The sequence below is a fragment of the Lepidochelys olivacea genome (genome assembly GCF_965140295.1).
Source record: "Lepidochelys olivacea isolate rLepOli2 genome assembly, chromosome: 22".
Taxonomy (NCBI): domain Eukaryota; kingdom Metazoa; phylum Chordata; order Testudines; family Cheloniidae; genus Lepidochelys; species Lepidochelys olivacea.
The window spans coordinates 16,823,467-16,895,168 of record NC_140432.1 but is presented as its reverse complement, the minus strand read 5'-3'; the positions used below and the strand labels follow the sequence as shown (position 1 = coordinate 16,895,168).

Here is a 71,702-nt window from a genome sequence, read left to right as displayed (position 1 = left end):
GGAGCTTACGCTGAGTTGCGCTGAAGGGGGAAAAGGCATCACAGAGGAAGCAGTGGAAGGGCTGGGTCTGTGTTCCTGAGGCAGGAGAAGAGACAGCTCGAATCCTAGGGCTAGGCACCACTTCAACACTACTCTGAGGGCTTAAGGGGTATGTACGTGGCAGCTGCCATTTTGGCCGACACTCTGGAGATTCAACCTGGGCTAAAAGCTTGAGCTAAGGAGCCAAGGCTGGGGTGATAACAAACTCCTATCCTCTGCAGATCAGTCGCAGAGGAGACCTGTAACTCGCGCTCACCCATGGGTGCCACATAGCTCTTGCGCTGGTCCTTTACACAGGGGTGAATTTCACCTACAACAACCAACCCAAGGAGGCATGGCTGGTCCAACCTTCCCCCCCTCCATCCTGCCACTGGAATGACACAATGAGCACTCTTGGCCTTCTGCATACCACCCTTGGGAACGTCCCCTAGGAGGAGCCGGTGCCCTCAAGCTCTGCAGCCCTCTGCGTCTTGGCAAGCAACTCCATCTTGGTAATAATCACCGAAACAGAAAGAAGCGGCAGAAGCTATGATCTAAAGAAATATGGCTGCAAGGAAAGGATGGATTTACCCACAAATCCCCTGGATCAGAGGAACTAGGAAAGAAAAGACTGAAAAAGTGCAAACCAAGCCCATGACAGATCTGTGCTTCCTTCTGACACAGATTTCATCGCATAAGGCCCCAGCATCCCTTGGCATGAACAGCGGATGGCACCTTATCTCTGAATTCCCTTTCTTTGGTAGGTTAAAATAGAGCCTTTCATGTTGTTTTAATATGGCTTGATGTGTAATTAATTCTGGCCCCTTTTCAGCTTTGATTAATTGGGCACAGGTACCTGCGCACACTCGTTGAATAGTGCCATGCATTCCTTAGCTCTTGTTGGGCCTGGCTTCTCTTCGTGCAGACGCTAAGCTCTAAGCACAGGCAGGTAGGAATCAGCCATAACCAGCTTTTACCCGCTGCCAGTGCCAAGATGGAATGGTAATAAACCGATCCTCATTGTTCCAGGGGCACAGCTGGAGACCTGATGTTAGGTGGATCCAGTAAGCCAGGGAATTCCAGGACACACGCAGTTCACCGAAAACGAGGTGCTTCCGTGTAATTACACACCAGATTTAAAATGCAGAAGGAGTGCTCTTGTCAGGGGCGTTATGCCTGCCAGGTCAGCTCAGAACCCTCCTCTCTCATGGAAATGTCAAGGCATTTGTTTACTTATGTTCCTCTTCTCCACGACTCTCCCTCCGCCAGGTCTGTTCGAGCGCCTACGGCATGTGTCATGCCATACAGAGCATAGCAGGACATTGCCCTTGTGACTGGGGCACTGGACTCAGGAGATCTGGATTTAATTCCTGGCTTTGGCACAGACTGCCTGTGTGAACCTCAAGCAAGTCGCTTCATTTCCCTGCACGGCATTTCCCCGCTGTCAGATGGGGATGTGTGAGGGGGTTTGCAGAGGCTAAAGGAGTGAAGGAGCAGGACTGGGCCAAGAGGCCCCCACCACTCAGCAGCCACAGAACATGCTCCAAATGGAGAATCTGCTCAAAGTGGGACTCTGACAGTCAAGCAGGGAGATCGGAAGCAGCCCAGCAGAGGCTGCTCTGGTGCACCAGGAAGAAATGAACAAGACATTTAATGTCTGTCCCCCTTTGGGTCCTGGGAAGGAGTGCTCTTGAGAGGAAGAGCCCAGATCCCCCTACTTTCCCTTTCCCTGCCCGCGCTCCCTGCCATCCATCCAGGAGAATTCTGTGGCACGCTGCCCATTAGGCCTGCTGACCTCCGAGTGACACCTGCTACAGAATGATATTTCCTTTCTCCCACCCTTTGTCTATTCAGATGGCAAGCTCTTTGGGGCAGGGACTGTCTCTCACTGTGTGTCTGTACAGCGCCTAGCACAATGCGGCCTTCAATTGCTACCATAATGCAAACAGCTAATAATACGAAGTGCAAAACGAAGAGGATTTGTTTTCCCCGTACAGAACAGTGTGGCAGCGTTTGGTTTATTTCCCAAGCTCTATGCCAGTTTTAGCTCAATTCTAGGAATTTGCTGAGCCCACAGCAAAAGCAAAATACACGGATATTTTTGTGGGTCCCACATAAACAACGACTTCAAACAAGTCTCTGACAGAATCGTGGCTATTTAAAAAGCAGACGTTCATAGACTCCTCAGAGCCTTCTTATCAGAGTAAAACCGTTTTCAGGAACGTTAAATTCAGGAGTTAAACCTAAATCGTTCTTTAAAGCCTTTTAAGATACTTTATGGTAATCTACGTTATCTCACAAGCGCCCCAGTTACTGAGGTGTAGTTTCATGCTCTACGACAGATGGCTGTAGAGAACGGCGAAAATGTCCAGGAGCTCTGCTCTCGATAAAAATCTACGATCCATTCCTAAATGTAATAAGCCGATCGATCAGGAAAATAGATAGAACTCTGCAATCGTCTTACTCTGTGGGCGTCAGGAATGCTTCCTCTCCCTCAAAGCTGCAGCAGCCCACCAGGCCCGAGCTGTTTGAAAGCCAGGCTCAGAGATAGCTGCTTTCTGAAGGCACTGAAACAGACGGAAAGGTTGTTATAGCAACAGGAACCTCATTGCAGCACCTCCCTTTTCAGCCCTATCTTCTCCCTGTCTGGTGGTCCATGCACATTGGGAGCTAATGAGCCCAAGAGAAACACAGGATCCTGGCTGTGTCCGGCAGGCTCCATAAAGAATCCCCTGGATATTCGTTACAAGTGAGTCCTGTCTCTTCTCTGCCATGAAGGAGGTGAGAGCATCTAACACCTGGGACATGTTCTGGGGCATGAAAGGTGCCACAGAAAACCCCTCCAGTCCTGAGAGAGGCCTAACTCAGGACAGCTAGTGAGTGCTCTGATGGGTCTAAGGCTATAGAAACCAAACTCAGGACTTGACCCTGCTATAACTCAGCATCACACCCTAGACACTGACTGGCTCAATGAACCCATTGATCTTGGGGACCCAGCTAGAGGTGCCTCTGGCCGGGTTTCCAGATGTGCTGCACACCTGTAGCTTCAGTTGAAGGTGATAGAAGGGGAAGGTGCATTCAGCACCTCTGAATATCAGACCCAAGGTGTCCCAAGTTGGACACCCAAAAATGGAGGCAATCAAAATCCGAGGCCCCTTTGGAAATTCCAGCTCAAGGAATTACTTTGCTGCCTCTCTGAATTCCCAGGCTGTGTACTGCTGTGAGCTGACACAAAACAGCTACCATGTTCAACCCCAGAGCTGGCTGCACTTCAGTGTTGCATAAAGAACCACCTGAACATTCATCTGCAAACCAACTCTGTGGCCAAGAAGTGTCTTGGGTATTATTATTTATACATATTACAGGAGTACTGACAGGTGACAGCCAAGGATCAGGGCCCCATGGTGCTAGGCACTGTACGCACATCAAACAAAAAGATGATCCCTTGCCAGGAGTGCTTAAACTAATTAGATATGGTAGATAAAATATATGAGAGGTATATATATATATATATATATCCCTAGGGATAAAGAGAACTCTGTTTTACCATTGTTGTATATGTATAACTTTGACTGTGTCTCTTTTGAGTACGTAGTCTCAGATGAGCCTTCATCAAGTATCATTGTTTAAAGCAGATGAAGACAAAGTGTCTCGATATTCGCCTTGTGGCGGTGGGTATTTTTGGTGCACTAGTTGAATGCTATCACAAAAGAGATGGCAGGTAATTTACATGTAATTTATCAACAATGAATATAGGAGTTTGCCAGTCTGAAAAGAGAGAGCATGTATTGTTCAGCTCCAGCAATTTACTAAATCGATATTGCCAAAAGCCTCTGTGATGCCCAAGCGAGAAGCAGAGAAGACACATGGAGCAGCTTGGAGCCTCTGGTAATATAGGTGTGACACTGACCACCAGTAGTCGGCCTTCCATAGATTGAGGCTGGTTCGGTGCTGGCTCTGTGCAGGGTGCAGATACTGCTCTTGTTTCATTGCACTATTGTTGGGCAAGGAGACATTCTCATTTCTATTCTCACCACCATTTTATTTATCCTCCTGAGTCTCCCCATGAGCCGCTCCTACCTTTGCTTTTCATTTCGTTTGCTCCTCAAAGTCCCCAACCAACTTGGGCGAGTGTGTGTCATTTTGCCATGGGCCTGCACTGGGCGCAGCACAGAGCCACAGTTCCCCAGGGAGCAATTCTGCCAGCTGCACACTGCGAATCCATTTAGGATAGTGCAGCCCACTCCTTTTCCATGAGAGAGGCCAAGGCCCCAACTCCTCCCTACCCCACTGGGGTGATGTGCACCCCCAGGAATCTATGGAGGGAGGAGCTCCTGAGCTACCCTTTCCAAATGACCCTGGGTGGGTGTCACATGGTGACCGCGTCCAGCCTGTGACCATAGGGGGCGAGCCCATCAGCTCACAAACGCAGGGGTTTTTGCATTGCCAACCTCATTCTTAGACCCATTGCACCCTCTCTCCCTGGTGGAAAGTGCTTGTCACCACAGGTTTGCCTTTGAACAAGATTTAAAGGTGTGTAGCTAGAAGGTGCTTGTGCACCTAGGCTAGGCAAGACTGTACACGTCCTCGAGGTGTAGCATAGACAAGGCAGTGTAGACTTTAATGAGTGTTTAACTAGTCGCTCTCTAAATCCAAGCCAGGACAAACTCTGTAAGGAACTTTCTACACCGTGTGCAATAGCAGACCTCTGATTGCCTAGGCACGAGCAAGGTGCATTGATGCAGAGAATGGAATGATATCTTAAACTGCAAACACAAGGGCCTTGTGAAACACTCCGTTCTGTGGTGTTCATTACTGTGACTCCTTTGATCTCAGCACGGGGCTCTTACAAGGCAGAGATAAGACAGAAGAATCGCTCAGGTTTCAGAGTAGCAGCCCTGTTAGTCTGTAGTCACAAAAAGAAAAGGAGGACTTGTGGCACCTTAGAGACTAAGAAATTTATTTGAGCATGAGCTTTCGTGAGCTACAGCTCTCTTCATCGGATGCATGAATGCTCACGAAAGCTTATGCTCAAATAAATTTCTTAGTCTCTAAGAATAGCTCAGCACTGCTTTGCAACAAACCACTTATTGATTGCAGCTGGATTTAGCCCAGGCTCCAGACCCACTGTTATTACTTGTCCACAGCAGCCCGGCTGTTGCTGCTGTTGATATCCATTAATATTCGGGCTAGTGCAGATGATGAGAGGTCTGCATTCTGTGCTGGCACAAGGCAATTACAGTGACTGGTGCTCTCTTGACTCATTAAGTATGAACAACTAATTGTAAGATCAGTTTCCTTGTTCTCTTTATTTTTCCCCAACTCAGCTTAAACTCCATTCTAATGACATTTAATCACAACTGACATATATTCTAGTGCGTGTAGGGACTAGGGATTGAAAGTGTAATGGTGCCTTCCAGGCACTTCAGATATTTGGGTAATGCTTCATGTTATATGGCACAAACACAGTGTCACTACCTCACCTGACTAATGTCGCTGCCGCGGGCTGTTGAAGTCAAGTCTACCTCCTGCCATCTAGTGAATGGAGCTTGCGATGATATGGGGCAAACAGAGAACAGTTCTGGCTTCTAAACAATTGTGTTGCACGCATGGTGATTCATTCAGGACCTGCCAAACAAAAAAAGTGGGACTTTGGATATTTTTTTAAAGGTCTAGGAGGACACCCAAAGCTACCTCAGAATTGGAGGGGAGGGTGTAAAACAGGTGATAAGCCTCTCTCAGGTGGGGTGTGACACAGGCATTTAATAAATTTGGGGTGTCAAAATCCAGGTTCGGATCTAACTCTATAACTAAATGAGGTGGTCATTTACCATGCAAACAGGGAGCAGGGGTGTAAGGCTGAGTGCCAGTGGGCGATCCCGCAACCTCTCTCTGGCCGGGCCCCCACACAGCTGCCCCTCCTCCTTAGGCAGAGCAGTGAGAGCGCCCCTGCTGTTTGTCTATTAAACCACTGGATGCAAGGGCTGCCATGTAATATTCACACCATTATCAAGACACTATGCTGGTCTCAGGACACTGCCTTCCCCTTTCAAGGCTCCAGCATTGCATGCATCTACCCCGCTGTTCTTATTCAGCTCACACCTGTTCTGCCTGGTTCCTCTTTCCGTCCTGCTTGCACATAGCTTGGGGGATCAGAGGCATGTGAATTCCCCAGTCACGCTCGTCTCTGTAGCCAGCCATGTCTTCTGCTCAGTTATTCTGCTCCCCACTGTGCTGATTCGCTCCTGCCTGGCATCAGTCGGGTATAAATATGATGTCCCCTTTGCTGTTAACAAGTCTGTGCCCTTGGCGATCAGCTGGTTCATCTTTGTCTCCCTGTGCCTCCCTCGCAGCTATTTCCCGTTCACTGGCCTGTGCAATTCATCAGCCCTTTTGACATGAGGTAGGGTGACATCTTCATTAATACCTGTCACGGGTTTCACAAGTTTCAGGCCCAAACAGATCTGAGTTTTCTCCTTGTTCCTGACTGTTCTCAGCCTGTGTCTCTGTGAGCCTGACCCTAACCCAGCCTCTCTCTGCACTCGCTCCTGGAGGGCACTTGCCCCCGATTGCTCCCAGGGCAGAATGTTTATTCTTTGTTCTTCCTCATGGTGACTTGTCTTCTGTGATTACTTGAAATATTAACATTGGCAAGAAGCTTTGGCCTGGCCTGTATTAGAACACTGGCACCTGGGTAACTGAATTGATTTAAACACTGCACTGCTGTAACCCCCAGTCTAGATGCACTTAAACTATAGGGCAGCGGAGCCTCCCGGATAGAGTACTGGCCTGGAACCCAGGAGGTCTGGATTCTACTCCCAGTTCTGCCACTGGCCTGCTGGATGACCTTGGACAAGTCACTTCCCTTCCTTGTGCCTCAGTTTCCCCTTCTGTAAAACGGGGATAATGAAGTTCTATGCTTGATAAAGTACTTTGAGATCTACAGATGAAAACTGCTACATAAAACCTAGCTATTATTATTATAAAGAGCTAGGTGTTAGGGAGGATGGGTCCATCAATGGCTATGAGCCAAGATGGTCAGGGATGCAACCCCATGTTCAGGGTGTCCCTAAAGTCTCTGATGGGCAGATGCTGGGACTGGATGACAGAGGATGGATCACTTGATAATTGCCCTGTTCTGTTCATTCCATTTGAAGCACCTGGTACTGACCATTGTCGGAAGACAGGATACTGGACTAGATGGACCATTGGTCAGACCCAGTATGGCCGTTCTTATGCTCTTATTATTAAGCTGGTGTAAGCAAAATAAACTGATTTAAGTGCAGGTTAACTCTGTTTAAGTGTATCTACACTAGGGGTTTGCACCAGCGTAACTAGATCAGTTGTAAATTGACTTAGCTACACCAGTGCCACATTTCTAACACAGACAAGCCCTTCGTTTTCCTTGTGACCCCACCAACCAACGTTGATGCGAGCACCTCCTCCTCCGCAGCTGGAACAGCTTTCCTGCCTCTCTTCCCTTCATCAGCTCTGCCACTCATTTCCAGTCTCAGCTGAAAACATTCCTTCGTTGCCACAAGCTCCCCATTCCTCTCCATCCCAGCTACCTAGCACTGCAGAGCGTGTTGAGGAACGGTTTGCATGAAGGGCACTGTCCCACATCAACCTGGCTCATGTGCCCCCGCGTGCAGTCACGCTACTACCCTTTTCTCCGCACAGCACCTTTCTCCACCTCACTGCTAGAAGCCAAGCCGCTGCACGCCTGCCCCGTGTGCAAAATGCACACCCCACCCCCTGGATCAACTGGGTTTCAGGCAGGAAGTTTGTGTCTAAGCACAAATAACTCAGCGGCTGGGGAAGAATAAAATAGAAGGGGAAGCTTTTAAGTGGGTTTTTGATGAGTATTTTGATGTTTGACTAACAAGGCAAATCTGGGAGTCTCTGGTGCTCTGCTGTGATCTTGGAGCCTGGTATTTCACCCATTTTAAGAACCATTTGCTTGCAACTACTAAGTCGTCTTCCCTTTCATGGCGGTTCTGCCTTTGCGGGGAGCACGCTCCTTGGAACTTTGAAGATCCTGGCTGTTTGAATCCTTCGAGTTCATTTGTTTATTGAACCTCAGGGGGCCACAGCACTAAAGCGATTCCCGAACATGTTCAGAAGCTTTGCAGTTTTCCTGCTAATTAGGGAGTCTTTGGGGGCTACACATGAGAGGTTCTGTTGCTGCATATGATGCTGGCATAGAGCCAAAGCAGGGCTGATTTTCCAACCCGAGTGACACATTTTTAGTCTCCCTGCCCCAACCGGTTTGTTCAAGCCAGGTACCTGCCAGCCCCATGCACATGCAGCTCAAGTTAAGAGGTAGCAAGATGGTCAGCATTTAATTAAAACAGAAATAAAATAACCCAACTCCTCGGGATGTGTGTTTACTCCCGTGGCCAGGAATGACCTGGAAGATCACCTCAACAATCATACAGGAGCCAAGGATTCCTTTCACAGCATTAATGGGCCTAGTGGACAGGGCGTCAAGAGACCTGGGATCGATGCCCTGCTGAGTGACCTTGAGCAAGGCCCTTTCCCCTTCCTGTGCCTCAGTTTGCCCTCCCACCTTTTGACTATTGAAACTGCAAGTTCTCCAGAGAAGCAGCTCTCCCTCGCCAGTGTATATGTACAGCACCTAACGCCATGGGGCCCTGTGCTCAGCTGGGTGCTACTGTAATACACTTAAATAATAATAATAACCATAAATGTACAGAGAGCCTGCTCCAAAACCCTTTGTAATTGATGGGCAAAAATCCCACTGGGCTTTGCATCAGACCCAGATTGTGTTGCAGTGTGAGAACCAAAGTGATCCCACCTGCAACCCCTAGGAAGTCCTTATCTGCCTGAAGCTCTAGGAGTGAGAACCTCTGCTGAGTTCAGGTGCTCTCAATTTTGCCAATAGGCAAAGGAATCTTGTTAGGGTCAAATATGGGCAATTCCCCTCCTCTGATCCCCTCTAGCTTTTCATCAGGGTGTATCTAACTGACTGGCAGGAGCTGAGCCTTCCTGCCAGTTCAGGTGTGGGATGAGGAGCTGCTATGTAAAGCCCTCCTGTTGCGAACCAAAAATCCTCTCTTCCTGTGCGTGGCTGGTACCATGTGCCATCCCTCCTGGGGCTATTTCCTGAGGGTCTGAGTGAATTCATAGTCCCCATTAAAGGATCAAATCTGTGTCATGATCAATTCAGCTACTGGTGGAGCTTGGGTCACCCTCTGGTCCCCAGACCACACCCAGACTAGCCTGTGCTTTGGAGGATTTACAGCCAGATCCAAAGCCAATGGGAGCTTTGCTGTTGGCTTCAATGGGCTCTGGATCAGACCCATATATAGGTGGGCAGCACTGGCCCTAGCTGTCTGCAAGCTAAGAAAATGGTACATCTGAAATCCATTGCCATGGGCTGCCTGCTGGGCCAGCCTCTAACGCAGTCTCATGACCCCTGAATGCTCCCTTACAGGGGCCTTTTCTAGCTGGGGAGGGCCAGGTTCCATAGTGGGGGACAGAAGGGTTCATGTCACAGTCGCTCCGCGATTCCCTGGCCACCAGATCCCATGGGAGCAGGCATGAGTCATTGTCATGGCAACAGGAGGGGAGATATTTGAGAGGGATGAAATAGACCTAAAGCAGGCTGTAGCCACAGGGTGCTCTCTGAGCAAGCTGCTCTCTGCAGGAGTCACTCTCTGCAATATCTGACCCTCTGCAACCTGTCTACCGCAAAGTTAAACAGAACATGTTTTGATTTTAAACCAACAACAGTCCTGAGGTGTTTTTTATATGAAACAAGGAAACAATTGGTACTTTTTGTGCAATTCATTAGAGCAACTTTATTTGCCCTAGAAAGAGAAACTGCCTGTAAAGCACAATGCTCAGTTCAGAATCGGCACTGCAGGGCTCAGGGTGCTGAGGTGCCTGCAGAATTAATTGCTAGGTACTTTCATTACTGATTAAATAGAAAATCTTCAAATGCCATTAGAACATGATGATTAAATGTGCTCCGCTCTGATTGGATGCGCCGTCTCTCCTTTTCCACTTGTGCTACAGGTCACCTTCCTGTTTGGTAAATTGCAGAAGGACACATCTATAATGAGGAGACAGCAACATAAATAAGCGTGGCCCACGAGGCAGCCTGGAAACTGCCTGTCTGAAGCTAGTCCCACTAATGTAAATGGAAAAGACCTTGTAGGAGACTGGGTGGCACAGTGACCAAGTGGGAATCTTTCTCCATAGCTGCTTCATATGGGAGGTTTGGCTCTTTCCCTTTCTGGGGTTCAGCATTCAAGTGGCTATTTCCTGATGGGAGTTTTTATCAACTGTCCAGAGCAAGCACCCCACAGACAGGTAGGGCTGCATTCCTGCATGGAGCAATCTCTGGGTCTGCAGCTGCAGCCAGAAATGCAAACAGGATGTTAGGATGTCTAAGGAATGGGATGGAGAATATGACAATGCAACGATACTGACCATCCCGTCTCAAGGGAAATACTGCAGAACTAGAGGGGCAATGAGAATAGTTAGGGGCCAGGAAGAACTCTCCAGTGGAGATGGAATTGTTACCTTAGAAAGGAGACAAATAAGGTTGTGATAAAAGTGAAAAAACTAATGACTGAGCTAGAAAAAGGGAGACTGGGAGCTTCTGTTCTTCCTGCCTCATAACACAAGAACAAGGGGATGCTCAGTGAGAGTGAAAGGTAGCAAAGTGAAAACTGATAAAAGGAAAGACTCTTCACACAGCACATAATTACACTGTGGAACTCATTGCCACATGATGTCATTCATTAAAGCAAAGAATGCAGCAAAACTCAGAGGGCTTGGACATTTGTATTGAGAACAGAAATATCTAAAGTTAGAAATGTTAATGCTAAAAAATAAGTTTGGGGAGGGATATAAAACCTTATGCTCCAGGACTCAAGCCCATCTCTATCTGCTAGGGGTTAGCATGAGACCTTCCTGGGGGCAGATTACCCTAAAACTGCCTGCTGCAGGGTTTCTTGCGCCTTCCTCTGAAGCAACTGGGGCTGGCCACTGTCAGAAAGAGGAGACTGGGCTGGACGGACCATGGGTCTGATCCAGTGTGACAATTCCTCTGTTTGTCCCTGCCCAGCAGAGAAGATGCTTTGAGGGTATCAGCCTGTGCAGCCTCAAGGGAACTCATGGGTTCGCACCGTGATGGTACAAAGAGGCATGAGGCCCTTGCAGAAGTTTCTTGGCTCCAGCCCAGGACATGCCATCACAGGAAGAGGAAGGTCAGTTTTTAGGGTCAGCACTGTTGTCTGATTTGGCTGCTATGTAGAGCGACAATCAGGATTATGTAGACTCTCCTATGCCAATCTGGCTCATCTGGGGCCTAGTTTTAATCCTCTCCAATGTCCACTCCCAGATTCACTCAGAAGAGCGCACAAGGTGCAGATGAATTTTACCTGCTTCCTGCCAACGCCATAGCAAATATATTTCCCCTCAGAAGGCCCAGCTGGTTCCATGGCCTTTTGGACCCTGCCAGAAGCTGCCAGGGCTAGTCCCCTACTCTCTGTATTGCAGAAGCACCTAGAGACCCCAACAGAGATCAGGCCCCATGGCGCCAGGTGCTGTACATGCACATCAGAACAGACAGTCCCTGCCCAGAAGAGCTAGCAATTGAAATAGACAAGACTGGCACAGGGGAAAGAGAGGGGCAGAGAAGTGCCCGAGGTCAGCAGCACAGCTGCAAATGGAACCCACATCTCTGCAAATGGAACCCTGCCCACTAGACCAGTGCTTCTCAAGCTATCTGATGTGGGGGACCGGCAATTTGTTTTCCAATGGGCGCGCAGACCGGCAGCCAATGGCTCGCGGACTGGCACCAGTCCGCGGACCACCACTTTGAGTAGCACTGCCCTAGACCACACGACCTGCCACCCCCAGGAAGGTTGGTAAGCACAATATAAAGTCTGACTTGCACTCTGCCGCTTGCCCCAGTTTCCAGCAGAGGGGGAACTGCACTAGTGCAAATCGCAGCTCACTGAGTTCGCCCTGCCAGCAATGGTGCAGACACGCGGCTCGCCACTGACAGCTGAAAGCCCCAGTGCAGATAACACCTCAGTGAGACGCCAAAGGGGATAAACTTTAACAAGCCCAGTGCTGAAGCCTGAACTCCTGGGCCTTCCGCATCCATGGCTCAACCCTGATTACACTTCCTTATTACATTGTATTTCATGGGAAAGCCGGAGCTTGAGCCGCTCCCTTGCAGGGTAATGAAATCGCTGTTTATTAAGCCACACGGCTCAGTCAGCAGGCGAGGGACGCAGAGAACTGGCAATGGGATGGATCAGAACTAGAGTTCTGTCTTGCTCAGCCAAAGGAAATTAAACTCGCCTTAAGGATAGCGTAGGAAGCGGGGGAAAGAATGGATCTGTGCCATGCTACTCCCGTGGTTGTGCAAGGCAGGAGAGGACAAGGCCGCAGATGCAGTCCAAAATGGGGGATTCCACAGACTGCTCTTATTTACAAAAAGAAAAGGAGGACTTGTGGCACCTTAGAGACTAACCAATTTATTTGAGCATAAGCTTTCGTGAGCTACAGCTCACTTTCTCAAATAAATTGGTTAGTCTCTAAGGTGCCACAAGTACTCCTTTTGTTTTTGCGAATACAGACTGACACGGCTGCTACTCTGAAACCTGCTCTTATTTAGTGTGTGTGTGTGTATCTTTGTATGTGTGTATTGTTGTGTGCGTGAGCATGCGTGTAGGTGTATGCATGTGTGCACATAAACCTCTTCCCCTGAGAGTCGCTATCCCACCGCTGTGGGCAGGCTAATGCAAAACGCTGACCCTTCACAGTTGGCCTGACCCTGTCTAAAAGAGGGTGCTGTTGTCTAGGGCCACGTGCTAAGGAAGCTCTGGGCTCTTGACGGGTCTACCCTGGGTCTTGATAGCTGCAACATTGCTTTCTCAGTGGGTCAGAGAGCTCAGCCCCAGCCACCACAGGGCTTTGGACGTCAATATCGGGGCCTTGAATTGGACCCAGAAATGAATAGGGTCGCAGGGGGGTGGATGGCACTGGTATGGTGCATTTCCACCTGTCTGTCCTGCCCAAGAAGCAAGCTGCCACCCCTGCATGTGGCCAGCTCAGTAACACCAGGTACAGCGACTCCATCCTGCAGGTGGCAAAGGCACAGGCCCCAGAGGCCAGGTCCTTGGCCAGCAGCACTGAGCCTGGGCTCCCTGGGTGCTGTATAGATACACAGGGAGACACAGCCCTGCCCCAGAAGGGCACAGTCTGAACAGACAGGGCAGATGCAGGCTGGGCGGGGAAGAGGCTTGCCTAAGATCAGAGGCAGAGCTGGGAGTTGCACACAGGTCTCTTGAATCCCAGCCCTGTGCTGTCTCCACTAGGCCACACTTCTCCCTCTTATGTGTGCGTCTCGGAGAACAAAGAAGTCAGCTGCCCCTTTGCTGTGGTGAGAGGATTTCTGATCCCATTCTGCACTCACAGCCAAAGCCCCTGGTTGAATAATGAGACTGATGCATTATCTGCTTCTGAACTTCGTGTGCCGAGCAGGTGGATGATTCTGCAGCCCACGCACCCCAGAGCCTCTCTGGGTATGTCTGCCCTGCAGCTGAGAGGCTGGATTCCCAGCCCGGGGAGCCAGACTCCCGATAGCTCCGCTAGTGCACTGCGAATAGGAGCATGGGCTCAGGCCCACGGGGGACAGGCAGGCTCGGGCAGCTAGCCCGCGCCTTCACCAGTGCCACCACATTCACACCGCTATTTTTAGCACACTCGCTTGAGCAGAGGTAGCAGGAGTCTGCCTGTCTGTGCTGGGCATCCAGCTGTGGGGTATCATAGAATCATAGAATATCAGGGTTGGAAGGGACCCCAGAAGGTCATCTAGTCCAACCCCCTGCTCAAAGCAGGACCAATTCCCAGTTAAATCATCCCAGCCAGGGCTTTGTCAAGCCTGACCTTAAAAACCTCTAAGGAAGGAGATTCTACCACCTCCCTACGTAACGCATTCCAGTGTTTCACCACCCTCTTAGTGAAAAAGTTTTTCCTAATATCCAATCTAAACCTCCCCCACTGCAACTTGAGACCATTACTCCTCGTTCTGTCATCTGCTACCATTGAGAACAGTCTAGAGCCATCCTCTTTGGAACCCCCTTTCAGGTAGTTGAAAGCAGCTATCAAATCCCCCCTCATTCTTCTCTTCTGCAGGCTATACAATCCCAGCTCCCTCAGCCTCTCCTCATAACTCATGTGTTCCAGTCCCCTAATCATTTTTGTTGCCCTTCGCTGGACTCTCTCCAATTTATCCACATCCTTCTTGAAGTGTGGGGCCCAAAACTGGACACAGTACTCCAGATGAGGCCTCACCAATGTCGAATAGAGGCCTCACCAATGGGTAGACCTACATCCAGACCGTGGGAATTAAAGGGAGGGTTGTACCTTGCACTTCTCCACAGCCACCGCTGGAGGTCAGTGCTGCTTCACTAAACGGGTCAGTGACCAGAACTGAAAATACCAGGTCCCAAACTATGCCCATGTACCCCCTGAACCGACCCAGGGTATTTGCCTTGGGACCCAGGGCCGGCCGTAGACCAAAGGGCGCCCCAGGAGGAACGTCTGCCACGCACACACACCCATTTGTTAAACTTTGGAATACCTCATTTTTGATTGCATTTGTAGCCCATTTCATGACTTTGATGCACAATTTGCGTGCATGACTTATCCCTGTCATACAAGATGATAAATTTGCACACTAGGATCTGTGAAGATGTATTCATTCGTGCCCTATATAAGCAAATAAAAAAAATCGTTTTCCATCAAATTTGCCCCTTGCTGCAAACTAGATTATAATTGAGCTTTTCGCTTCCTGTACTGAGCTCCTGAAGGCTTCATGGGGTGGCATCTTTTATTTTTGAAGGGGGGGGGACAGACCGTATAAGGAAGAGCAAAAGTCTATGTTCTGCAGTCTTTGAAAATCATGAAACATTCTATGTTAAGCATGGCAAAAAAAGTAACAGTATTTCTTTTACAATGTTGCGTAGATGGGGTTTGATAGATATCTGGTGTCTCGTTAAATATGTCCTTTATCGGTCGCCACTTACACTATTCAAAGTCTTCAAACACAAGTAAACGTTCACAATTACACAAACAAGGTTCACAATATGGCAGCGGGGTTCTCACTTCATTCTTCTATCTCACTGACTGGTGCCCGCCCCAATATACCCGCGAGGGCCTCGCTGACAACATTATAGGAGGTTTGAGGAAAATGTAGTTCTCAGAAAGTCTGGAAGGTTCCACAAGATTCTACAAAGGTCCAGAACATTCTAGGAGGCTAGTGAAAAATGAATCCACATACGGAATACCTGAAACATGTTACTTTGCACATTCTATTTTCTCTTTTGCCACTAACAACAAAAACAGCACCTTGAGCCTGGCGCCCCCCAAGCCCGGCACCCCAAAAGGTCACCTGGGTCGCTTGCCCCTAAATCCGGCTCTGTTGGGACCCCTAGGGGACCCATAACTGCTTAGCTGGCCCTTGCAGCCCTGTGGAGGCAAAGCGGGATCCCAGACACCCAGACATTCCACCAGTACCCGTGAGATGGATTGTTTAGAGAGAGATTAAATGAACACAGCTTCCCCACGAGTGCCATCTAACCCCTATGCCAGGTGCTGACCCTTGGACACAAAGCCTGGAGTCCCTGGCTTCCCCGCCCCGCAAATCCATCCCTGGGCACCTGCAGAGTTAATATCTCATTTGTGCTGTGGAGCTGGCAGGTGAGCCGTTTCCCCATTGCTCAGGACATGGTGGTGGGGAGGCTGGAATGGGGGCTACCTGCCCCTCCCCCCGACTGTCCCTAAAAATGCCCTTCCTCTGATTGATGCTTGTTTGGAGATCTGAGTTAAGTCAAAAAGCTACAGCCAGGAGCAGGATTTAAACCCACACCAGGGCAGGGGTGGGGATTCCTCGGGCACACAGGCAGTTCTGGGTTCCCTTCCATGCACCAGCTCCGCTTTTCCCAGCCCTGGGAGGGGGGCTGAGTCCTGAATAGAGGGCAAAGTGGGTCTGATGGGAGCCCAAATGAAAGCTCTGTGCAGCAGCTTAGATCTGCAACTCTCTCCACCTAGTTCCCACCAGCTAGGAGCCTTTATTAACCGCAGCCTGATTTACATTTCACAGCAACAGCTTTATGCAGTGGGAGCATGTGACTTGGGGAGCCTGGGATTGGACTGATCTGGGTGCACGAGACCAGAATTATTTATGAACAGCCTGGGGGAGGGGGTATCTCTTGCACTGTATTCTCCACTCCCTAGCGCAGCTTTGCCTCTTGGCAGGGGACGGCCCGGTCTCCAGCCCAGCTGCTGCCCTTTGCAACGGCCATCTCCAGATTCAACAAAAGAAGAAGATGGATACTCCCAGCCTTCAGAGATTACTGGGACCAGATCCTGCTACAAAGATATGTCAGTGTTTGCACATTCCAGGGCCGAGCAACTAGGGCTGGCTCATCCCAACACACCCCCACCATGCTTCCCACTGCCCCCAGAGTCGCCTGGGCAGCAGGAGGAGGGCTGTGCTGGCTAGAGCATTCTTACCAAGGGCTGAGAGAGGGTCCAGGCGGGGAGAAACCCCTGTCTCTCTCACAGTAGAGTTACTAAGGAGGTGGGATTCTCCGGGGGGCTCTGCACAAGCTCAGCACACAAGGATCAGCAGCGTTCAACCCCTGGGACTGGCCCTGGCTGACTCCTAGAAGGATCCCCTTCACTCCCGGCAGAAGGCATCAAGGGGCTGACTTCAAGGCCAGGCACATGGGGGTGCCGTGACGGGAGAAGGGGGAGGCACTAGGCAGATTTTATTGCCTGTAAATGTTAGCCGGGCCCAGAACGGTTAAAGGAGTAAAGCCTGGCTGATGGGCTGCAAAGGTTAATGGCTGCTGAGCTCAGAGGCTAGAGCCTGGGCAGGTGCACTGAATAATTTGGGCAGCAGGGAAGCATAAATAGAAAGCAGAGGGAGCAGGACAGTGCTGGCTCTTAGGATCTAAGCAAGCCTCTGGCCAGCTATCTGTGAGTACGGTGCTCTGCCCATTGTTCAGGGAGACTAATGGGGAGGAAAATGGAGCTTGAAAATGTTGTGAGGCTGAGGGACTGGCCCTCAGAGGAGGTGGGGGAATGAATAAGGGGACTTAACTCTAGTCAGGGCAAAGTCCTAGAGACAAGGGATGGGTCCTGCAGTGGCCCTGTGAAAGCATCTCATGTATCTGGGACAGCCCCGCTGCATGGTAACTCTGCCCCATTGGGGGGTTTTGAAGGAAGTCTGATGGCTCCAGGCTCCCCCGCTCCTGCAGCCCAGGGGTTGTGCTGAGGCCCAGGCCTGCATGGAGGCACTCACTACAGACAGATCCTAGAAGCGACTTGCAGCAGTGGGCTAGTGCAAGTGTTTAGCATGGAAAGGAAACTGTTTCTCATCCTCCACGGGACACTCAGCCCAGGAGTGGAAGGAGGCGCCCCCTGTGCTATTTGAATGCAGGGAGCACCAGCAGCTCAGATCCCTCTCCAAAACATTAGCTGGGAAACAAATCTCCTGGTGCAGTGTCTGTTCCCCTGGCCAGCCCCCGTATGCTGGGCACAGCAGATCTGGTTTATGGTGTCCATGCCAGGCAGTGTCCAGCACAGTGTCTGCTCATTTCAAACATTAACCTCCCAGTGCAACTGTGAGCGCCAGCTGCAAAGAGCAATGCCTGGCTCAGTAAGGCTCCGGGGGGCTCCCAGCTGTGCCCCGTTAATGCTAAAGGATGGGCAGGGGCAGCAGCGAAATCCCTCAGGGCCTCAAAGAGGGACAGGCCAAGCCCCACGAAAGGCAGAGCAATGTTCTAAGGGCATTCCGGCTGGGACTTTAAGTGTTGAATCCCTGCAGGGCCGGTCAGCGTGCAGTCCCCAGACAGGGTCTGGCAGCAGGCACTAGGGGCACTGATCCTTGGTGTACAGAGGCTGAGCAATGCGAGGGCCTTTCCCAGTCCAGCTCTGGTGAGAGCACTGCAGGCTGGCCCGTGCACAGCTGCTAGTCCCCTCAGCAGAGCCTGGGCCAGGGTATGCAGCGGGGGGGCCGTCTGCTGGAGTCATTCTCAGGGTTCCTGTCCCATGGCACCCTCTCTGCCATCTGCCCACATAATTCTCCCCCTTGGCTTGCCTGCCCCAGCTGTGCTTTCCATGGAAAAGCCCTTGGGAGCCTCCTAGCAGCGCCCATCTCCCCTGGAGAGTTTATTAGTGGGGTCCAGCCCCATGCGCAGAGATCTCTGTGCTTGCTCCCAGAGACCTGCCCCCCAGAACCTCCTCTTCTCCCCAGTGGGCTCCTGGGCTGCACGCTGACTCCAGGGCTTTGTTCCTCCCGCTGAGTCTGGACACACATGCAGAGAGACTTTCCATGATATACCAATTTCATAATGGCTTTGTACTATCCTCCAGAATTCAAACCTCGTACCGAGCCCCCAGATCATCCGCCGTGATCACTGGGGCACCGCAGGGATAATGCCAGAAGGTTCCTGAGCGCTGCATCAGGTTGAGGGCTGGGGTAACACATGGGCAGCCTGCTGGGACAGGGCCGTTCTCACATGCCTGCAGGGCTGGTCAGCAATGGCAAGGGGTCCTGGAAGCAGGAATACATTGCAGCTAGTGATGGGGAGCAGGACCCCAGGCTTTCATTTGCAATCACCACAGCAAGGTAGCCCTGCAACCCCTGGCATGGAGAAGAGAGGGATGAGCACATGGACATGGAGCAGAGCCAAGAACCCCTCCCCAAAGGAGCTGCAGCACTGAGTGAGTGGGTGGGTGGGTGTGGGGGGGGGGGTCGTATGGCTGTTTGCAGCGTGGCTGGGTTCTGCCTCCCCGGCAGGACTGGGGGAGGAGTTGTTACAATCTAGGCTCTTTCCAGCCTGGGGGGCAGTCGCTGCCCATGCAGGGCTGCGGCCCTGTCCTCTCCCTCCCTGCACAGCCTTGGCAGCAGCACGGCACACAGTTCCATCCACATCTTCCCTTGGATTGCTTGCCTTTGGCTTGGGCCCCGCTGGAGTACTCAGTGGCTCCTGAATAGGGAAGGCAGGAGGGTGGAAGGCTCCTGTCTGCCCCCAGTTCCTTCCCCACCCCGGTGTCTGTCATAGCAGAAATCAGCTGGAATGATTGCTGCAAGGAGCCCAGGTGCTGGCTGGTGGGTTGCTGCTGCCATCTTCTGGGCAGGGCCTGTCCGTCTCCTGCAGCCCTTCCACTGCTCATTCCCCTCTGCTCCCATGAGCCTCTTACACCAATCCAATAATTGGTGTTGCACAAGAGGTGGTTGCTTGCCCCAGTGCCCACTGAGCTGTACCCTGCAGTGCCCTACTGTGCTGCCTGCTGATCTGCACTGCACACTGCATGGTCACCAAGCTAGTCAACTATTGACACAGGAAGTATTGAACCCATGACTTTGAACCCATTTCAGCTGCTGGCCTTCAGTGCCACACCGTGATGCCCAGCCCTATTGGTTTGATTACCATGCACATTGTAGGGAGAGTGGTCAGTTTGGATGAGCTATTACCAGCAGGAGAGTGAGCTTGTGTGTGTGTTTTTTGGAGGGGGGTGAGGGGGTGAGAGAACCTGGATTTGTGCAGGAAATGGCCCACCTTGATTATCATGCACATTGTGTAGAGAGTTGTCACTTTGGATGGGCTATTACCAGCAGGAGAGTGAGTTTGTGTGTGGGGGGGTGGAGGGTGAGAAAACCTGGATTTGTGCTGGAAATGGCCCAACTTGATGATCACTTTAGATAAGCTATTACCAGCAGGACAGTGGGGTGGGAGGAGGTATTGTTTCATGATCTCTGTGTGCATATAAAGTCTGCTGCAGTTTCCACGGTATGCATCCGATGAAGTGAGCTGTAGCTCACGAAAGCTCATGCTCAAATAAATTGGTTAGTCTCTAAGGTGCCACAAGTACTCCTTTTCTTTTCACCTCGATATGGTGCTCATGCAATCTCCAGAGGGATCCAGCAGAAATAGAGGGGGGCCCATGTCCAGGGCCAGAACTGCGAGAGGCCTGGAGGGGTTTCTGTGTGTGACTGAAGATGCTGGCCCCTAGCGGAGAGTGGGCATTGCAACAGCAAGGTGGATAGAGAAGGTTAATTGGGTGCTGCCCTTCCCTCTTGCTCTCCTGCCCAGGAGCAGTCTGTGACCAAACCTACATAAACTCAGTGGCTAAAAGAAGAACAATGAAAGCCACTGGGCTCTCAGCTGGATGACTGTCCGGAGCTGTATAAGGACAGCATGTCGCTCTCTGTTAGCCTTGTTCTCTCAGACTGTTTTAGAATCATAGAATATCAGGGTTGGAAGGGACCTCAGGAGGTCATCTAGTCCAACCCCCTGCTCAAAAGCAGGACCCATCCCCAATTAAATCATCTCAGCCAGGGCTTTGTCAAGCCTGACCTTAAAAACTTCTAAGGAAGGAGATTCCACCACCTCCCTAGGCAACGCATTCCAGTGTTTCACCACCCTCCTAGTGAAAAAGTTTTTCCTAATATCCAACCTAAACCGCCCCCACTGCAACTTGAGACCATTACTCCTTGTCCTGTCCTCTTCCACCACTGAGAATAGTCTAGAACCCATCCTCTCTGGAACCACCTCTCAGGTAGTTGAAAGCAGCTATCAAATCCCCCCTCATTCTTCTCTTCCGCAGACTAAACAATCCCAGTTCCCTCAGCCTCTCCTCATAAGTCACGTGTTCCAGACCCCTAATCATTTTTGTTGCCCTTCGCTGGACTCTTTCCAATTTATCCACATCCTTTTGGGGATTTTTTTGTTTTGTTTTGGGGAAGCAAATAATGTACATTGTGTAAGTCGCTAATATTGTTGCTACTGCGGTGCCCAGGGTCTCGCTGCGCCAGGTGCTGTATGCGCCCAGCGAGTGCCACAGTCCTGGCCCTCAAGCGATGCACAGAATCTCCAGAGATGTTTGCTTTTATAGCTCAAGCAGGAATCAGCTCTCCCCATCCGCCTCCCGAGCTGGTTTCCCCTAGCAGAGGTGGGCTGGGGGGAGAGTAGTGGACTTACAGATGGGTTCAGGAAGAGCGGTTCCTGTGGAAGAGGTAAGCATTGGCATGAGAAGCTGATGAAGTGGTGGGTGAGGTGGGCACGCTGGTGGAGCTGAGGAAGCAGGGGTGACATGATAGCTGAGACAAGGAAGTAGACATGGTGAGCAGGAGGGATTGAGAGGGGGTGATGAGCCCATCCCATGGCTTTCCTTTGGGAGACACTAGGGAGCAGAGCTCCCTCATTAGAACAGGTTTCAGAGTAGCAGCCGTGTTAGTCTGTATCCGCAAAAAGAACAGGAGTACTATACTCTCAGCCCAGCAGAAGCAGCTGTTCTATCTCGGGGCCTCTCCTTCTGCCCCTCCACCCCCACGAACATGATACAGTTCTGTGGTGACCTAGAATCCTATTTTCGACGTCTCCGACTCAAGGAATATTTCCAAAATACCTCTGAACAGCATACTAATCCACAGAGGTCTCCCTACCAACACTACAGAAAGAGGGATTCTAGGTGGACTCCTCCTGAAGGTCGAAACAGCAGACTGGACTTCTACATAGAGTGCTTCCGCCGACGTGCACGGGCTGAAATTGTGGAAAAGCAGCATCACTTGCCCCATAACCTCAGCCATGCGGAACGCAATGCCATCCACAGCCTCAGAAACAACTCTGACATCATAATCAAAAAGGCTGACAAAGGAGGTGCTGTTGTCGTCATGAATAGGTCGGAATATGAACAAGAGGCTGCTCGGCAGCTCTCCAACACGAGTTTCTACAAGCCATTACCCTCTGATCCCACTGAGAGTTACCAAAAGCAACTACAGCATTTGCTCAAGAAACTTCCTGAAAAAGCACAAGATCAAATCCGCACAGACACACCCCTGGAACCCCGACCTGGGATATTCTATCTACTACCCAAGATCCATAAACCTGGAAATCCTGGGCGCCCCATCATCTCAGGCATTGGCACCCTGACAGCAGGATTGTCTGGCTATGTAGACTCCCTCCTCAGGCCCTACGCTACCAGCACTCCCAGCTACCTTCGAGACACCACTGACTTCCTGAGGAAACTACAATCCATCGGTGATCTTCCTGATAACACCATCCTGGCCACTATGGATGTAGAAGCCCTCTACACCAACATTCCACACAAAGATGGACTACAAGCCGTCAAGAACACTATCCCCGATACTGTCACGGCTAACCTGGTAGCTGAACTTTGTGACTTTGTCCTTACCCATAACTACTTCACATTTGGGGACAATGTATACCTTCAGATCAGCGGCACTGCTATGGGTACCCGCATGGCCCCACAGTATGCCAACATTTTTATGGCTGATTTAGAACAACGCTTCCTCAGCTCTCGTCCCCTAAAGCCCCTACTCTACTTGCGCTATATTGATGACATCTTCATCATCTGGACCCATGGAAAAGAAGCCCTTGAGGAATTCCACCATGATTTCAACAATTTCCATCCCACCACCAACCTCAGCCTGGTCCAGTCCACACAAGAGATCCACTTCCTGGACACTACAGTGCTAATAAACAATGGTCACATAAACACCACCCTATACCGGAAACCTACTGACCGCTATTCCTACCTGCATGCCTCCAGCTTTCACCCTGACCACACCACACGATCCATCGTCTACAGCCAAGCTCTGCGATACAACCGCATTTGCTCCAACCCCTCAGACAGAGACAAACACCTACAAGATCTGTGTCAAGCTTTCTTACAACTACAATACCCACCTGCAGAAGTAAAGAAACAGATTGATAGAGCCAGAAGAGTTCCCAGAAGTTACCTACTACAGGACAGGCCTAACAAAGAAAATAACAGAACGCCACTAGCCGTCACCTTCAGCCCCCAACTAAAACCCCTCCAACGCATTATTAAGGATCTACAACCTATCCTAAAGGATGACCCAACACTCTCACAAATCTTGGGAGACAGGCCAGTCCTTGCCTACAGACAGCCCCGCAACCTGAAGCAAATACTCACCAACAACCACATACCACACAACAGAACCACTAACCCAGGAACTTATCCTTGCAACAAAGCCCGTTGCCAACTGTGCCCACATATCTATTCAGGGGACACCATCACAGGGCCTAATAACATCAGCCACACTATCAGAGGCTCGTTCACCTGCACATCCACCAATGTGATATATGCCATCATGTGCCAGCAATGCCCCTCTGCCATGTACATTGGTCAAACTGGACAGTCTCTACGTAAAAGAATAAATGGACACAAATCAGATGTCAAGAATTATAACATTCATAAACCAGTCGGAGAACACTTCAATCTCTCTGGTCACGCGATCACAGACATGAAGGTCGCTATCTTAAAACAAAAAAACTTCAAATCCAGACTCCAGCGAGAAACTGCTGAATTGGAATTCATTTGCAAATTGGATACTATTAATTTAGGCTTAAATAGAGACTTGGAGTGGCTAAGTCATTATGCAAGGTAGCCTGTTTCCTCTTGTTTTTTCCTACCCCCCCCCCCAGATGTTCTGGTTTAACTTGGATTTTAACTTGAAGAGTGGTCAGTTTGGATGAGCTATTACCAGCAGGAGAGTGAGTTTGTGTGTGTATGGGGGTGGGGGGGATGTGAGAACCTGGATTTGTGCAGGAAATAGCCCAGCTTGATTGTCATGCACATTGTGTAAAGAGTTGTCACTTTGGATGGGCTATCACCAGCAGGAGAGTGAATTTGTGTGGGGGGGTGGAGGGTGAGAAAACCTGGATTTGTGCTGGAAATCACTTTAGATAAGCTATTACCAGCAGGACAGTGGGGTGGGAATAGGTATTGTTTCATATTCTCTGTGTATATATAAAGCCTGCTGCAGTTTCCACGATATGCATCTGAGGAAGTGAGCTGTAGCTCACGAAAGCTTATGCTCAAATAAATTGGTTAGTCTCTAAGGTGCCACAAGTCCTCCTTTTCTTTTTGCGAATACAGACTAACACGGCTGTTACTCTGAAACCTTAGAGACTAACAAATTTATTAGAGCATAAGCTTTGGTGGGCTACAGCTCCCTTCATCAGATGCATAGATGGAACATATAATAAGATAGATAGATATACAGATAAGATGGAAGTTACCCTACAAACTGTGAGAGGCTAATGAGTTAAGATGAGCTATTATCAGCAGGAGGAAAAAAAATTTTGTAGTGATAATCAAGATGGCCCATTTAGACAGTTGACAAGAAGGTGGGAAGATGCTTAACTTAAGGAAATAGATTCAATATGTGTAATGACCCAGCCACTCCCAGTCTCTATTCAAACCCAAGTTAATGGTATCTAGTTTGCATATTAATTCAAGCTCAGCAGTTTCTCCTTGGAGTCTCAGAGTAGCAGCCATGTTAGTCTGTATCCACAAAAAGAAAAGGAGTACTTGTGGCACCTTAGAGACTAACCAATTTATTTGAGCATGAGCTTTCATGAGCTACAGCTCACTTCATCGGATGCATTTAGTGGAAAATACAGTGGGGAGATTTATATACACACAGACCATGAAAACATGGGTGTTATCATACACATTGTAAGGAGAAAGAAAAGGAGTACTTGTGGCACCTTAGAGACTAGCCAATTTATTTGAGCATTTGGTTAGTTTCTAAGGTGCCACAAGTACTCCTTTTCTTTTTGCAGATACGGACTAACACGGCTGCTACTCTGAAACCTGTCATTGTAAGGAGAGTATAAGCTTATGCTCTAATAAATTGGTTAGTCTCTAAGGTGCCACAAGTCCTCCTTTTCTTTTTGTGAATACAGACTAACACGGCTGCTACTCTGAAACCTGTAAGGAGAGTGATCACTTAAGATGAGCTATTACCAGCAGGAGAGTGGGGTGGGGGGAGAGAAAACCTTTTGAAGTGATAATCAAGGTGGGCCATTTCCAGGAGTTAACAAGAATGTCTGAGGAACAGTGGGGGGGGGGGAGAGGAATAAACAAGGGGAAATAGTTTTACTTTGTATAATGACTCAACCACTCCCAGTGTCTATTCAAGCCTAAGTTTTTTTCAAAACCAGACTCCAAGGAGAGACTGCTGAATTGGAATTAATTTGCAAATTGGATACAATTAACTTAGGCTTGAATAGAGACTGGGAGTGGTTGAGTAGTTTTTGTTGTGTGGTGTTAGAACCAGATTCCACCCCCCCCCCCAAACACACACACACACACCCAGGCACTGCAAGAGGACTCCTTTGGGTTGGCCAGTGGCCTTTCTAATGCGGATGAGCAATGAGGAATTTACCCCTGGGTGTGTATGTGTGATAAATAACAAAGCACCTTTATTGTGAAAACGAAGGGAGGTGATGGCAGAAGCTGCTGCTGGCTTTGTGGGAAATGATTAACACCAAATCCACTCTACTCAGTGACTTTAGGAAATCCTAGCTCCCCCCCACCCCCCGGGGTGTATGTGGGGATGGGAAAACAAGAGCACAGAGCAGGGCTTTTTGACCTTGGGGTCACAAACAGGTGTTGGGTGCTTGCAACACCCCGAGGAGGAGGAGGAGGAACCCAGACAGTATGGGAAGGTTGAGAATTGGGGTCACTGAGTTTAACGAGACTCTGACTCCTTGTGGCCTGTCAGCACTCCCCCAACTCCCTCATCTCCTCTCCCCTTGCCCTGGGGTGCTTATAAAACCATGTCCGCCCTCCCTGTGTCCATCTCCCCCTGCTGCTTAGGCCCTGCCTGACACCATCAGCCCTCCCCAGGCGGTGGGCCCTAAACAAGGATCTTTCACATCACTGACAGCTAGGCAGCCCCTGAACATGTCCATGCACCCTGGGATTGGGAGTGGCACTTCTGCAGCCTGGCTGGCTTCACCCCCCCCCCCCCCATGTGTGTGGCAGGAAACTGAGCATTATAGCAAAGCTGCCCTGGCAGAAGAGTTCCCCTGGGTGCAGCAAGCTTCTTTTTGCCTCTGGGCAACTGCTTTCCTAGCCTGAACAGTAGAAAAGTGATTGCAGTTCCTGGAATATCCAAGTCCTCACGGCAGCAAGGGAGAGAAGGCTGTAATGGAGAGACATGATTGTCCTGGTGGCCTGGATTAGCTTCCTCAGTGCTAAACTGGAAGAGCCTTTCTGAAAGAGAACAGGGTGCTTGCCAGCTAAACAGCCAGGGAGAATGGCTGTTTGCAGTGTTCTTGTAACCATGTGGTCCCAGGATACTAGAGAGATAAGGTGCGTGAGGACTTTGCACCCCTTGATAATCTGTACTTATTCCCTGATAACCAGAAACTTCTACGCTTAAACTCTGTACCATTTTTTTTATTTTAACAACATCATAATAAAATTATTAAATCTTCTATTGGACCAACTTTTGTTGGTAAAAGAAACAAGCTTTCCAGCTACTACATAGAGTCATCTTCAGGTCTGGGGAAGGTACAGAGCTAATACAAGGTAAAACTGGAACAGATTGTTTATCATGTAGTTAGCACATATTCCAAGGATCCATTCAAGGTAAAAAGAAAAGGAGTACTTGTGGCACCTTAGAGACTAACCAATTTATTTGAGCATAAGCTTTCGTGAGCTACAGCTCACTTCATCGGACGCTGTAGCTCACGAAAGCTTATGCTCAAATAAATTGGTTAGTCTCTAAGGTGCCACAAGTCCTCCTTTTCTTTTTGCGAATACAGACTAACATGGCTGTTACTCTGAAACCATTCAAGGTGAAGTGGCTCATTCACACCTCTGCAGTCATGGGACAAAAAGGGGGCTACAGATTGTTGTAATGAGCCATAAATCCAGTGTCTCTGTTGAGACCAAGGAGTACTTGTGGCACCTTAGAGACTAACCAATTTATTAGAGCATAAGCTTTCGTGAGCTACAGCATCTGAGGAAGTGAGCTGTAGCTCACGAAAGCTTATGCTCTAATAAATTGGTTAGTCTCTAAGGTGCCACAAGTACTCCTTTTCTTTTTGCGGATACAGACTAACACGGCTGTTACTCTGAAATCTGTTGAGACCATGATTTTTACAGCCTAGCAACATTATGAATTTAAGCACCCAGGGCTCAGCTTTTGAAGGTGCTGTGCAGGTTTCCATTGAGGATGAGGACTGAGAGGTCAGGTATGGAGTGATCGTTTTGTGAGACGTGTTCACCAACAGGTGACAGGGTTTTTGTGTTTTATCATTTTTCTATGTGAGTTCATTTGAGAGCATAGTGATTGTCTGCACCCCCATAATTGTTAATGAGCCATTTAATCCACTGGATGAGGTACCCCACATGTTGTGAAAGGCATGTATAGGATTCATCAATCTTGAAAGGTGTATTGTGGGAGGTATGGATCACTGTAGCAGTGGGGACATGTCTGCAGGTTTTGCATCTCTTTGTTCTCGCAGCATCTGGTGCCGCTTTGAGTTGGTGGGTCCTGGTCTGTGAGGACCTTGCTTCTGATGGTGAGATTGGAGGGTGGCTTGAAGCCCAGAAGAGGGGGTGCAGGAAAGATTTATTTCAGGATGTGGTCCCCATCGAGTCTAGGCTGTAACTGTTTAATATACCCTGCATGGGTTCCAGTTGAGATGGTAGTTAACAAGGGATGTGCAGTCGGAGAGGGTTTATTTCTGTATTGAAGCAGTTCTCTTGGGCTATTTGGGTGACCCGTTCCATGACGTGATCTATTTCTCTGGTGGAGTGTCCCTGTTTGGTGAAGGCAGTTTTAAGTGTGTATCCTGGACTTTCTCCTCGCAGCGTATTCTGCAGTGTCTGAGGGCCTGGCTGGTAGAGAACAGATTTTCTGGTATGTTTGGGGTGGTTACTGGATCTCTGGAGATCGGTGTGGTGATCCGTGGGTTTCTGGTTGTCTGCAGCTTCCATTGTTAAAGCCAGCTCAGCCAGTGGCTGGAGAAGAGTAGGGATAGTGGGTCTGGTAGGGGACTGTAAGCTCTAGTAACACAACTCCTACCATGGCTAAATCATGTTGGTTTCCTGAGAAGTCCAAGCTCCAGGACTAATGATCTGGCTAGTTCAGGTGGGCACAGACCTGGTGTGCAGCTCCATGAGCCCACGCAAGCCCTATATCACGGGCCCCAGCCCCACAGTGCAGATGCTGCCTGGATATGCCCAAAGATAGCCTGTCCCCAGCCTGGGAACAAGAGTGACTATTGCAAAATGTGTACAGAGAAACCCAGAGATAAGGAAGCAGAAGGAGCTGTTGCAAAAGCCAGAACGCTAATGCAGCTACAGGTCAGCAAAGGAGGAAGTAAGGCAGCTGCCACTTGGGGAGGAAGAAGCTGGCCAGTCCACTCTCTGGAAGCCTAAATACCTGCAGGATCAACCCAAGAAACTGCCAACTGGGCAAGGGCAATTTGATCCACCAGAGAAACCAGGAGGAGAAGAGACTGTGCAGGGAGGAGAAGCGCTCGAGAGGCCTTGCCAGGCTGCCGAGATGCAGCTGCTCAGAGGAGGGAAACCCAGCACGGAACATGGTGGGCAGCGGATACCCGGGGGCCATGAGTGGTGGGACATGGGCCCTCTGGGGGAAATGCACCCCTCTGCAGGTGATCATAGTGGTTAGGCCAAGCATGGGTGGCAGGAGTAATATGTTCCTTATTTATCACTGCAAACTCCATCAGAAGCCCTCCAGAGTGGCGGAGCCCCTAAAGAAGCCCTATAAGTAAGTAACCTCCCCTCGAGAGGCAAGTGACTGGCAGGATCGCAGTTCTGGGAACACAATGTTTCTGGTGGGTAAATATCAGCTAACGCAGTGCCCAGTGTTTAGCAAACACTCTAGGGAGACAGCAATTACTTCCCTCAGAGCAAACACATCAAGGCTGCCACGGGCCCTGAGCCCCTCCTTCCTGCGGGTCATCCCACACACACCCCAGATCTCCTATCTCATGCACAAGAAAAGCTGCAACTCCCCATATCCTGAGGGCAAGGCAGAGAGCCCAGCCCCTTCTTGGGGGCGATGCCATGAAGTGGGGGGGTGGCCTGCACTTGGCAGCTGGGCTGGAGGCTGCCCCGCTCCAATGGCACTTAGCCGCAGGTGCCAAGGTGGGACTGGATCTCAGTCAACACCTAGTTGTTACCATGTGGAACACCCTGATGCCTGAGAGCATTTCACAGCCAAGGCTGAAAGCCAGATTCCTCTCCACCAGGGCTAGGGTTGAGGGATCCAGGACCTTCTTTACAGCTAGAGACGGGTCAGGAACTCTACCCTCCACTGCTCATCTCCCCACTTTTCACCAAAGCCTCTGCCCCTGAACCACTTAAGGCTGAAGTCTCTTTCCACTCACCCTCTCCCTCCAGAATCCCCCAAACCTGGGCTTGCCCACATGCATTTACTGCTGATCCCTAGGAGGTTCCGATGGGAAGCTTCTGATGGTATGAAACAGCCTGACATCCCCTTCAGGCAAAGGCCCAGAGCTGCTCTGTGCAGCCTGCTCTGAACCCAGGCTCTGTTGCACCAGGGAAACACGGGGCAGGGGACTCATCCCTTCGCTCTGGAATGCCGTCACTGGTCTCCTGCTCTGATGCCTGCGGTGACTCCTTTGCCCTGGGCAAGGCAAGTCCCACCTGGTTCCCTCTGCCCCAGCCTGTGCATGGGCTGATGCTACTCATCCATCATCTCTCAGTGGCATGCATTATGTATGGGACTCCTGAGCTTCAGCTCTTCACATGCTGGGGCTATTTTTGCCCCTTGTTCTCAGCGCCCTGCAGAACAAGTAGGCGGGTGCATGGATACAGCCTGACATCAGGGCAATTGCAGTGTCCTCAGCCCTCAGGATTTGGGGTGGGTTTTTTTCTTAAAGCTCCAGCTCCTGGAGTCCTGGGATTAGGGGAGAATCTCAGCTTTCATTTTAAAAAAATTAGAAGTTTCTGCTTTTCCTGGTTACTGAGAGAAGCCTGAAAACGTGACCCAAGTGCACCCTTAATGCTCAGAAACCAGGTGGCCAATAAGAAGAACTTTCTGTATTAAACCTCATGATTTTTAAGCTAATCTCATGATTGGGGGGGGGCACTGACTCATGATTTGTAGCCCCTGCAGTGCAGCCAAAGAGTGTCATGATACCCTGCATGACCAAGTCCCGTTACATGTGGAATTTGCCCTGTGCCTCCATAGCATCAGATGTGCCACCAGAACAAAAAGCCAAATTCAGCCTGGCCCAGCCTGTCAGAGGGCTGGGGGGATGTGATACTGGGGCTATGTCTACACTTGCAGAGTTTTTTCACTGTCAGTTTCTCCGGTGATAGGGAACCGGTGAAAGAAAAGCACTGGTTTGTGTACTCACTTACTTCCACCGGCGTCAGAGACTGTTCACATTTGCAGCACTTCTGTCAAAATGAGAGCAGCGCACTGAGGGCAGCTATCCCACAGTGCAGCTCTCTCCATTTTGACGATAGGTCTTGTGGGAAAGGGGGGGATGATCACGGGGCATCCTGGGTCCCTGCACAGCCTCCCCCCCGCAGACACTGATCAGCTCCAGGAGCTCAGCATTGCTCCAAGCAGGGGATTGTTTGCTCCATAGAGCAGGCATTGTCACCTGGCCAGATGATACATGAGCACTTGCCAAGAAAACAGGAAGGGAAGTTTCTAACTTCCCGGGGCTTTACAGATGTTTGTTTACCTGGCTTCAGAGCAGCAGCTGCTGGCCAGAGTGGTCACCTAGGCACTGTGGGATATCCCGCGGAGGCTAAAAGCTCCGTAAACAGTAAGAACGGGTCTTCACTTGCACATCACCGCAAAAGCCTCACTGGTAAGAGCTGTCCACCTCTCGTGGAGGTGGTTTTCTTTTTGTGGTGAAACTTCTGAGTTTCACCGCAAAAAGTCATTGGCAAGCGTAGGCGCTCCCACCAGACTTTTTCCACTTTAAATGGCAAATGTAGACATCCCCTGAGACTGATGCCATGTCAGGTAGCTCTTTGCAAGGACTTCCTCTCTGTGAAATAACTGCAGTAGTGCAAAGGACCCTGCCCAGCTGAGACCAGCTCCTGCCGCTCAGACCAGGGTAGAGGGAAGGTTCAGCTTTCTGAACCATGGCGCTTTCAGTTTCCATTCTTCCCCTGCTTTTATGTGCCCCAGAGATCACAGGGCATCTCTGAGATGGAAAGTCCTGAGGCAGAGGCCTGAGCTCAGAGAGTTGCCATCCTGATGCCTCAATAGTATCCAATCCTACTCGGGGTAGGGGGAAACCCAAGAACTGGGAGGGGGAGGGGGGGCGGATGCTCTGTGTAGCACCGGAGAGGGCACAAACTCAGCCCTGTCATGCCCAGCAGGATGTTCCTGACAGGTGTTGTTTAAACACCCACAAGGTGACCCTGTTTAAATCCAGACGATGTCTGCCCCAAAGAGCTTTGGGTCTCCTGGGAAATCCAGAGGTGGAGATAACTCTGCAGGTGGCTTGTTAGTGGGGCAAGATCTTCTTGGGAGCTGCTCGTCCCCTGAGTGCTGCACTAGTCTTGGGTTGGGAAAGGGGCATCGGGCCACACAGAGGAGTTCTGAACACACACCCACAGCTCAGTGGCAGGTGGGAACGCACGTCTAACCATTATTTCACTATCCAGTTGTGGCTCCTCCCAGAGAAACAGGACAACTAAGGGATCAACCAGCCAGGCCAGAGAGGGTGCAAAGAGAAGATCTGGGCAATATGTGGGCAGGATTTCCTGAGCAATGCTGTCGGGGGGGAAGGGTCATACTTGAGGGGGGTATCTACCCAGACAGTGCCAGACGCAAAGTCCATGTTGCTCTGTGTAGTGCAGTCCAGGGCTCCTTCATTATCTCCATTTCCATGTGGGGGCTGGCGCTGCTGAGGCTTCTCTGATTGACCCTCCCTCTCCCTGTGCTTCCAGCAAAGCACACCACTGGCATGAGCCAAGATCTTTCTTGCATAACTGCAGTAATACAAAAATTGCATTGGAGTCTGAGTCATCTTGGCTTATCTCTGCTTCCTCAGCACAGGGACACATTTAGCTGGGGGCATGCTGGCAGCCTGAGGTCTCCTGGCTGCCACTCCCTCCCTTCTGACTTTATCTGCATGTTGGGTATAACCTGCGTATGGGGAAGTCATTGCTGAGTCTGTTTATGAATAGGTGCAATTCCCATTGCCCCACTCGGGCAGTCTCCAGGGGCTCCGTCAACATGCAAGGGGCAGCTTCTGCCTCTTCCAGGGACGGGGGGTTGCGGGGTGCACGAGTTTGCTTGAAAATGGGCAAACTTTGCCACTGCTCCCAATGTTCAAAAAATTTGCAAAAATTTTGCTCCATCCATTAGTTTTACCCCAAAAAATATTAGTGGGGGAAGGATAGAGAAAGCAAAAGTGTTAGAGAGAAAGAAGAGGTGTAATGAGAGTCTTTATCTAAAATGGCTGAAGCCAAACTGAAAAGTCACCTGGAATGTGGCATGGGGCAATGCCCCGCAGGGGGGAGCCAGAAAGGGGGGAACCTCCCCAAATCCCTTCTTCAGAGATAAACTGCTGTTGAGCTTTATTTTGAAAATGCTTCTTCGATGTGGGGCACGGAGCCATGAGGCTGTTGGACACAGAGGCAGTTTGTGGCGGAGTTTGGAAGACTCACTCTCCCGCTGTCTGCCCTGGGGAGAGAGGTTCCTGCAGCTTACATCCCATAGCTGTTTTCATTTAATTCCAAAAAGCCCAGGTAAGCCATTAAAGTGTTCTTTAAAAGTTCCCCTCCTGGCCTCAGTGCAGAGCAGGGCCCTGGCCTGTTGTCCCTACAGAGGAAATGGAGTGGTATTCTTTGATGGTTTGGAGGAATGTCTGCTGCTGAGAGTTGCTGAAATTCACTGAGAATGAGACCCCTCCCTGTGGCTTTGGGGCTGGTCCTGCCGGCAGCTCCCTTTACTCCCCCTTAGCATTCGTGTCCCCGAATATACACCCCATCACTCTCTGCAAAGGCTCTTTACAGGTGGCTCCATTAATTCACAGGATTCTCCAGACCAGCAGTGCTCCCTCTGGGAACCACAGGCCACAGTGATTGAGAGAGGCCTGGAAGCGCTAACACTGTATCAGCAATAGACTTAGCCAGCGAGGTGACAAGGTCGATTTCCTACAGGCTACATTTGTCCTTTGGGATGCATCTGGGACCATCCCAGGGCAACAGGGTGTGGGAGATGCTCTGAGCATGGGACTGGGAGGCAAACACTGCCTGCATTCCCCTCCTGACCATGGTCCTGTTCCTTGACCTCTCTCCCTGCATTTCTCCTACCTCACCTAAGGAATTGTGGGGAAGGCCCAGGTGGCAATTCCTGCACCCCTGTTACATAGCAGGAGTCACAGGCTGCTCCAAGAGCCCCAGGGAGCCGTGGAAGAGGCAGTAGTTGGGCGCACAGGTGCTGACTTTCTTTGGATTGGCTGGTGGGTGCTAAGCACTCCCTGTTTTTTTCCTGGGGGTGTTTGAGCCCATGGAGTCGGCTACTATAGTTGGGAAGATGGAGGAATTTACCCTGACTTAGGCACGGAGGCTGCTTCGAAAAGGAGGGGTGCCCCGTTGAGATTCACAAACAGGACTCTCGGATTCTGTGGCACGATCTGGGTGAAGAATACTCTTGGGAACCTTGTACTCCCAGCAGCATGCAGGGCCAGAGAAATCCACAGACACAGCCTGTTCTTGGGCAGTCTGCCAGTTCTGTGCTACCCACACCCTTCTCCAGGAAACTCTGCCCACTATTTTTACGGTGGCCATGGACTCTCTTCCCTGCGTCCATCAGCCTGACCCCTGTAGACTTTCCCACTGAGATGTGCAACTATCATTATTGATATCAGAGCAACACCCAAGCAGTCCCAAAACAGGGGCCTTGTCATGCTAGGTGCTTTACGTACAGGCAGTATGGCAGCGTAGAGTGTAAAGACAGACAAGGGAGACAAAAGAAGGATCATTATTCCTGTTGTACAGAAGAGAAACAAACAGAGAGAGAGATTAGGTGACTTGTCCAAGGTTGCACAGGGAGTCTGTGGCAGAGATGGGAACCGGACCATGATCTTCTGGTCTCAGGTCAGTACCTGAGCCACAAGAACATCCCTCTGCTGGGAAAAAGGGTGACACACTGCATTACATTTTCCAAAATATCAGGTTCCGCAAGGAACTCGCCAGGGAGAGGTTGGTGAGGTCGGGGGTCTGTATTTCCTTTCCCATCATTGCTCTTCGTTAAGTAGCAGCCCAGGCAATCAACACACGAGGTCCCTTTTGGGTGACATCACATGTGCTATTGCCAGCTGACCTTTGAAAATAGCTGGGGACTAACCAAGGTCAAATCCTCAGCAATGCCGCCAGCCCCAAGTGCACAAAGAGCATGAGGCAGGCCCCCCAAATCATGAGATTTTAAAAACAAATGGAACTTGGGTGGCTTTTATTGGCCTTTTGGGATTTGAACCTGTAGAGTTCATGGTTTTCAAGCTTTTTCTCCCCAAAAAGAAGGGCTAGAAACTTAGTTTTGCTAAAGTGAAAGCTGAGAGCGTCCCATAATCACATGGCCACAGGTGCTGTGGCTTTAAGAAAAACACCAACTATCACAAAACTTGAGATAAAATCATGGGAGCTGGCAGCACTGCTTCAGTCAAAACGATTCCTCTCCTCCCATCACAACTAGGCTGAAGCCCAGCCTGTTGTCCTGGTTTAGCCAAAACACTGAGTTCAGTAGCGCGATTGAAAGAGAGGAAAGTAGAGACGGAAAGAACCCCTGGCGCCTCTATTCTCCATGTGTTCCCCACCTTTGCCCCATCCAGCCTGCCTCCCAGAAGCTGCGCTCCAAAACATGATGTATCTCCAGAATCTTGCAATTCCAGCCTTTTACTCTGGATAGTAGGGGAGTGTTGTGACTTATGTGGTTATTGCCAAGAGAAATCAGTCACCAAAGGCAGGAATTTAGACCAGAAACACCAATCAGACCCTCTTCTGTCTCAGCTCAACTTCATGACCGTTAGTTTCACTTTAAGTGAACAAGTTTATTCCCAGATCCTGGTGTGGCACCCTCCCCCAAGTCACCCTGGATGGATTTATTGCTAAATTAAGTAACATCCCAACTGCCTTTCTTCAGGCTAAACATTGTCCTCACCTCCTCCCTCCAGGACTTTCCAGCCATGTCCCACATCAACATTGTTGTACTTCTGCAGAGCAATTGTTCTCTCTGAAAAGAGGCCTCAAGTCTTTCCTCACTTTGCCCTGCCAAACACAAGACCTCCAGGGTTCTGGGGAAGCCAAATGCAAACTCACTGCTGAGTAAAATCCCACAGCAGGGACTACTGTGCCAAAGCCAATGGGGATCTAACTACAGTATTCTCATCTCATGTCATGTGCTCTTTGCTGTGGTTCTCTGATGTGAGTTGAAGGAGTATTTCCCCCTTAGGAATTAATCTCCTACCCTGGGGCAGGGAACTCAGAGTTTGTATCTATTGCCAACTCCACCTGCTCCTCTGACCTCATACGTTAGTCATTGCTATTGGCCAGAGGACAGGGCAGGGCTCTGACGTGGCTGTGTCAGACGAAACCAGCCTGGGTGGGATCAGGTCCGAGGTGAAGCAGTTCTTGAAAATCCGGACAAGAACCTTCCTCAGCTGTTCTTTTCCATTCTGTTTTGTTGCCAAGTCATTTGCATTTATTGTTGTGTCCTATTCACCTCAAACTGTGTCCTTGTTGGGACTCACACCCGCTCTTGTGTCTCAAGGTATTGGGAAAGGAAGGGGCCCCAGAGAGAAAGCAGGGATAAGCCCACAATTTACACAGCCCATCCTGCAAGGGGACCGCTACCTGAGTTGCTATTTCCAAGTAGATTTTCAAGTCCAGGGACTCCTTCATGCCCATTTCTATTACCATAACTATGGTTTGTTTGTATTACGCCAGCCCCTAAGGCCAGGACTGAGATCACAGCCCGGTTGCACTTGGGGCTGGCGGCATTGGACACAGGAAGAGACATTCCTGGCCTTGAGGAGCTTGCAATCTAAGTAGCTGAAATGGGAGAACAGGAGCATTAATATCCCCATGTTACAGGTGGGGAACTGAGGCCCAAAGAGGCTAAGTGATTTGCTAAGGGTCACTCAGAGAGGCTGTGGCAGAGTTAGAGATTGAACCTGGATCTCCCTGTTCCCAGTCTGGTCTCTACAAACTGCCTTTCTCAATTTCAAATGCTTTTAAAAGCTGCCAGCTTCCTTTTCTGTGACAGCCCTCTAGAATTGTAGGCCCAACTGAGAATCCCTTTCGCTGCTCAGGGGCTCACTGCCTCCAGCTCTCTTTAGTGAGGAATTAATGTCCACTCCAAGCTGGGATCGGTCAGCATTGCTCACTTGTGCATAACTCCCCACCACGTCTTCTTCCTCATTGTTTCAGGATGGCTTTCTTGTCCCTTTTCTGTTCTCTTAATCAGGACTTTCCTGATGACCTACCAATATAGGGCTTTGCCTGCACATTGTCCTTGGCATTTGTCGTTTTATAGGGTGGACAGGGGCGGGTTCACCTTCTTTTCTCTGAATCATTTATTTGTTTTGCAAACAAGCTGCTGCATAAATCAGCTGGCTGGGGCAGGCTGTGGAGCTATAATATTGCTAGCTGGGACTCATCTGTTTTGGGAGTTGGAAGGCTTAGGCCAGATCACGTACAATGCCCTCATTATACACTAGCAGCTGCCCGTAAAGATAACGGCTATAATCAAATCATGCTTCAGCTGGTCACCTGCAGGGGCAGGAAGGAGCTTTTTCCCCCAGTAAGTACTCGATTGGCTGGATGTGCTGAGGGGGGCCAGTTGGCCTGCCTGAAACATCAGAGATTGACCACAGGTGGAGACAGACAGGACACCCTGAGATAGCACAGAGAATCCAGTTTCTAGCTGGTGGATCTTGCTCACATGCTCAGGGTCATATGCATTGGAAGATTTGAGGTCAGGAAGGAATTTTCTCTGAGGTCGGATTGGCTGGGACCTGAGCAGGGAGGACGGGGGACTTCCCCTTCCTCTGTGGCATGCGGATCATGCATGCATGATTGAGCTTTCTGGGATCATCTGGGTATATCTCACCTTATCAATTCCCTGCCATCGCCACGGCCTGGGTCTCTCCCATTCTCTCAATGAGGTACACCGTTTAGTCTCCTGAGGGCTGAAATGCTGTTTTGTGTAAAGTCTTTGGGCTCAGTGTAGGTGGATCTGAATGAAAAACAATGGCCTGTGTGACACAAGAGGTCAAACGAGGGGAACCCATGGAGCCTTCTGGCCTGAAACTATGAAACTGGGAGTTTGAACTTCCCAATGTTGCCTTACTGAAGTGCTGCATGGATGTTTGGGTGCAGCCAGGAGTCTGTGCATCTACCAGTGAGCCACAGCCTTCCTTGCACCCCAGTTAGTCAGCCCAGTCGGCTGGAAAGTCACTAAGTGAATAAATAGAAATGACAAGTTAATGATTATAAAAGCTGGGGATAACACCGTTCGTCAGGAGTAACAAGGCCTTGAATGAGGTCATGGAAAAAGCCTACATATCCGGGGAGGCGCTGAGGGATAATCCCTTGTGTGAGGGGGAGAAGGAAAGGGAAGAAACCTGTCCAATATCTCCTTCATTTTGAGGGATGTCACTCAGTTTAGTCCTTATGTTCCGCATGGGTTTGTTGTGCCCCTGCTTTTTATTGCTGAGAATTATTTATAGCTGAAAGTAGCTGAGGTTTCAAAAAAGTCTGTGATGCTAAAGGAACCAATCCCACAGCATTTGGCGTTTTCCTGCAAAAATAATGAAAAGGAGTACTTGTGGCATCTTAGAGACTAACCAATTTATTTGAGCATAAGCTTTCGTGAGCTACAGCTCACTTCATCGGATGCATACTGTGGAAACTGCAGAAGACATTATATACACAGAGACCATGAAACAATACCTCCTCCCACCCCACTCTCCTGCTGGTAATAGCTTATCTAAAGTGATCACTCTCCTTACAATGTGTATGATAATCAAGTTGGGCCATTTCCAGCACAAATCCAGGTTTTCTCACACCCCTCCCCCCTTTCAAAAAACCACACACACAAACTTACTCTCCTGCTGGTAATAGCTTATCCAAAGTGACCACTCTCCTTACAATGTGTATGAAAATCAAGGTGGGCCATTTCCAGCACAAATCCAGGTTTTCTCACCCCAAACCCCCCCCCCAAAAAAAACACACGCACACAAACTCACTCTCCTGCTGGTAATAGCTTATCCAAAGTGACCACTCTCCCTACAATGTGCATGATAATCAAGGTGGGCCATTTCCAGCACAAATCCAGGTTTTCTCAGCCCCCCACCCCCATACACACACAAACTCACTCAAAGTGGATGAGCTATTACCAGCAGGAGAGTGAGTTTGTGTGTGTATGGGGGTGGGGGGTGAGAAAACCTGGATTTGTGCTGGAAATGGCCCACCTTGATTTTCATGCACATTGTAGGGAGAGTGGTCACTTTGCATAAGCTATTACCAGCAGGAGAGTGAGTTTATGTGTGTGGTTTTTGGAAAGGGGCGGGGGGTGAGAAAACCTGGATTTGTGCTGGAAATGTCCCACCTTGATTATCATACACACAGTATGCATCCGATGAAGTGAGCTGTAGCTCACAAAAGCTTATGCTCAAATAAATTGGTTAGTCTCTAAAGTGCCACAAGTACTCCTTTTCTTTTTGCGAATACAGACTGACACGGCTGTTACTCTGAAACCTGCCATTGTAAAGAGAGTGGTCACTTTGGATAGGCTATTACCAGCAGGAGAGTGAGTTTGTGGGGGGGGGGGGCGGAGGGTGAGAAAACCTGGATTTGAGCTGGAAATGGCCCAACTTGATTATCATACATATTGTAAGAAGAGTGATCACTTTAGATAAGCTATTACCAGCAGGAGAGTGGGGTGGGAGGAGGTATTGTTTCATGGTCTCTGTGTATATAATGTCTTCTGCAGTTTCCACAGTATGCATCCGATGAAGTGAGCTGTAGCTCACGAAAGCTTATGCTCAAATAAATTGGTTAGTCTCTAAGGTGCCACAAGTACTCCTTTTCTTTTTGCAAATACAGACTAACACGGCTGTTACTCTGAAACCTGCAAGAATAATGTGTCCCCCTCCCCCACGTCATTCTGGGGCTTTCTTTAGGGCAGCGTTTCCCAAACTGTGCTCCGCGGAACACTGGGAATAGGTGTTCTGTGAAAAAATCTAGAATTTCATTTTGACCCTTGCACTTGATTTTTGTACTACTTTATACACGCTTTCCACTTAGAAATTGTTAGTTCAAGTTGTTTTAAATTTGTATTTTTGCTTTGTTTTATAAAATAAAATATATTTGCGCATAAATAATGTAATTTCTTATTTGAAAACCAAATGACCACAAAATAATATTATAAAGTGTTCCGTAATAGGCTAAAAAGTGTTCCGTGGCCAAAAAAAGTTTGGGAAACGCTGCTTTAGGGGTTTGTGACAAAAATCAAGTCCAAGTAGAACAAGCCCCCCCTACCCTGTCACACTGCCCTGTCTCATGACAAGTTGTACAGACTTCCCAACCAGAGTCCATGAAACGCAGCACTGACATACGAACACCCCCGGACCCGGAATATTGGGTTCATCCCCTGGTCTCTGGAATCCATCCTTTCACAGCCGGCTTCCAAGCCAGGAACTATGGCAAAGAAAGTAGGTCCAAAGGCAGCCTCAAGTTAGACCCCTAAATCAAAGCTGCCTGAGTCCACTGAGTTGGAATTTGGTGTCTAATTTTTGGCTATTAAATTCTGGAAATTGTTGTCCTTAGTTTCCAACCCCTCTCCCCCCCAACCCCTCCCCCCCCCCCAAAAAAAACCAAAAACCTGATAAACTAATAGTGTATCAGCAAACCAATTGTTGGTGCATTTGGGTTATTCCTCAAACTGTTTTCAGAATAACGGGGGGGAGTGTATCAAACGCTAGGCTGTATGTGAGCTTCTGAGCTTCCTGCTCTGGTATCTGGGCTTCAGTCTCTATATAAGAGTTGTTACCCCGTTAATGTCAATTAAAGGGTAAATATACGTTACATTACATATACCCCCTGTCTGGATTATCTCTGTATCATCATAAAGGCCCCATAAGAAACAGCTCTTGCAGGACATTTGGTATACAAAGATCCCGTAATTATCCTAGTACCTTTGTAGAGTCTCAGACCTCTGGTCTGAATCAGGATCCTGTTTCAGTACTTTCAGAAGACATGCAGGAGGTGCAGGGGAAGACTTGAGAATTGGAGGTTTGGGGGATATCTGGCAAATAAGTCGCTGTTGATATAGGTAGGGTGTAAGGACCTGCATTAAACTACAGAATAGAATAGTTCCTCGTTGAGATAGACTCCTTAAAAAAAAATGCAATTTGCCACGCTGCCAATCAACCTCAAGTTGACTAACCCAGGAGGCCAGTTGCTGAACCAGATACCACATGTTATCAGCATGATCTCAGCAGTGAAAAATTCCTCTTACTTCCCTTAAAAGAAAGAAGCTCTCTCTCTCTTCTATCTCCGACTGCAATGTCATCCATTAGCCAACTCTTGTGTACATGAAATTTCACAGAGCGTTGAAGTTCTTCCTGCTGATGTTGCAACAAGGGCTAGGGAGACATCAAAATCCTCTCCATATACAGAAGGACTCGGATGGCTGTCAAGGAATGTTCTGAACCGGTTCTGTAAATCCCTGGTCTGCTGCTTCCCTACCCCATCACAGCCAGAAAACAAAAGAATATAACCTTTGCAAAACTTAAAAAAAAAGGAGGAAATAAAATTGCCACCATGAGTCAGGTGTTTGCACTGAGATCATGGCGTTGAACCAAGCATCCCATTAAAGGCCATTTGTTTTCATCCTCCTTAATACTAATAGGACTTATGACCGAATAGGAATCTCTTTCATGTAACCAAATTATCTGGCTACCACCCACCAAATTTTGTGGCACTGGAGTTGGGAGTGAGAGGGGAAGAGGATGGAAAGTCCTACAGCATGTAATAGAAAATGATCCCTGTGCTACAGGTTTATTGAACAACCTTCTAGAACTGAATAGATAATTTTATCCCTGCTACAGAATTCTAGGGGCAGGGAATGTCAAAAGAACCACTGGAATCTAAGAAAATAAAATCTATCTAATTCTGTTCTATGGGCCCAGATCCTCCAACTGAGCTAGGCTGATTTACACCAGCTGAGGATCTATCTCTGTAGGCTTTTAGAGCAATTTCCCTAGAACCGTCTTAACTTTCTGTTGACCCCTCTTGGTTTCATCCTTATTTATTTCTAGAGTAGTTTACAACAAGATCTCTTGCTTCAGTAGAGGGCCACAGTATGGGAAAGTGTGAGACCTCCACATTGGCTCTTTGCACTGCTGTGGGGCTGAGATCTGAGGGTTGCACGTGACCCCCAATCCAGCACACACAGCCTTTTCGCAGGGCTCCCAAGAGGGGCCACTGAAGGCTGAGCCCTTCACTCCCTCTTACCCCAAACAGACTTGGTGATTGTACTGGCCTGTATCTGTGCACCGGGAAGAGCTATCCACTTTGTGCTTTACCCCCACTGGGAGGTGAAGCCCATGTAGGCCTGGACGCTAGGACACATGTATGTCCCATGCCGTTCCCTCCCACAGTCTCACACTTCTGCAGCTGCCTGGGTGAAGCATCAACACCATGCAACACTCCCCTGTGCAAAGGACTGGGGGGGAAAACTTGCTCTTCAAGTCCACAGATGCTTCGATGAGATGTAAAAGGCCCAGTGCTAAAGTAGCTCTTAGCAGCTAGTTTCCCCCTTTCAAGCCAGAACGTTGATTAAGATCCTGAGCAGGTAGAAGGAAGTTAAACTCCAAAAATGTGAACATGTGGAACCTCCCATTCAGGTGAGTGAACTGGAGTGGGAGGGAAAATCTGCCTCTGCCTCCTCAAGAAGGTGGTATAAATAGCCTTGCATCTGGTGCTCCTCCACAGTACAGGTCTGTCCTTAACAGAAGGAGAGAGACTAGCAAAACTGACCATGGCAGCCCTTACCTCCTCGCTGCAATTGCTCTTCCTTGGGGCTCTGATTTCCCCCATCTACTTGCTGGATGCTTGTGAACTGATCCAGAATACCACTCATCTTGGCTCTTACAATCTATCTGTGATCCCTGATGACTACAAGGCAGACACAAACTACAATGGTAAGTTGACTCTCTCTGGATCTAGGAACTTTCCTCCTGCATAGATCTCGCTTTGCCTGGATGTTCTCTTGAGTTTCATGGTGTGTCTGCAGTGTGCAAGAATGAGCATGCATTTGAGCAGCTTTTATGTCAGCTGGGAAGCGTAAAAAGAAAGGTTTCAGAGTAACAGCCGTGTCAGTCTGTATTCGCAAAAAGAAAAGGAGTTCTTGTGGCACCTTAGAGACTAACCAATTTATTTGAGCTGTAGCTCACAAAAGCTTATGCTCAAATAAATTGGTTAGTCGCTAAGGTGCCACAAGTACTCCTTTTCTTTTTGTAAAAAGAAAGGTAGCAGTAATCATTTGTGTTTTAATGTCAGTGCCCTCCAGGGTCCCCAGCAGATGCTCTCTCCTTGCCTGCAGCTGGGATTCTTATTTCATATCTGCCAAAATTGTGCAGCAAAACTTGAAAACTGGTTGTTTGAAAAGGCATGACATTTGGGGTGATTTCCCCCTCCCCCCCACACACACGCACTATGAGAATTCACCCTTTCCTGGGGAAATAGAAGAAAGGACAAAGGTGTGGAGGCCAGGGCTTAAAGGGGGCGAGGGGAGGGATCACAAAGAGTCACAGATCCTGCAAAAATAAATACATTTTAAACTGAGCTGGGTTGCATTGTTTTACCAAAGCTGCCCCCCACTCACCCCATGCCTCTTTTCAGATCATGTAAGCACTGCTGGACGCTGTTTGGGGCCCATTCTGTTTGGGTGCATATACCTTTCCTGAACACCGCCCTGAAGTCACTTTTACTGCTTTTTATGCACCCTCTGACACAGTGATTAGTAGCCTGATCCTGTTCTTATCATCCAATAGCAAATCTTCCATTGACTTCAAAATGCAAAATGAGCAGGATCAAGCCCCCAGTGCTGAATAAATGTCTGGATTGACAGACACTGTGTATCTCTCTCTGAAGTCAGTGGAACTATCTTTCTTTACAGGTCAGGATCTGACACAAAGAGCAGCCACTTTGTAAAGTTAGGGATGGTTCCTTTTTTTTTTTTTTTTTTTTTTTCCCATTTCTATACCAAAAAGGATTGAACACAACTGCAGATTAATTTCATTCCAAATGCCACTCACAACCAAACTTGGCTCTAATTAACGCACACGCACACAGAGTCTGCTGCTAGTTAACATCTATTTTATTGGCACCTGGCAGTCTGGCTGGTTTCTTTGAATTGTGGCTCAGGATAAACTCTCCCTCAGGCTGAGCATTTCCAAAGCATTGCCAAAGGGAGCCTTTCCCATCGTCAGGGGTTACAATGAGACACACTGGAGCCTGGTTTGCTGGTTACGGAGTAGCTTTCCTTGTACAGTGAGTAGCCCACTGAGTAGATGATCTTTGTAATAAAGATGCTGTAGCTAGGAAAACTGGTAAGACTGAGAGAGCTCCAGTCTTTGCCATGACGTGCAGTCAAACTGTACAAGGTAGCAAGGAGGAATGACAGGGCCTGGTCTTATCAGCTTAGGGGAGAATGGGAGGACTCCGGGCTCCAAAGTCTTGTGCTGCTTAGATTTTTAGGCTAAAAGCAGTTGTCCTGCTCCCCTTGTGTGTGGAGAATCTTCTTTTGGACCCATGTGAAGGGAACTCCTGAACTTGGATGAGTGGCTAGTCCTCTTTGGAACTTTACATTTCCCTTGGGGGGGAGGGGTCCATGAGACACCAAAGCAACACTCACCCCATAGATCTGTAGCATTCTCTGCTTCTCTCAGATCCCCTGGGGCCTGGTGGGGTTTTGTGGGTGCTGGTTCTCAGCACAGAGAACTTACGTTTTCCTCCTCTGCATTCTCTCTAGTAACCATCAGTGGAGCCATCAACAGCAGCTCAGTTATCCTGCAGGCCGTCAATAGCCAGAACTCCTCTGTGGGCCAGTGGGAAAATCCAGTTGTGAACTGCAGCAACGGCCTATCAGGGCAGCAAAATATCACCAACACAGCCACAGTACAATGGAAATCTCCAACCAGTGGGACAGACAGGGTGGAAATAAGGTAATGCTCTTCCTTACCTGGGAGAGGAGACGGAGTATGGGGAGCAGAGCTACATTCTGCAGGAGGCGTGCATGAAATGAGGGTTCTGCTTTCATTAAAAGGTTTAATGGGAAGGTTTTACAGAGGGGGGAAGTGCAGCTCAACCACGAAGTGCAGCTCAATCAGAGGAAATTCAAAGTGGAGCTGAAATGCAAATCCAGCAGGTCCCATCATCATTCCATCTTATTATTTTGATTTAGTTGGGGATTGGTCCTGCTTTGAGCAGGGGGTTGGACTAGATGACCTCCAGAGGTCCCTTCCAACCCTGAGTTTCTGTGATTCTATGATAAGCTATTACCAGCAGGAGAGTGGGCTGGGGGGAGGTATTTTTTCATGCTTTGTGTGTATAAAAAGATCTTCTACACTTTCCACAGTATGCATCCGATGAAGTGAGCTGTAGCTCATGAAAGCTTATGCTCAGATAAATTGGTTAGTCTCTAAGGTGCCACAAGTCCTCCTTTTCCTTTTGTGATTCTATGATTATTATTTATTGGTATTAATATATCACCTATGAGCCGTAAGCATGCACTAGGGGACACACACACACCCCAAAAAGCCGCGCCCCAAAGTCCTTAAGAGTTCGGGTGCTGCTGTTCACACAGCAGATGCCTTTGCAGGCCATTCTAACCATGCACCTGTTCCATGACTCCTCTGTTAGAGCTGGAGACTAACACCTCTGTGTGCTCCGAATTCTCATTTGGCTGCATTCACCCCCAATGGGTGAAAATCCAGAGTGACTCCACCGAAACAAATGGACTTGTATCAGCCTGGTCTACACTAATATTCACCTTAATGGAGCTGCATCAGTGAGAAATATTTACCAAAGAAAACCAGAGATAAGGCTTATCAGGCTGACTGAGAAAGGAAAGAGTGCACTGGTTATTTTCAACAATTAGTTCTATATTTAATTGTAATGGTTGGCATCAACAGACTTACAGCTTGCAACAAACATTGGAAAGTGCAAAAAGAAAAGGAGGACTTATGGCACCTTAGTGACTAACAAATGTATTTGAGCATAAGCTTTAGTGAGCTACAGCTCACTTCATCGGATGTAGCTCACGAAAGCTTATGCTCAAATAAATTTGTTAGTCTCTAAGGTGCCACAAGTACTCCTTTTCTTTTTGCGAATGTAGACTAACACAGCTGCTACCCTGAAACCTGTCATTGGAAAGTGCTGTAAAGCAATAAATGACAGGAGTATTGATGGCAACTAGTGACTAACGACATGTGTCACAGAAACAAAAGATAATAGGGAAATTTATCATGTTTGCTCAATAAAATAATCTCTTTATGACTTTATTCCTCCTCTCTTTATCTACCTTTATTGTCGCCTACATTATTCTAGGGAACAGAGGGTATTAGTGAGACCAAGCCCTTGATGTGTGTTGTTCCTTTATTTTCCACAGGGTGTTTGTGACGTTTTCCAATGGCTCTACACTGCTCCAGAAGACAACCCTGAGTACAGGTAAATCAGCCTAATATGCATGTATCAAATGACAAAGCAGTTGAACGGATTCATTTTTTTTTATTGTGGCTTTTGTGAAATAAGAATCAATTCCATCTTTTTCAAGACAAACACCCATTCTCTCCTGTAATGAAATATAAGGCAAAGACACTAAAACCAGTTGAAAATTGGCATCCGCATAAAATGAGGGTCACAAAAATATCATTGACATCTTGAAAAATGTCAGGTGGCTTTAAAAGATACAGAGTAGATATAAATAGGAGATCCTCAGCTGGTGTAAATCAGCATCACTCCATTGGCTTCAGTAACAGGCCTGATCCTCAAAAGGGCGTAAAGGGCATAACTCCCTCAACTTCAGTAAAGCTGTGGTGTCTTACACCGCTACAGGATCATCATTTGTCCGCAGCTTCCTCCTCTAATGCAGCTGAGCACAGTAAGAACTGATTATAGGAACTACATGGCACACTACAGACTAATTCCCAGTAAGTCTATCTGGAGGTTTTTCAGGCCATTTCCTTCCTGTAGCAGGAGGATCACTCTGTGTTCAGAGCAAAGCTAATCCTGTTCTTGTTCAATGTGGCTGTCTCATGAAAAAGCATATTTGGTGCCTTGACGGATGGTCACTGACAGCTGCTGCCTGCTGCAGACACACAGAAGGGAGTTCTGATCGGAACAGCACCTCCCAGCCTGATCCAATGGGACCTTTGAATATAGATCCAGTAGGTCCTGCTTGGCACTCAGCCCCAGCTGTCCAACTGGACACCAGGAAATCACATGCCGTTGTGGTACCATCAGTGAAATGATGAGGGAGGGAGCAGGTGCTGCCCTGTGATGTTGGCACAAGGCATGGGATGTGTCCTTCTGCTTAACTTCTCTGCCACACACACAGACCCTGCTGAGATTGTGGCTCCACACACCAAACCAAAGGGACCTCTGCTGTCCTTGATCCCATTTATACTTATTCCACGGAAGGGAGAGACTTCTTTCTCTCACTTCTCCGCCCCAAGGCACCTAAGACAGGATCTTCAAATCCTTTTAATCTGCAATGCTCCACTGAATTCAATGGAGCAATGCCAGTTTACCCCACGGGCAGATCTGATCCCAATTTCTGAGAGATACATGCAGCAACAGGAATTGATGCACCGTCTTGCAGTGAGCCCACAGTTCATCCGCTCCGCCGATTTCTAATCCTGGTTTGCTTCTGCATTTCAGCATCTTCAATCACACCTGCGTCGACAACAAGAATACCCACCACCAGTTCCGTCTCCACAGTGCAGGCCAGCTCCTTCCTCCTGGCAGCTGTCCACCTGCTGTCAATCTTTGTTACCGGCAAACTGTTCTCCTAGTGGGAAACGCACCCCAGTTGAGCCACGCCCTTCCATCTTTGCTTTCTACCTGGATGCAAGGGTGGACAGCTGATCTACTCAGGAAGTCTCTCTTCTACTGTTATGTATTTAAGCATGATGACTGCACTTTCTTTTACACCCTACTCGACCAGAGAGCTGACACCCAACCCCATTGCCAGCAGCAGGAAACACAGGAAGAAATTCTGGCACATACTTGTCTCAAGAGTTTTCATGAGCTGAAATGTTCTGTAACAAGTCAGGATTCGATACATTCATAGAGTGTAGAATAGCGTCGGGTAGAGTAATCTGTCAAAAGGTGATTGAACAAGGTAACACCAAGGGTTCCTTCCATCCTGATCTCCTATAGTTCTATGAAGCAGAGACAGCATGTGCCTTCCACCAGGAGGGCTAAACTGTTTTCCACATTAGGGCACTGCAGGTTGATAAATGGGCATGGGGAAGGGTCTTCCACAGCTGCTGCTGCATCCCATTTGCTGTGGACACATCCCATTTGCAGTGTCTTTCTGAGCCAGTACCTCCTGTATGTGACTCATCAACAGTCTACAGGGCCCTAACTGGGGAGGGGCACTGTAATCAGTCGGACTTGCAGAGAATTGTGAAGGGCAGGGCAGACTTACACAGTTCAGACTGATTTAAAGCCTGCATGGGATACAAATTTAAATGATCATTAAATAAGTAAATACACCCCGTTTTTCAGTCTAGCCTGCCATATGGAGGCAAGTCCTTTCCATAAATCAAGCTAGAACCCCCTACTGGCAGGGCCTCTCCATGAAGGCCCCCTAACTGGAATTCCCTGCCAGTTTCAATCCTTGGCCCAAGATAACCTGTTGTACTTCAGGGCACCCTGCAATACCCTCCTTGATTTTTCTCTGGTGTTTTGGGGCAGAAACCTGAGATGAAGGAAGGGTTAGATCTCTGAAATGAGTAGGAATATTTTTAATAGACAGCAGATGATTTTTACTGCCATGTTGGCTGGGACGTGCCGTTGAATTTGTTGATCCATTTTCTTCTTGAGATTTTGGGGGTTTTTTGTATGGACTGCGTTCGTTTAGAAATTGTTAAATGGCCGTAGAGAAGTAGATTTTCTTACACAAATCTAAATAAATTAATGAATAAAATACTTCATATTGTGCCTGGGGCTCTTTCTTGGCTTTTCCATGACGTTTCTTGGAAGAGCTGGGTGACAGAAATGACTCTAAATACTGTGAAATGCTTGGTTTCTGCCTATAGAGGAGCACTTAAATGTTACGGTGAAAGACCAAGGTCAAAATCTCCCTTTAGTTGCTCCCTGGTAATCTTGTTCAAGTCAATATGGTGTAACTGTGGGTGAATTGTTTCCTCCAAAGCATGTGGCATGTCTCAACTGCAAAATGTCTAGTTGCTGGCTGGTTGATGTGTGAACGTGCATTGTGGGGAATGGACAGTTGTGTTCAGAAACAATAAGTCATTGCAAGGCATCTGGGGTGCATGCTTCAATATTGCACCAATTCATGTAGGATGCTCAGAGAGGCAGTAACACAATTCCAGTAATCCACCTGCCATTCCCTTCCACCCCAGGATACTGGGATCCAAAACATCACAGTAGTTATATATTCCCTGGGTCAAAGATTTAACTAAACTTCTCACTTCTTAGGTTTCAGAGTAGCAGCCGTGTTAGTCTGTATCCGCAAAAAGAAAAGGAGTACTTGTGGCACCTTAGAGACTAACCAATTTATTTGAGCATAAGCTTTCGTGAGCTACACACAGTATGCATCCGATGAAGGGAGCTGTAGCTCACAAAAGCTTATGCTCAAATAAATTTGTTAGTCTTTAAGGTGACACAAGTCCTCCTTTTCTTCTCACTCTTAGTATCTCAGAGTGAACAGGATGTAAACTGCCCATATTATCCATATAGCTAGCCCCCTCCCTCTCATAAACCCACATTCAATTTCTGTGGAATTAGTGTTAATTGGTCAATTTTAATTTGAAGTGGACTAAATGGTGAACTGTTCAAGCCAGAGTGCCCCAGAGCACTGTGAACTGCAGGGGGGCGGGGGGTTGCAGGTGGGAGAATGGAGCTGGGAACTGAAACGCCACATTTCCAAGGAGATTGAATGCCCAGGAACAGTTGATTCCTGTTGTTCCTGCCTTCTGCATATTGACTCCTCAGTCATCAGGACATGGCTGTTCTTAGGAAAGGTGAGACTTTTTTGCTAAAGAAATGTGTGCAACATTTATAGCTAAAACATAATGGGCATGATTCAACCCTGCCCCCTGTGATTGTCACCACCCAGCTGGAGAGGTGGGTGTTGCTTCTGAAATGCATTTGTTTGTTACTTAAATATGTTCCATTGTCTCTTGGCCAGCTCACAACTTAGAAAGGGTTGTTTTGTGATCCCAGCCACTCATTCTTTATGCTTTTCTCTCTGCTTCAGTACTTCTTCCTCCCAAATAATGTTAGGGGTGGGATAAAAGGATGTCGCCTCTCACTGCCTCCCTCCCCTGCATAATGTTGAGGCTCTGGGTGAAAGGGTCAGAGCTGTTTTAAAGGGACATGTGAGGCCAGATTAGCCTCTGACTTAATATTTATGGAAGTTGTGGAGAGTCTGTTCCATGGTGAATCTGAACCTTAAGCTCCAGGAATCGCCTTTCAGAGACTCGCCTAGGCTAAACTGCAGCATTAAATGAACGTCGGCTGGCGCTAGCAGGCAACTGGCCGCAAGAGAGCAGCATCTCAGGAACCTGCAGTATGGAGGGCTACCCAGCCAGCTTCAGGCCTCTGAACCGTAGTGACAAACCCCAGCCTGGCTTGTGGGATCCATGGATCTCAGAGATGCTGGGCTTGAAGGCCAGAGAGTCTGTCAGCACTGGGGGAACCGTCAAATGATGGCCTCATTAGGGGAGAGGGTATCCCCTAAGGCCTTCAGGAGGAAGGCCCAGGATCAATCAACTCTGATTTTGTAATCTTCCATCCACTGAATGCTGCCCACTAGTCTTTCCTTGCACCCCTCCCCTCCAGTGACATCACAACACAAAGGTAAACAGGTGGGGCTATTGTCTTGCATTCCTACTGTGAAGGGTTATTCTGACCTCAAGGGTGCAGCTGCAAAAACAGGCCAGAGTCTTTCACTTTAGTTACTTGCACCTCCAGCGAAGTGTAAATAGAGCTTTCAAGCAAAGGCTCAGGAGTAACTTGATAGATAGATAGGTTTCAGAGTAGCAGCTGTGTTAGTCTGTATTCGCAAAAAGAAAAGGAGTACTTGTGGCACCTTAGAGACTAACCAATTTATTTGAGCATAAGCTTTCATGAGCTACAGTTCACTTCATCGGATGCATTCAGTGGAAAATACAGTGGGGAGATTTATATACATAGAGAACATGAAACAATGGGTGTTACCATACATACTGTAACCAGAGTGATCACTTAAGGTGAGCTATTACCAGCAGGAAAGCTGGGGGGGGGGGGGGAACCTTTTGTAGTGATAATCAAGGTGGGCTGGAAATGGTATGCTGATATGCTTTCTGCTTGTCAGCTTCACTCCCTTAATTATCTGCTGTTCTTCTCTCTTATCACATTGCCCACACTCACCCTCTGCTCTTTCGCTGATGCTCGTTCTGGGAACTCTTTTCCAGATTACCACTTGGGGATGAAATGCTCTCTTTATCGAACTGATTCCTAGCACCACTGCCCCTCGCTTCCTTCCAGTACCACCTCAAGACCCATCTCTGATGTGACACACACCAGAAATCTGTCTCCAGCGATGTACAGCAGACAGGGAGGGCTTATTGCAGAGGCTTTAATGATTTGGAACTACCGCATGATCTAATTATAGTTCCCACCATCCTTCCTTGGGTTGGTCACGTTCACTTGGTGCTTCTTCTTTCCTATTGCATTTCAGGGCAGTGACCCCCTCTGCCTCTCCATTTGTGCAGCACCTAGAACAGTAGGGCCTCCCTCAGGCACCACAGTACAAATAACTATCTAGACTGCAGGGCTCTCAGGCCAGCTTTCAAATGTCACCTACTGATCTTGACACTGGGCATGTATACATTTCAGGGCTCCTTAGAACCATGCTTTCTTGCAGAACGTGCAGATCCAAAGGGGTGCCGGTGAGTTTGCGGTTACCCCAAAGATCCTGCCCAATCAGATGATGTGATTTATCCTAAAATGCCCACTACTAGATTCATGCCATGCCCTGTAGAGCACCTGGATCTTTCTAGATGTTTATCCTGTGCTTGGGATTTAAGCAGTCCATATGTGTATTGATCTAAATTCACACCACCTCTGTATTGCTGATCAAAGCAAGGGATTGGAAATCAGGATTCTTGGGTTCTAGTCCCAGCTATGACATTGATTTGCTGTGTGACCTTGAGGAAGGTGTTTCCTTGATCTGTGCTGCATCTGAAAATTGAGATAATAGTATCTAGGTTGCAGGGCTCTTGCGAGGATTAACATATTGTTTGCAAAGTGTTTTGCATTTCAATAGCTCTTTTCATATTGTTGGTTTATCATCAAAGGTTGGGGGCAGAACTTTGAATGTATCTTTCTGGCATTCCCGTAGGACTAATTTTCTCTTGAGATGAACATTCCCAGGAGCATTAGACATCCCCAGTGCACTCCTCTTTCTTCTCCCTTCTTTGTTAGAAAATGACCATTATTCTAGTGCTACATAATGGAGACAAAAAATAAATACAAAGGAACATCAGAGCTAATGTTTAATCATCCCAGGAACTTTTAACGAGCCTTTTCCCCAAATTCAAAACATGCAAAACTTTCTCACCACCCATAGATGAAACCACATAGCCTGTTCCAGGAGGAACAGGATATTTTTCCCAGGGATGAGCATGGGACATCCCAGGGATGGGATATGCTGGCAATAGTTAGTTATTTGACCAAGCTCTGCCTGGCTCATCGTGGGGAGGATGGACTGCTCTGGAATGCTGCCCATTGGGTTCCTAGAGGCCTGGCCAAATGGTCTGCTCTAAGTAGTTGCATGCTAATATTTCATCTCACCTCAGCACCTGCCCCTCTGTATATGGGGGAATTTCCTCAGCAGTCCCGCAGGGGGATGATGTGTATTAATACCAGAAAATCCTTTTGAGATCTGTAGAGGAAGGTGCTGGAAGAGGGTTGAGGATTAATGTGTTGATTGTTGTTATATTTTTTCTTCTTTCTTCCTTTATCCTGTGCCCTTAAGTATATAGGGTGGCCAACAATTTCCACCATTTATTTTGGTCTTGTGCTGGTCTGTTCAGACTTCTGAGTGTCATGTTCATGGACTTGGCTTCTCTCCCTATTGTTCTATGTAATGTTTCTCTAAGTCACCCTCTTCCCAGGTTGTGTTTGCGTATCACTTGATGTGGAAATCATGTTAGTGGCATCCTTAAAGCGTACCTTAAATACATCACTCATCTTCTTCTTACCATGTTTGTTGCTTACATTAGTTTGCTCTCCTTAGAATTTCTGATGTTCCATGAAATTCTTTCAAAGGGACTGAAGATTTTTCCCAGGAATTTACTCAGGAATGAACTGATCTCCATGACTTTGCTCTGTGAAGGAGGAGAAACACGATGCCAGTGTTAAAAATTCATATTTTCGTGTCGGTGCTACTTTCCCAAATCTTTTCAAGTTTACGAAAGCTGGTTTTTGCTTTTGATGTTTGTTGCTTGACATCTAGCCTGGTGCCAGCATCACTGCACATCTCACTCCTTAAGTAGGTAAAATGACTCGTTACCGTGTTTCTCCATCAAAGCTGATGGTTGCTTTTGGAACACGGAGAGCCACAAATTCTGTCTTCGGCTTGTTGATGAACAAACCAACCAAAGCGTGACTTTTTTTCCCTGTTAAGCAATGGCTCAGCAATAAAGATGTTGGCAAACACAAATAGATGTCAATCCCTCTAGTTAAGCAATAAATGGCTTTGTCAGAGTCACAAAACCGGGCACATAATCTTTGTTTATGGTCTTTCATTATTAGGGGAAGCACACTCCACCCTTCTGCAACTTTCAGATGATGACGCACAATAAGGTAGAGTTGAGTTCTGACAAGCTGCCAGTGAGCTCAGCTGCCAGAGCCCCTCAATGCTTAGGAGAGATGGGCTGTTCCCTCCATTCGTTCTAGGAGCCTGTTTTATCCTGCATTACAACTAAGAAAAATCACCTCCATTCCCGAGGGGAAATCCTACTGCTTAGCAAGTGGGAAATCAAAATTTCGCCAGGGCTGAAGGGTTTAGATGCTGGTGGTGGCTCACAGTTACAGCACCTAGCAGAGCATGGAGGTGATTCTACTCTAGTCTACATAGATTCGTATGGCCCTGTGGCAGAGTGCAAGCAGCAATGCCCTGATCACTGACGTCACTGCGGCATGGAGAACGCTGCAAGCTCCTCGTGGACATGCCACATGGGCCACTGTGGCCTGCAGGAGTGCCCAGCAAGGAGCAAAGCCGGGTATGTATAAACCCAAGGTGGAAAGGACTGAGCTGGATAGACAGCCTGGGTGAGCCCGACGCTGTGAGGGCACAGGAGAGCCTCCCAAGGGGTGTCTTAGCTCAAGTGATTGTCTTTCCTTCCTGTTTGTTTCCCCACAGCTGTGCTATATCCAATATAGTCAGACCGGGAGAGTCCCAATAAGCAGCTCAATGAACAGCATTCACAAAGTATTACAGGCAGCTCCAAATCCATCACACCTGGTTCTCTCCACGCCCAGAGCCACCCGCATTTCCTATATCAAGGGTACACCTGCTACAGTCGGTCAGCCTTTCCTCGCAGGTTTCTGACACCTGCTAACAAGGTGGGTCAACAGAAGAGCGTGGACCTCAGTTACAGAGGCCCCTTGCCCTACCCCAGTCCCTCAGTTTGGTTTTCCTTTGGAAAGCGGTGTCCTCTGCATTAAGGGAATTACTCCTTGGGATGCATAAACAGGGAAATCTCAAATAGGAGGAGAGAGGTTATTTTATCTCCGTCCGCTGCTGGAATCCTGTGTCCTGTTCTAGTGTCCACAGTTCAAGAAGGATGTTGATAAACTGGGGAGCGTTCAGAGAAAAGCCGCAATTTGAAAACATGAATTATAGTGAAATACTCAAGGAACTCAATCTATTTAGCTTAACAAAGAGAAGGTTAAGCGGCGATTTGATGACAGCCTATAAGTATGTTCATGGGGAACAAATATTTAATAACAGGCTCTTCAGTCTATCAGACAAAGGTAGAACATCATCCAGTAGCTGGAAATTGAAGCGAGACTGGAAATAAGGTGTACGTTTTTAACAGTGAGGCTAATTAATGTTTAAAACAATTTACCAGGGGGCATGGTGGATTCTCCATCACTGGCAATTTTTAATGGATGTTTGTTCTAACAGATCTGCTCTAGGAATTAGTTTGGGGAAGTTCTATGGTCTCTGCTATACAGGAGGTTGGACTAGATCCCATTGATCTCTTCTGGCCTTGGAATCCCGTGAGATGAGCTGTCTGCCCTGGGTTAGCATCCAGGAATCTTGGCCAACATATTCCATACAGTTGTTGGGAACACTGGGGCATGGCCACTAGGTAACTCGAGGGGATGGAAGACCACAAGTGTCGATGAAGCCCCCTCGCACTAGGCCCCGGTGTCCTTGGCCCCCCCCTCCTGCCTGGAGGCACTCACAGCAGCTCTGCGTGCTAGGCCCAAGTGTCCTTGGCCCCCCCGCCTGGAGGCACACACAGCAGTTATGCTGAGAATCTGCAACAGTATGTTGCAGAGTCAGACTGCCTGAAACTAAGCAAGGCCAAACAGGGGAGATATGGAAGAACAATGCTGAATAAAGCAGCTTTATGTATAGTTTAACAAATGATACAGAGAATCAGGGAACTAGCTGGGAACTGGATTGGCTGGCTATATGGATACTTGGGGCAGCTTGCTATTGGATAAGTATGCTGGGAAAAAGGATGTATAAAAGCCTGTGTAACTTCCTGCTCTGTTGTGCAGGATTTGAGATTTTATTCTCCCTGTACCTTTTTGAAGCTTCAAATAAACTTTTCTGCTTCTCCACCCCGTTGTGATTATTGGGTGTAGCACACCAGGTAACGAACCACTCAAGCTGTTGTTCAGCCTCTCGGCACTGGGTGCCGGCAACACTATCAAAAGGTCAAGACCCACCTCTGACTGGCCTATGATGCCAGTATCATCACCCACTTGCTAAAATTTCCAACAAACACCTTTGTGCTGCCCCTGACAGCTGGGAGGAGCTACCCATAGACACCTGCAAAGCTGCTTCTTTGTCCTCCTTTAAATCCCTCCTTAAAACTCCCCTTGGCTATGATGCCTACCAAGGACGTGACAACAGTTATATCACAGGTGAGCAAAGACCACAGCCTATCGCGCTGGCCAGGATGGACTCATTGTTTCCTTGCTCTGCTAACGGTCTCTGTATGCATCTGTCGTCTCTCGTCTTATACCGAGATTGTCAGCTCTCCAGAGCAAGGGCCGTCTTTTCGTTCTGTGTTCGTGCAGCACCCTAGAACACCGGGGTCCTGATCTGGGACTCAGAGCTCCTAGGTGCTACGATAATACAAATGATAAATAATAACAACATTCCTGTCTGGTGATCTCATTGCAGCCGGGGGAAATAAAGCAGAAGCATCGTCCGTGTCCTGTCCCGTCCCCCATCCCCCCCCCCCCGACCCCGAAACTACAGCTTGTGCACTAATCTCTCATCACAGCCAGAAAAACAGGCCTGAGCAGAGACAGCAATTGTCTTCCCTCTGGCTTTGTTCCTTCGCAAAGGGATTTTCCAACAATGTGATCAAATGGGCTAGCTACCCTGAAATACAAACAAATCTGTCTGCAAAGCACCACGGGCCATTCTTCTGGGGTGGCTAAACAGGTTATTCCCTCCCTTGCTAAACACTCATGTTCCTTAAGCAATAACTGGGGAACAGTGACATAGAGGAACCACCTGGCTCCCATGGGCCAGCCTGGCCTGCCCCCTTCTGAATGCACAGAAGAGCTGTGAGAAAGAGCATAGGGCCTTCCACATTGTGTTTAAGACAGAAACTGAAATGGTGCCTACAAAGCGCAGTGGCCAGCGCAGATGGCGAGAGCCGGGCAGCTGTGGCCCGGGTGCGGGGTGGCTGTAGGGTGGCTCCGTGAGCTCCATCTCAGCCGGAGAGCAGCCATGGCTCTTACATGTGGTGTGTGCTACGACGGGGACAAGGAATGGCCTCTCGGATCCTCTCCGCTAGATGCTGTGGGGCCTAAGGGGGGTGCAGAAGAGAAGACATCTCACACTAAAGTTGCACTGTGTTGTTAAGGGGAGCCTTTGGTGTGAGGAATAGCAGGCTGTTGTCATGTACAGAACAATGAGTTCAGAGCAAACACCAGGCAGTCAGCTGCCACACGCTCGCTCCCCCCTGCCCTCCAGCCGAGGAGGGGTTCAGGAAATCAATTAACACACCACCCAGAACATGTGACAAGCAGCTGCCAAGGAAAGCAGCTGACTATGAAAGGAGGCTGCTTGGCTGCATGGGCTTCTGCAGGCAGCTGGGTGCGAAGACAAGACCAGAAACCTCACATCTCGGCCCAGTTCAGAGAACAGGCCCTTTGACACTGACTGAATCTTGTGACGTGTCCCCGGGCCGGGCTGGTGATGACTTCTCATAGTGCGTCAGGTTTCAGAGCAGCAGCCGTGTTAGTCTGTAGTCGCAAAAAGAAAAGGAGGACTTGTGGCACCTTAGAGAGAACCAATTTATTGGAGCATGAGCTTTCGTGAGTTACAGACACAGACACACTGACCCTCTGTTCTCCCCCTGCTGTGTGCAGAGCCCCACACTGCTGCGAACAGCAGGAAGTCTGTTCACATGCAATCCCACGGCCACTAAACGAGAGGGGTAACCTGCCTTGGAGAAGGCAAAAGGGAAGCAGCCTGTGCCAATGCCGTGTCTTCCTTCAGGCTGCGGGTGGGTCTCGCTTCCCCCGCTTCACCTCAAAACAGGAAGCTGCTGAGGCAAAAGCCGAGGCTCAGTGCTGCAGCTCTGCTCCATGGGGATGGGGTGCTGTGGGACCTGCTGTCGGAAGGGATGGTGGAGGAATGGGATGCTATGGACCCCTCTCCATGGGGACAGTATATCATGGGGTCCTGTGGGTCAGGATGTCAGCCCTGGGGCTAGTGTGCCTCACCCAAGTTAAACAGCTACCTCAGCTGCTCTGAAGCATTCATGGCAAATCAGTATTGCCCTGAGGCCAGTTGTCTATCAGTGAATCTTGTTTAACTTGTTCCTTTGTAAAACCAAAAGGAGTACTTGCGGCACCTTAGAGACTAACAAATATATTTGAGCATGTAGGATTCTAGGTCACCACAGAACTGTATCATGTTCTTGGGGGTGGAGGGGCAGAAGGAGAGGACCCGAGATAGGACAGATTCTTCTGCTGGGCTAAGAGTATAGTTGGATAGATTAACCATATTGCTGGGTGGGTTAAGGGAACCACTGTGTGGCCCCTTGTGGCATGTAGTAGTTTAGATAGTTTAGTGTCCTTTTTCTTTTGTAGAAAAGCAAAGTGTGTGTTGTAAATGGCTTGTCTCGGGGCCTCTCCTTCAGCCCCTCTACCCCGACGAACATGGTACAGTTCTGTGGTGACCTAGAATCCTATATGCTCAAATAAATTTGTTAGTCTCTAAGATGCCACAAGTACTCCAGTTCTTTTTGCAGATACAGACTAACACGGCTGCTACTCTGAAACCTGCCATTATGCAAGGCACTAAATTTAGCTGTATGGAGTGGAAATCTATCAACTTCATGAAAATATTTTTACAGATACAGACAGACATCATCTTCCTTTCCAAATGCAAACAGATGGACATCGTACCAAAAGGACTGAAGGTAAAAAATCCATTACAATCTACACACCACACAGACTGTGCTGACAGCTTGTGCCACACGCTCTCAAAGAAACTGCGGAATCACCTGATCAACATCCTCTACAGCAAACAGGGAAAGATTAAGAATGAGCTCTCAAAACTGGATACTCTCATAAATAAACAACCTTCCACACAAACTTCCTCGTGGCTGGATTTTACAAAAACTAGACAAGCCATTTACAACACACACTTTGCTTCTCTACAAAAGAAAAAGGACACTAAACTATCTAAACTACTACATGCCACAAGGGGCCACAACAATGGTTCCCTTAACCCACCCAGCAATATTGTTAATCTATCCAACTATACTCTTAGCCCAGCAGAAGAATCTGTCCTATCTCAGGGCCCCTCCTTCTGCCCCTCCACCCTAGTTCTGTGGTGACCTAGAATCCTATATGCTCAAATAAATTTGTTAGTCTCTAAGGTGCCACGAGTACTCCTTTTGTTTTTGCAGATACAGACTAACATGGCTGCTACTCTGAAACTTGTTCCTTTGTGTCATCTATCACTGCAGCGGCCTCTTCTCCTGGTACCTGGACTCAGTTGAGTTCTCTAGCATGTTCCTATCAGAGCCCAAGTTCAGGGTTCATTCCCACTAAACCCCAGGATCTCCCCAGCATCCCAGGGGATTTTGAACAGAGGGGACTGCGACAGGTGAACCTGCCTTTCCTGCCTCCCTGCCGGAGGCTCCACGGTCCTACTACACCCTGCCCAGGAAAGCAGTAGCAAAGGTGGGTCCTTTGGGCCTGCCTAGAGAAGCCTCGTGCAGGCAGCCAATCAGAGCCCTGCTGGCCCAGATAAAAGGAGCTGCAGGGCCCAGGTAGCTCAGTCCCTGGCTGGGGGGGCCTAGAGGGGTGGGTCTAGGAGCTGCTTTCTGGCCACAGGTGCTCAAGGGGTGGACAGAGTTTGGTTCTGGCTGCAATGGCTTAAGCTGGGGGGCAGGCCCTGAGAACTGAGGCAAGGGTGAAGATATAGGGGCCAGGTGGGAAAAGGTCCAGGGAGGTAGCAGCAAAGAATTGAAGTGAATGAAGCGTGGCTACTGTTTATAGGGTTCCTGAGTCAGAACCTGGAGCAGGGGATGGACCTGGGGTTCCCCTATGAGCGAAGTGGTGCAAACCCTGATAATGGGACAAGGCTACCTTGGAAGCCCAAGCAAAGGGCTGAATTTAAAGGGCCCAGAGCAGGGGCTGGAGACCCTGGTGAGAGCAGACAGTTTTTTGTTGGATTCTTTGCTACCCCCAGAAGGGATTCATTTTGACTGTGTGACCCAGTTTGAGGACCGAGCCAGTGAAGACCTGCCAAGTGAGGCCAACAACTTACAGGTGGCACCAGGAGTGGGGAAAGGACCACACAGCAGCAGGAGGAGGTGAGTGTCCCACCATTACAGGGGTCTTCCATGTAAGCAGCCCTGGAGCTGCAGACTAGCAGTGCAGGGAGAAATGTTATGAGCTGCCTTGGGCTGAATCCCATTGGGGACCCAGGCATGTTCTGTATTAGATCCTTCTGCACAAAGCTGAGACCAGGACAAAAAGAAAAGGAGGACTTGTGGCACCTTAGAGACTAACCAATTTATTTGAGCCACTCTTAGAGCCACTTAGTGACTCTAAGGTGCCACAAGTACTCCTTTTCTTTTTGCGAATACAGACTAACATGGCTGTTACTCTGAGACCAGGACAGTTCAAGGAATCATAACACCTAGAAACAGAAAATCCCTGACTCCATCTCCCCTTGCCAAGTGCAGGGGAGATTGCATAATATTGCATATTGACTTTGGCTTTGCTCAGTCTAGTTTAAAATGGGCCAAGCATGTCCCCCTGAGGGGAAGAAGCAACCTACACAGGAGATAGATAATAACTGGCAATAGAAAGAAGTAACAGGTACCTAGCATGCTCTGGGATGCTGCATAATAGCACTTCACCCACCTCTAGTGCCAATAGGCCCTTCCTGTCACTTATTTATTATTCTCTGTATTACAACAGTGCCTAGAGGCCTTCACCGAGATTCCTATTCATAGGTTTTAAGGCCAGAAGGGGCTATTCTGATTACTTAGTCTGACCTCTTGCATAACACAAGCCAGAGACTCTCACCCACTGGGGCCCCATTGTGCCAGGACAGACTATGAGAGAGGCCTGGAAGAGCTTGCAAGCTAAAGAGACATGGTAGGCAAAGAGAGGGAGAATTATTATCACCATTTTAGAGATGGTGGCGGGGGGGAGGGGGACTGCAGCTCAGAGATTAACTGGTTTGCCCTGGCAAGGTCAGCCTTTGGCAGAGCAGAGGGCTGAAGTTAGCTCTCCGTGATGCCTGAACCACAAGACTACTTTGTCTTCCAGGGCGTTGCCCAGCTGTCTTCTCCTTGCCCCATTACGCAGTAGCACAGTGTGCGTCTCCCAAGCTGAACTATATGAATTCTTTTCTGGCACTGATCACCCTTCTGAACCCTTGTCTGCCTTCCCTGAGAATCCCGTCCCAGCTGTGAACGAATCTTGTCTAATGGGAGATGACTTGTGGTCTCCATCCCTTGTCCCAGAGGGTAAGGGAAATAAGCCAAATTAACTGGGAAAAAACCTCCCAAATGATGTAGTCATGCAGTTTGAGCAGAGTCATCTGGGAAATTACCTTAGCCATTCCATCTGCCTGGTTGCTTTCCTGCAACACACACGATGTCATGTGGCTGTGTTTATTGAGGCTCTGAGTTCCGGCATGGCATACTTTCCACTTCGACAGCGACTGTGCTCCTTGCAATGCAGAGCAGAACTAGAAATGACAAGCTGAGCCCTGCTGCTAAGGTGGCCTTCCTCTCCAAAACAGAAACCTTCGCTGCCACTCACAGGCTGAGCAGGTAATAGGACACAATCAGCCTTTCGGGGGAAATTTTTTTGTATCCCAGGAGCCACTTGGACAGTTGTTGTCTGGCAAAGATGGGTCAAGCCTGTTTGTTACCCACGATTCCCTATTCAACCAGGACAGCATCTTGAGCCACCAGCAAGGGGGCAAATGACTTTTGCAGGCAACTTCTCTGCTAAGTCCAGGCAAAGGGCAATATATAGTGAAAGAGATGGGGCTTCTCTCAGGTTTGGACTTAAAAGGAGATTTGTCAATCCTGAGACCTTTTTTTTTTGTCCAGAGAAAGCTGAGATTCCATAGGCCAGGTCAATGCTTCGGGGGATTGTTTGCATGTGTAGCTAGAATGTATGTAGCAATTTCTATTTAACAAACCATTACACAGTTTGTGTGATATTTAAATATGGGTCATGGCATAATGTATGTTCTGAGACCGAGATCTCAAGCGCATTGTACAATGGTACACAATTAGCCTGTGGAACTAGCTGTCACAAGACATGATGGTACTAGAATTTTGGATGGGAACTAAGCCCTCAAATTTCCCTAAGTGATGGGATTGTGGGAGGGGGTGGAACTCGTGATGGCAGGTTATCCTAGAACTGCAGGGTTTTTTTAAATCTTCCTCTGAAACAGCTGGGGTGGGCCACTGTGGCATGACCAGATATTGGCTGGCTTAGACAGGTGCTCTATCTAATCTGGCAATTTCTATGTTCCTGTGACCAGCAGGAAGATAAAAGCAGAGCAGGTCTGAGCCAGGGAGCACAGCACAGGGAGGAGCTGGGAAAGCAGGGGGGTGCGTTTAAAGCTGCCGGGCAGGACCAAGCTGAGTAACAGAGAACAGGAGAATTAAGAAAGTAGAGAAGCTCTGTGCAGGAAAAGATAGGAAAGTGGGACAGCATCTTCCATGGAGATTTCCCTGACTTCTCCTTCCATTTTTAGATATGAGTGAGAGGAAGTTTCTCTTTCCTCTCTCGTCACTTTTCTTTGCTATCCAATGGCAAATACAGACACAGCTATTGTCTAGGACCTGAAAAATGGTTCTGTAAGGTTCTGCTCTGATCCCTCAGAAAGGTGACAGCCCAGGGCCTAAAGGTGACATGGGGTAGGGCACAGAGTGTTTGATAGAAGCTGTCTTGCCATTGGCTTCCTAAGGCTGGCTTTGTTTTTCCCCAGCAAATCATGAAGTGATGATGAAAACAAGGAACTCTTTGGGAAATGCAACCACAGTCATTGACACAACTATATACGTGAGGGACAGCCCTGCATGTTCCCCTGGTCTAGGGAAGGATCAATGAAAGGGAAATAGGGGTCGGTGTCTAAAAACTTGCTTTCCTATTCCCCATCCAAGCTAACAGCTTCTGTTGCACATTCAAAGCAAAGAAGCCAAAACTGGAGAGTTTTCTCTCCATGGAAAATTGTGAACAAAGACTAAGGCCAGATGGTAGTGTGGCCGAGCAAATAGGACACCTGATTGGGAATCAGGATATGATAACAGTTCTTATCTTCCTTTGTTACGTGCTTGGAGATCTATGAATGAAAAATACTACAGAAGGGCTAAGTACTATTACTTAAAAATCGTAGCTAGGGAATAACTGCTCTGCATCTGATCCTTGAGACAGCAGCCACTTCCCTCCCTTTCCAGCTGCTAACATCAAATGGATGGGTAATAATTTCAAGGTATTATTGTGGGTCTAACCCTCTAGGTTCAGGGCCTGATTTTCAGGGAGGCAGGACATCTGCAGTTCCCACCCTGACTTCACCTGGAGTTGTAACTGCTCAGGGTTTCTGTAAATCAGGCCTTTTAGCAGAGGGGGCCACCTCTTTCCATCGAGCCACAATGATTTGGGGTCTGCATTGCTGCTGTGTCTCTCCATGGCAGTATCTGTGCCTCTTTTATGGGGCACCTCCATGCTTTCCTCCATTGCTTTCCTGTCCCCAGGAAGCCCCCAGATACTGCTGGTAAGGGAAATATTGGACATGCAGTCAAAGATGTCTCATCAGCAAGGCTGCCACACCCAGCAGCCTCCAAAATGCAGGCTGTAATTTAAAGATCCCCATTGCAGTGATATTCCCCTTTTTTTCCCCATCCCTTCCCCCCCAACTCCTGCTCTCCCTGTGCCTGGCAGAGGCAAAAGCAGAGGGGGTTCTATTCACAGCTATTGCCTTCTCTTTGCTTTTCAGTGACCGTGACTGTGCGTGAGGAGGTAGGTGTCTCTGCTCATTTCCCCTTTATCCAGGCGGCGTTTAGTTTCATTTGGAATTCTAGCTAGCTTGGGCCTTGTCTAAGCTTGGGATTGTCCCTGAGCCAGCAGACAATGAAGCTGTACTGGCCCAGGCTCTGAGTGTAGGCAAGGAAAGCAGCAATTTACACCAGTGGAGTTTTCCTTGGCTTCAAGGAGGGAACAGCAGAGCCAGGGCATTTGTCTGCACTGGGAGATTGAACCTTTGCAGCGACACCAGGTGATGGTGGCCCACCAATTGCTGAACCCCAAGTGCAGACAAGGCCTTAGTCCTGGGGCATGGCTCAGCAAGGATTGCCCCTCTCCTGCTCCCTGAAGCCCTATTGCTTTGCTAGCAGTAATGAAGTGTTTACCCAACTTGCTAGTTTGCCCAGAGTTTACCCAGCTCACTACAACATGGCCTGCATCAAGCCACAGTAAAACCAATCGCCTTTCTCCCTGCTGGACAACTCCTGTTAACCTTCCAAATAACAATGTGAGCCACAGGTTTGTTTATATTGACTTTCACTTTCTCTTCCTGTCCCTGTGTTAATATATCACTTTGCACCAGACAAGAACTTCCCAATGCAATACACAATTTCATTGACTAAGTTGAACTATCCAGTGTCTGTGAAGAAACTCTCAAATTTGTTTCCCTGGAGCACCTCAGTGAGAAGATTTCATTACTATGCAACTGAAAACAGCTCCTGTTTGTGGGTAGGCTAATTGCTATGTAGCATAAGAAATTCCACGGTGATGGGCACAGGATAAGGAGCTAATTAGAATAGAATTATAGAGCATAACATTAAACTCCTTCTTGATTTGCATATCAGGTCTGAGCACTACCAGACAGGCAAGGCACTAAGTCTGTATTGCGCATATGAACTTGCTTTTTGCTCAGTGTTCCAGTGTAAAACTCCAGTTGTCATGTCTGTGTTTTAATCGTCCCCGCAGAGCATTTTATGACATTGGACTGAGTTTCCGCTCTCTATTTGTCCTGTAGATAAACCCCACCAGTGGCATGTTTATGAACATTCTCACACTTCAGGAATACATGAAGGTAATGTTATGGATAGTTCCTTTCATGCGGCTTACAATCCTCTCTGATCGTTGGAGTGATTTCACAAGTATCCGCAGAAAGTTTGGAGGGCCAGAAGGAAGAGGAGTGTGCTATGCGATGCCTGTGATTTAAATTCCCTCTGTGACATTTCCTGGTAATCTGAAATCTGGGGAGCAGGCTTAATCCCTGTGTGCCCTAAACTCTCAAGAGCAGAGCATGAAAGCTACGGGCTGAGTGCAAAGTCTGTGACGTTTGTGCTTTGGATAAAGACCCGAGGACAGTTAGGGGCTGAATTATGAGATGCTGAGGGGACCCAAGCCCCGTGTCTTGCTGGTGGAAAATCTTCCCACTACCAGCCTCCTCGCTAGCCTGTGGTGTGGAGAGGAGCTATTCGACTTCCCCTCACCAGCTGCATAACATGCTGCAGTCTCCCTTTAGCAGTTTCACCCTGGTATCTTCACCTGCCAACAGGGCTGGCTCTCAGTTTTTTGCCACCCCAAGCTCCAAGAGCACAACTGCCCACGCTAAAAAAGATAAAAATGGATGGCTGGAATGCCACCCCTGGAATTGTGCCATCCCAGGCACGTGCTTGCTTTGCTGGTGCCTAGAGCTGGTCCTGCCTGCCAACACCAAATCTCTAGGGCCTCACAGGAAAAGACTGAGCCAAGTTCCCCACATTAAAGAGTCTGGGATTCCCCTAACGGTGTCATAGGGCCTTCCCTGCTCAGCTCTGAGTCCAGGGCACCAGGAATGAGCCTGTAGTGGTTAAAATGTGCCACGCAGATGTACCCACTAATGTCCTTCCTCTCTGCTCCAGGAGACCATCCTGGAGCTACTTGACCACAAGAACCTGGATCAGGATGTGCCCTATTTTGCTGATGTTGTAAGGTAAGTGGCAGGGTTTCGTGGCAGAACTAGATTCTGTGCCTGGGAATTTTAGGGACAAGTGGCTCCCTTCTATTTAACACAGATCTTTCGCTCAGAAGCCATCTGCAACTGCATCTCTCTGTCCTGTCCTGTCAGCCAAATGTAAAAGGCCCCACTTGGGAGGGTGCTCTTGTGGTGCTAATTCTTACCACACTTCCATAGACACCAAATTCTATCCAATGTCCATGGAAACTGGTCAATCTCTGTCTCTGGAATTTCTAACCTGCTTCCCAGGGAGCTTCTGTGCTCAGTCAGCTGTTCAGAATTCTTGAACCTGAATGCACAATTTATTGTTGGTAGTGCCAAGGGGCCAGATCAAGGATGAGGGCCCCACTGAGGCTGGCACTGCAAAAACATGTCACAGTCTCTGGGTCAGTAAATCTACGAAGATTTACTGAATCTTTACAGACAGGCCAAAACAAGCAGAATAGGCCTCTTTATTGGAACATTTCTACAGTCCAAGGGGCAAAGCCCCTAGGGTACGGTTTTGTGTTCAACAAACTGCTTGGCTCATTTGTGACTGCAGAATTGTTATTCTGTGACTCCATGTAACAGGCAGAAAAATACAGCTGAATTTTCAGATCCCAGATTTAAGTTCATAGCCCTGAGTATTAGAAAAATCATAGAAATGTAGGGGTGGTAGGGACCTCAAGAGGTCATCAAGTCCAGCCCCCTGCACTGAAGCAGTGTTATACCAATAAAATGAACACCAGCAGGATCTTATTAAAGGGAAAAAGGCAAAATACCACATTTATTGTGAATACAGAAAGAATCATAGTAAGCAGTTAGTTATAGTTATAACATTCCATTCAATCTCATATTTATTCACACATTCATTCATACAAACATACACACACAGGTTCTGCAAGGTTGTTATCATAGTTACCAGCCTTAGAGTTGCTCATGCCAAGCCACTGGCCAGGTGGCCTGGACATGAGGAGGGAGCAGGGCCTTGTCAGATGCTCATCTGATGCTCCTGGAAGTTGGTTTGCAGAATCAGACCCCAAAGTTCTCACTTTTTAGAGTCTCTTTTTATAGGAATTTCTTCCTATGCCAGTCTATGGGAATTGCTTCATCATGCTGTTGCTGAATCAATCAGCAGATAGCACATTCCTGACGGCTCCAAGATGTTATCTTGTTCTTTGGTTCTCCCATCCTTGAGGCTGTTGGGTGGATTCCAGTCTGCGCTCCGGGGGGGGGTCGTCTGGTTATTTCCACTTGACGCCTTCTTCAGCCGATGGACACTGGATTCTTAGGCTGGCACCTCCCTGATCATTCAGTTATTATCCACACACATCCTCTATCTCTATTTTAATCACAATTGTTAATACAACGAAAGGGCGGGGAGTCTCTGGATGCTGTTTCTGTTGTTACAGAGTATTGCTTTGAGTCTCTCTCTCTGTGAATTGCTTTGAGAACAGACTCTGTCTTAGAATGTACTAACACAATTAGCAGCTTGCAAGTTTCACACATAGAGGGAGAGAAACAGCACCAAAAACCAAGAGACCTCTTAATTAGTAATACCCTGGAATTTAAACTCTGGGGAATCAAACTCATTTGTGATTTTAATACAGAACTTCTTTAATATGATCCAACAGCAGGACCAAGTAAACCTAGATCATCCAAGATGGGTGTGTCTGACCTCTTCTTAAAAACTTCCAAGGATGGGGATTCCACAACCTCCCTTGGAATCCAGTTTCAGAGCTTAACTAGACTTAGAAATCTCCCTTGCTGTAAAATTTAAATTTAACTTCTTGTCCTACGTTCAGTGGACCTGGAGAACAAAAGAATTGTTTTCTTAATAGCAGCCCTTAACATCTAATCCACTGATCAGATTGGATCGGGGAGTTGATTTTATCTAATCTATTGGTATGTGGGTTAGTGGGGGACAAAGATGGGTATCTTTGTGGAATGAATGGTTCAACAGGAATCTCAATGATCAGCAAATTGTTGCGATTTTCTGAGTTGTGGGATTCACCACATTTGGAGAAAAGTCCTTGGGGAAGAGACCTTGATCTGACACTCCTGATTTACACTCAGGGAAATGAGCAAATAAAGTCCATTGAAATTGCTGGAGTCAAACTGTGTCTGCAAGAGGAGGAACCAAGCCCCCCATTTTCATAGACATGTGCAAAGTGCTAGAGAAATGCACAAGGAGATGGTGATGAGCCAGGTGCTCAGTGGGGCTGGGACAGAAAGACATTCATTACAATCCCACATCAAAGTGCAAGGCAAACTCCAAATACCTATTGTCTATTGATGGGGACTGAACATACTGGTTTAGTTGGTTGTCTAGGAAGGATTGGTTATAGTAGGTGGCTATTCAGTAAAGCAAGTACAGCGCAGTGCACTCACTTATAGGAGTTACTATGTGCAGAATGTCTGTACTGATGCAGTCAATGCAGCCACTCCAGAGGAGCTGGGGTAGGGACTGTGAAGCACAGGCCCAGTAGTGTTTGGAGAGAGTGCCATTTGCAGATGCAGTGCACCAGGCTGCAAGGCACTGGACAGGTGGAATCTGCTGCAAGCTCAGATATATCTGGCAACACCTAGTTTCACCTGAAACAGTGCAGTTCTTCAGCGTTAGACAGCACACTTCTTCCCTTGACTTGCTCCTCTTTTCATCATCAAGCCTCTCTTTCCTCCACAGCACAACAGAGGACCTAGCTGTATATATCTGTACAGACATCCCTCTGGAAGGCATTTCTGGAGGCTGTCCCAAAGTCAAAATCTATGAATTTGACAAACTTTATTGTCTATAAGGCCAAATAGAAGAATCTGAGGATAGTTAGATGCATCCTGAAGCCTAAACCCCCAGGGATTGTGTAATTGGTAAGCAAGACTGATATTGCGAACTTTCAGTCAAAAGAACATTTAACAATTAACAGAAATGATTGTTGCAAAGTCCTTAATATAAGTCATAAAGCTGCATTAAAGGGTTTCCCATCAGATTGGTTGCTTGTGATTCATAAACTTTACTCGCTATTGAAATGTCCTGTGATAATTTTGCAAATGAAACATTTGTGTTACACAAATCACAGTAACAACCCTGATGTTCTTCGCTCCAAACTTGACTTTACAGCTGAAATTTCTTAATAAACAACACAGGAGGTAGTGGAGGAGATTTGTAAAAGTCATTTGGGGGAAAAAAAAAACCTTTTGCAAGGTGAAAGTTTACTATGAGTGCTAATCAATCCGTGCCAAAGGCTATTGTATTTATTTCCCTTATTTATGTGACTCGGACGTACCACTGCAGAATTAGATGTAGCATTTGCCCTGGATCTGCAGTTGCTGATACTTTTCCCTTTCCAGGGGCAAGAACACCAAGACTCCGTCTCATGACCATTGAAATAGACCTGGGTAAAGAGTAGTCTACCAGCCTAGACTCATTTTGGGCATTAAAGGATAACCCAGCAGCTAGAAAAATTTCATTGCTACTATATTAGGCACATAGCTGTTAGTCATCTCCAAGGTGGATGTAGATGCTGAGTGTGGTGCAGTATTTCTATCTCATGTACTGTTTAACTGTTACAGGGGTCATGTGACTTCCTCTGTAGCCCTCTGGTTTGGGTATGTGCATCTGATATCACATGATGCTGGTTCAACTCCCACGTCTGCTTGTTAAGAGATTGGTACCTTAACCTCTTGCCCTCCGAGTGTTCCACTTTCACTATATATCAGCTGGGGCAAAGGAAGCTCTCCAAGCCCTCTCTATAGTACAGGGGTTAAGGTGTTCACCTGAGGCATGCGTGCTCCTGGTTCAATTCCCTTAGGTGTTGTTTGAGACAGGAGGGGGTGCCTCAATCTCTTACCGTTCAAGCCTTCCACTTTAACAATATATTAACTGGGCCAAGCTAAGCTTTCAAGTCCCTCTATGGTATGGGGGTTAGGGTGCTCGCTTGGATTGCAGGTGACCCTGGTTCACATCCCCGCTTGGCAGGACAGGAGGGCCTCTGGTGGGCAGGTGAGAGGAGGCCCCTCCTAGCTGAGCAAGAGGCCCAGCCAGGGCCTCTTGCTCTTTTAATTAAAGAGGAAATGCTGCTCTACAGTAAAACCCCCTCTCACTCTTGTCCACCCTGATCAGGATACACGCCCAGGTTGTGGCAGACCCCAGGGCACTCCCCTGCTCTTTTGAGGGGTGTGAACTGGGGGCCACCACCTTCTGGGAAGAGTCACTGGCGAACGATCCCTGTCCGAATCCCCTCTCCGTCCCAAGAAGACAACAGCCTCTTGAGAAAGAGAGAAGCTTCGGACAAGGATGGCCTACCCCAAAGGACGGTCGCCTAGGAGGCAGGAAATCCCTGTGCAAATTCCCGCTGAACAGGCAGCTGGGGTATTTGAACCAGGATCTCCCCTAACCCAGGCGAGTATCCTACTCACTGGACTAGAGAGTGAGGGTAGCCGTGAGGCTGGCCTAGAGCGCATTTATAGAATCATAGAATATCAGGGTTGGAAGGGACCCCAGAAGGTCATCTAGTCCAACCCCCTGCTCGAAGCAGGACCAATTCCCAGTTAAATCATCCCAGCCAGGGCTTTGTCAAGCCTGACCTTAAAAACCTCTAAGGAAGGAGATTCTACCACCTCCCTAGGTAACGCATTCCAGTGCTTCACCACCCTCATAGTGAAAAAGTTTTTCCTAATATCCAATCTAAACCTCCCCCACTGCAACTTGAGACCATTACTCCTTGTTCTGTCATCTGCTACCATTGAGAACAGTCTAGAGCCATCCTCTTTGGAACCCCCTTTCAGGTAGTTGAAAGCAGCTATCAAATCCCCCCCCCCATTCTTCTCTTCTGCAGGCTAAACAATCCCAGCTCCTTCAGCCTCTCCTCATAACTCATGTGTTCCAGACCCCTAATCATTTTTGTTGCCCTTCGCTGGACTCTCTCCAATTTATCCACATCCTTCTTGTAGTGTGGGGCCCAAAACTGGACACAGTACTCCAGATGAGGCCTCACCAATGTCGAATAGAGGGGGACGATCACGTCCCTCCATCTGCTCGCTATGCCCCTACTTATACATCCCAAAATGCCATTGGCCTTCTTGGCAACAAGGGCACACTGCTGACTCATATCCAGCTTCTCATCCACTGTTACCCCTAGGTCCTTTTCCGCAGAACTGCTGCCTAGCCATTCGGCCCCTAGTCTGTAGCGGTGCATTGGATTCTTCCGTCCTAAGTGCAGGACCCTGCACTTATCCTTATTGAACCTCATCAGATTTCTTTTGGCCCAATCCTCCAATTTGTCTAGATCCCTCTGTATCCTATCCCTCCCCTCCAGCATATCTACCACTCCTCCCAGTTTAGTATCATCCGCAAATTTGCTGAGAGTGCAATCCACACCATCCTCAAGATCATTTATGAAGATATTGAACAAAACCGGCCCCAGGACCGACCCCTGGGGCACTCCACTTGACACCGGCTGCCAACTAGACATGGAGCCATTGATCACCACCCATTGAGCCCGACAATCTATCCAGCTTTCTACCCACCTTATAGTGCATTCATCCAGCCCATACTTCCTTAACTTGCTGACAAGAATACTGTGGGAGACCGTGTCAAAAGCTTTGCTAAAGTCAAGAAACAATACATCCACTGCTTTCCCTTCATCCACAGAACCAGTAATCTCATCATAAAAGGCGATTAGATTAGTCAGGCATGACCTTCCCTTGGTGAATCCATGCTGGCTGTTCCTGATCGCTTTCCTCTCATGCAAGTGCTTCAGGATTGATTCTTTGAGGACCTGCTCCATGATTTTTCCAGGGACTGAGGTGAGGCTGACTGGCCTGTAGTTCCCAGGATCCTCCTTCTTCCCTTTTTTAAAGATTGGCACTACATTAGCCTTTTTCCAGACATCCGGGACTTCCCCCGTTCGCCACGAGTTTTCAAAGATAATGGCCAGTGGCTCTGCAATCACAGCCGCCAATTCCTTCAGCACTCTCGGATGCAACTCGTCCGGCCCCATGGACTTGTGCATGTCCAGCTTTTCTAAATAGTCCCTAACCACCTCTATCTCCACAGAGGGCTGGCCATCTCTTCCCCATTTTGTGATGCCCAGCGCAGCAGTCTGGGAGCTGACCTTGTTAGTGAAATCAGAGGCAAAAAAAGCATTGAGTACATTAGCTTTTTCCACATCCTCTGTCACTAGGTTGCCTCCCTCATTCAGTAAGGGGCCCACGCTTTCCTTGGCTTTCTTCTTGTTGCCAACATACCTGAAGAAACCCTTCTTGTTACTCTTGACATCTCTTGCTAGCTGTAGCTCCAGGTGCGATTTGGCCCTCCTGATATCATTCCTACATGCCTGAGCAATATTTTTATACTCTTCCCTGGTCATAATGTCCAACCTTCCACTTCTTGTAAGCTTCTTTTTTATGTTTAAGATCCGCTAGGATTTCACCATTAAGCCAAGCTGGTCGCCTGCCATATTTACTATTCTTTCGACTCAGCGGGATGGTTTGTCCCTGTAACCTCAACAGGGATTCCTTGAAATACAGCTAGCTCTCCTGGACTCCTTTCCCCTTCATGTTAGTCCCCCAGGGGATCCTGGCCATCCGTTCCCTGAGGGAGGCGAAGTCTGCTTTCCTGAAGTCCAGGGTCCGTATCCTGCTGCTTACCTTTCTTCCCTGCGTCAGGATCCTGAACTCAACCAACTCATGGTCACTGCCTCCCAGATTCCCATCCACTTTTGCTTCCCCCACTAATTCTACCCGGTTTGTGAGCAGCAGGTCAAGAAAAGCTCCCCCCTAGTTGGCTCCTCTAGCACTTGCGCCAGGAAATTGTCCC

At 48.3% G+C, this 71,702-nt stretch overlaps 1 protein-coding gene across 1 annotated transcript; it reads left to right on the top strand.

Annotated features, from left to right (window-relative positions):
* The first annotated feature begins 41,909 nt into the window (after positions 1 to 41,909).
* LOC311511371 (uncharacterized protein) lies at positions 41,910 to 48,084 on the top strand. The gene is made up of 4 exons (XM_084611917.1): positions 41,910 to 42,107; positions 43,940 to 44,132; positions 45,578 to 45,636; positions 46,849 to 48,084. The coding sequence occupies exons 1-4, from the start codon at positions 41,945 to 41,947 to the stop codon at positions 46,980 to 46,982; spliced, it is 549 nt and encodes a 182-aa protein (XP_084468043.1). The 5' UTR covers positions 41,910 to 41,944; the 3' UTR covers positions 46,983 to 48,084.
* Positions 48,085 to 71,702: the final 23,618 nt, after the last annotated feature.

Coding starts and splice junctions, on each gene's coding strand:
- LOC311511371 (XM_084611917.1), top strand. CDS start 41,945: ATGGCAGCCCTTACCTCCTCGCTGCAATTGCTCTTCCTTGGGGCTCTG. Junction 42,108..43,939: donor GGCAGACACAAACTACAATG/GTAAGTTGACTC, acceptor CATTCTCTCTAG/TAACCATCAGTGGAGCCATC. Junction 44,133..45,577: donor ACAGACAGGGTGGAAATAAG/GTAATGCTCTTC, acceptor TATTTTCCACAG/GGTGTTTGTGACGTTTTCCA.